The sequence below is a fragment of the Oryx dammah genome, unplaced genomic scaffold (assembly GCF_014754425.2).
Source record: "Oryx dammah isolate SB20612 unplaced genomic scaffold, SCBI_Odam_1.1 HiC_scaffold_1, whole genome shotgun sequence".
Classification (NCBI taxonomy): domain Eukaryota; kingdom Metazoa; phylum Chordata; class Mammalia; order Artiodactyla; family Bovidae; genus Oryx; species Oryx dammah.
This window is the reverse complement of record NW_024070185.1, coordinates 63,714,183-63,786,271: the sequence shown is the minus strand read 5'-3', so window position 1 is coordinate 63,786,271 and position 72,089 is coordinate 63,714,183. Positions and strand designations below refer to the sequence as shown.

At 42.8% G+C, this 72,089-nt stretch overlaps 1 protein-coding gene across 3 annotated transcripts; it reads right to left on the bottom strand.

Moving 5' to 3' along the window:
• Positions 1-19,057: 19,057 nt before the first annotated feature.
• Positions 19,058-61,475, bottom strand: NR4A3 (nuclear receptor subfamily 4 group A member 3). 3 transcript variants are annotated; one of them, XM_040238962.1, is made up of 9 exons: positions 60,924-61,475; positions 57,458-57,631; positions 56,313-56,384; positions 53,623-54,605; positions 49,873-50,002; positions 49,239-49,411; positions 38,673-38,872; positions 35,869-36,047; positions 19,058-22,345 (listed from the first exon to the last, which is right to left on the bottom strand). In XM_040238962.1, exons 3-9 carry the CDS (start codon positions 56,341-56,343, stop codon positions 22,098-22,100), a joined length of 1,944 nt encoding a protein of 647 aa, XP_040094896.1. In that variant the 5' UTR covers positions 56,344-56,384; positions 57,458-57,631; positions 60,924-61,475; the 3' UTR covers positions 19,058-22,097. The 3 variants fall into 3 exon arrangements, with proteins under 3 accessions (XP_040094896.1, XP_040094904.1, XP_040094914.1); XM_040238970.1 differs by lacking the exon at positions 56,313-56,384; XM_040238980.1 differs by lacking the exons at positions 19,058-22,345; positions 35,869-36,047; positions 38,673-38,872 and adding an exon at positions 41,901-42,415.
• Positions 61,476-72,089: the final 10,614 nt, after the last annotated feature.

Genomic DNA, 72,089 nt, shown 5'->3' with positions numbered 1-72,089 from the left:
GGATTTGCTTTCCCTTCCTCACTGATTCTTCCAAAAACACCCATCTCTGTATGGACTTGCAGAATGCCCTCTGTACCATCATAATATCCCACAGAACCTTATTTCTGACCAAGGAACTCATTTTCCCATCACCTGGAAACAGCTTACCTGATTGAATTTATGTAATAGCTTTTTTTTAAATACAGTAAATCTTAGTTGTTTATGTTCTTTTTTTAATTTCATTTTACTTTACAATACTAGTGCCCAATGAATGGCAAAATTTTGCTCTTCAGGCTAGATGAAGTGTACTTTCGGTATCTTTTGATTAGGAGATGGTTAGCATGTTTTTCAGTTGTGTGAAGAATAATAATGCTTTACAGAAGCATGGTCTTAATGATTTTATTTGAAAATTACATACAGTTTAAGAAATGTGCATAGACACCAAGTTGACAAGAGATGTACTATACTGGACTGTGATATGTCAATTTGGGTAAACTGAGAACTTCATTTCCTAGAATTCCTTTTTTTTCTGTATGAGTTAGAGTTAGCCAAGAGAGGAATTTGTGCTAGATTTGAAAGCCTGAAGTCAACACTTTCTGAGGGTTATTTTGATCAGATGTGATGATAAACAGATACAAAGGTGCCTTGCAGCCCCATCTTGTCCTTTCCATTAGCTTTTAAACATGTTTTTCTGATCTTTAAAAATCTCTCCCTTGACCTCAGGTCCCTTTCCACATTATCCTCTCCTCTTTAAAGCCATGTCCATTTTCACCTTTCTTCTCAATCCTCTGCCACAGGCCTGTCACATTCTTCCCCTTAAAACTTCTCTCTTTGTTCTTCTCCCTAAACTCTCTTCCCCCTCCTGGATTTCTATTACTATTGTATGCTGATAGTGCTCAAGAATATATTCAGATGTCTCCTGAGTTTCATACCTGCTCCTTGCATATCCAATGATCTATTCAACACAGCCACCTGGATGATAGACAGGCAGCTACAACTCAGTGTCCAGTTCAGTTCAGTCGCTCAGTTGTGTCCTGCTCTTTGCGACCCTATGAACTTCAGTATGCCAGGCTTCCCTGTCCATCACCAACTCCTGGAGCTTACTCAAACTCATGTTCATTGAGTCAGTGATGCCATCCAACCATCTCATCCTCTGTTGTCTCCTTCTCTTCCCGCCTTCAATCATTCCCAGCATCAGGGTCTTTTCCAGTGAGTTGGTTCTTTGCATCAGGCCAAAGTATTGAAGTTTTAGCTTCAGCATCAGTCCTTCCAATGAATATTCAGGACTGATTTCCTTTAGGATGGACTGGTTGGATCTCCTTGCAGTCCAAGGGACTCTCAAGAGTCTCCTCCAGCACCACAGTTCAAAAGCATCAATTCTTCAGCTCTCAGGTTTCTTTATAGTCCAACTCTCACATCCATACATGACTACTGGAAAAACCAAAGCTTTGACTAGACGGACCTTTGTTGGTAAAGTAATGTCTCTGCTTTTTAATATGCTGTCTAGGTCAGTCATAACTTTTCTTCCAAGGAGCAAGCGTCTTTTAATTTCATGGCTGCAGTCACCAGCTGCAGTGATTTTGGAGCCCCCCAAAATATAGTTTGTCACTGTCTCTCAGCATGTCCATAACTAAATATGTCTTGCGTTTGTGCATGCTAAGTTGGTTCAATTGTGTCTGACTCTTTGAAACCCTATGGACTGCAGCCCACCAGCCTCCTCTATCCATGGAATTGTCCAGGCAAGAATAGTGGAGTGGGTAGCCATTCCTTCTCCAGAGGATCTTGCTGACCCAGGGATCAAACCTGTGTCTTATTATGTTTCCTACATTGGCAGGTGGGTTCTTTACCACTAGCGCCACCTGGGAAACCCCAATATGCTTTATTTCTCCTCAAAACTATATCTCCTTCATATATCAGTGAATAGCACCATCATCAACTCAGAAACCAAGCTAGAAACCTGCTACTCAGGTTTCCTGTGTCTTTTGCCTGGATTATTACAGCATTCATTCTTCCCAAAGTTGCAAAAATCCAGCTCAATAATACAACTATAATGTACCACAAAAGTCTATGGTTAATCTTCAATGTAGATCCGTATTAACCCTGAGAATATGGGGCAATAGATCTCCATGTTATGGGAGAAGTTGCAGCTGATAATGGGCTAAAATGAACAGAGAAACACACTTGCACAATAGTGGACATTGTCAGTGTATTAGACCTGATGACAATTTTATTCTTTCCACAAATATTTATTAATTTCTTACCATGAATAGGAACTGTGCCTACAAGAGATGCTTCCAGGGAATTGAGTCACTGTGTACTTTTTCTGGGTCCTGCATATGTAGGGCATACAAAGAGATGAAAAAGTCATCATCTCTATGCTTAAAGGGCTTTCAGCTCTCTTCATCCATGACCCATGTCAAATGATACCTCAAATGGCCCTATCTAATGCTGAGCTCCTCCCACAGACAGTAAAATTCCCTCCAGGGCCTATTATTTTCAAAGAATAAATTAATTTCAGAGGAAAATAAAAGGTCGATCTAGAGACATAAGTAAGCTGTTGTCCAGATACAAGGATTCTGGAAAACCACTGCAATTTAAAAAGCTATATGTGCATGCTTAGTCGCTAAGTTGTGTCTGATTCTTTGTGATCCCATGGACTGTAGCCCACCAGGCTCCTCTGTCCATAGGGATTCTCCAGGCAAGAATACTGAAGTGGGTTGCCATGCCCTCCTCCAGGAGATCTTCCCAACCCAGGGATTGAGCCCAGGTCTCCCACATTGTGGGCAGACTCTTTACTGTCTGAGCCACCAGGGAAGCCTGAGAATACTGGAGTGGGTAGCCTATCCCTTCTCCAGGATCTTCCCGACCCAGAATTGAACCGAGGTCTCCTGCAGTGCAAGGGGATTCTTCACCAGCTGAGCTACCGGAGAAGCCCAAAAAGCTGTCTGCAAGGATTCTTTTTTGATAACATAGAGACCACCTCCTTGGGACCTAAGTTAAACTGCAAGCAATCTCAGTAATGAATTCAGCCTTGTACTCAGCCCATTCTCAGAACCTTTGGCATAATTATGAGAAGAAAACCTATTTATTCTGGGACATCACCACTTTGGGATAAATTCCTGGAAGACATCAGAAAAGCAAATGGAAGATCTTTCTCAGAGCCTCTTCTCTGGATTTCTGAGAAAGAAGTGTTTCATGTTTAGCATGTCAACTTGCTTTTCATTTCAGTCCATGAATTTGCCCCATATTGAATACTTAGTTCTCCCTGTCCATCCAGAGGCCTGGGTCTCCTATGAGAAGGTAATTCAACCTTTTCTTATGTCTTCCTCAGATATCATCTTTCTCTGAGCACATTCTTCATATTATTAGTCACAAAAAATAATGATATTTACATAGTACCTTACATTTCACAAAGCTCTTTCCATGTGTTTTAGTTCATTTAATCCTAACAGCATCACAGAGAGGCAGAGCCATGAGGAACCTGAGGCTCAGAGAAAAGAAACCTAAGATCACACAGCTGTTGGATGACAGACCTCACCAAGAACCCAGACATTCTAACTCATATCTTCTTTCAGCTATTTCTCCCTATTCATCCAGTGACCAAACTCATTTCTAGTCCAGATCCATTTCAAAAGTATTTTAAAATCTGAATACAGCTGTGTTCATACTGGGAGCCAATGAACACTGATGTCTTTCCTGGGGACTAGCCTTGTTGTAAGGACCAGGAAGCCCCTCATAAGCCAGGACTCCCAGGACCTACTGAGAGCAAGAAAATACAGAAGTTCTCCTGAGGCAGTGGTTCTCCATTTTGGCTACACATTGAACACACCTGGGGATATTTAAACATTATGAAGCCTAGGTTCTAGCCCCAGAGATTTATATTTAATTGGTCTTGTGGACAGTCAGGCCATTAGATGTTTAAAAGATTCCCTAAGTGATACTAATATGCAGCCAAGATTGGAAACATTGCCATAAGGCTTCCACAGGTTTACCTGTTCCTTGCAGGACCTGTGGCCTCATTCTCTCTCTCTTTTCTAAATGCATATTGCATCAATCATATATGTTGAATAAAATCTAGAACCTACAATAGATAGGATCAAGATGGAGGAGTAGGAAGACCCTTGACTAACCTTTCCATAATGAACTCATAAAAAACTACAACTATGTATAGAACAACCATTACTGAAAACGACAGGAAAACTGGCAGAATGACTCTCCTGTGACCAAGGCTATAAAGAAGCCACAGAGTCTGGTAGGAGGGAAGGAAAAGTGATCTAGTCGGGACTCACACCCCTACCTGGTGATGCAGAACAGTACTGGGTATCACAGGCTTGGGGATCCTCCCTATGGAGTGAGGGGTTAGAGCCCCATTTTAGGCACCTCAACCCTGGGGTTCAACACGGGGAAGACAAACCAGTTTGGAAACCAGTGGGGCTGCCTGAGGGCTGTAAGAAACTGAGACTCCACTCTTAAAGATCATGTGCACAGACTTGCTTGCTCCCAGTCCCAGTGTGGAGGCAGCAAACTGAAACCTGCCTGGCCCTCTGAGGGCCTGCCAACCGCCCCCCTCGCCCCCACCCTGCCCCTCACCCAACCCGAGGCTTCTGCTCCAGCATTTCCTGCTCCACCGCAGCTCTCTGTTAAGGCTGAGGCCACCACAGCTGGTGAGTGTTCCTGCACTTGGAGGGAGATGAATCAGCTTAATCCGGCCCTGCCCCCACACAGGCTGGAGACTGCCACTGCTGGCCTGCACTTACACCAGGGAGAAAAAAACCAGCTCAGTAGCATGGCTCCAAGCACTTTGGCTCCAAACCCCCTGACCTCAACCCCGCCTCTAACCAAGCCCAAACACTGGGGACAAAGTGGAACCAGCTCAGTGTTAGTCACTCAGTTGTGTTCGTCTCTTTGTGACTCCATGGACTGTAGCCTGCCAGGCTCCTCTTTCCATGGAATTCTCCAGGGAAGAATACTAGAGTGGGTAGCCATTCCCTTTTCCAGGGGAATCTTCCTAACCCAGGGATCGAACCCACAGTTCTCACACTGCAGGCAGATGCTTAACTGTCTGAGCCACTGGCTCAGAAGTGCTGCCCCAAGCCCTCAGGCCCCGACCAGGCTCCCAGCCAAGGTGGAGATTTCCTTCTGGCTCTTGCTCCAGCCCCTCAGGCCTTGGCCCTGTCCTTGATAGAGCCATAGGGCAGGGACTGCCACTGAGCCTGGAGAAACTCCTATTGACACTTGGCTCTGGCTCTAGAGCCCAGTGACTCCAGCCCTCCCTCCCACCAAGGTGGTGACTGCTGGTGCAACCTGGGGGAAGATATGGCCCACACTCTCACTTCAGATCCAGCTTTCCCACTAAAGCCACTGGAGACCCGCAGATCACCTGGGGATACCCCCCACAAAAGGTCATGTCTTCAAGACCAGGATATGTAACTGTTTCACCTAATTTCATAGAGACAAACAAAGAAAGGTAAGCAAAATGAGAAAACAGAGGCATATGTTTCAAACAAAAGACCAAGATAAAGTCCTTGAAAAAATCCCTAATGGAAGAAGAGAGACAAATACTGATAAAGACTTTGAAGCAATAGTGATAAGAATACTAACTGAACTTGGGGAAAGTATAGATGGACACAATGAGGAATTCAGCAAAGTACCAGAAAATATAAACAAGAACCAGTCAGAGGCTAAATATAATAACTGAAAAGAAAAACATACTAGAAGGGTTAAAGACAGATTAGGTGATACAAAAGAATGAGTAAGTATCTGGAGGATGCCTGTGTGCTAAGTTGCTTTAGTTGTGCCCGACTCTTTGCGACTCTTTGGACTGTTGCCCACCAGGCTCCTCTGTCCATGGGATTCTCCAGGCAAGAACGCTGGAATGGGTTGCCATTCCCTCCTCCATGGGATCTTCCCTGGAGGAGGGATCGAACCCACATCTCTTATGTCTCCTGTGTTGGCAGGCGAGTTCTTTACCACTAGGGCCTCCTGGGAATCCTGATCTGGAGGACAGATTAGTGGAAATTGCCTAATCATAACAGCGAAAAGGAAAACAAATTTTAAAAAATGAGTCCCTCTGGGACATCAAGCATACTGACATTAACATTCAAAACAGCATAGCGCTGGCACAAAAACAGACACAGGGATCTTTGAAACAGAAGAGAAAGCCTAGAAATAAACCCATGTACCTATGGTCAATTAATCCACAACAATGAGGCAAGACTGTGCAATGAGGAAAACAGTCTCTTCAATAAGTGGTATTGGGAAAACTAGACAACTACATGGGAAAGAATGAAGTTAGAATATTTTCTCATACCATCTACAAAAATAAATTCAAAATGAACTAAAGACGCAAATATAAGACTGGAAACCATAAAACCTTTAGAAGAAAACAGGTTGTAGTCTGACATCAGTCTTAGCAATATCTTTTTGGATTTGTCTCCTCAGGCAAGAGGAAAAAAAAGCAAAATTAAACAAATTGGACTTAATTCAACTTAAAAGCTGTTGCACAGCAAAGAAAACCATTGGCAAAATAAAAAACAACATACTGAATGGGAGAAGATGTTCTCAAATGATATGTCTGATAAGGGGTTAATATCTAAAATGTATAACAAGCTTGTACAGTTCAATATTTTTTTAAAAAACTGATTTAAAATTGGGCAGAGGACCTGAATAGGCATGTTTCCAAAGAAGATGTACAGATGACTAACAGATACATGAAAAGATGCTCAACATCACTAATCATCAGAGAATGCAAATCAAGATCACAGTAAGCTACCACCTCACATGTCAGAATGGCTAATATAAAAAAAAAGAAAACAAATAATTAGTGTTGGTGAGAATGTGGAGAAAAATGAACCAGAGTACACTGTTGGTGGGAATATAAACCATCATAGCCACTATGGAAAATAGTACAGAAGTTCCTCAATAAACTAAAAATAGAACTATTATATGACCCAGCAATTCCATTCCTGGGTATGTATCTGAAGAAAACAAAAGCATAAATTCAAAATGATATACACACCCTGCAGCTTTATTTCCAATAGTTAAATTTTCATCAACAGTGAATAGACAAAGAAGAGATATTATGGATATATATATAGATATATATATAATAGAATATGTGTACAGTATATATAGGCTTCCCAGGTGGCTCAGTGTAAAGAATCTGCCTGCCAATGCAGGAGACATGGGTTTTGATCCCTGGGTCAGGAAGATTCCTTGGTGAGGGGAATGGCAACCCTCTCCAGTATTCTAGCCTGGGAAATTCCATGAATAGACGAGCCTGGTGGGCTACAGTCCATGAGGTTCACAAGAGTCAGACACGACTTAGCAACTAAACCATCACCACCACCACAGTATATATAATGAAATATTAGCCGTGAAAAGGAAAGAAATTTTGCCATTTACAGAAACATGGATGATCCTGAGTATATTATGCTTAGTGAAATAAATTAGACAGAGAAAGCAAATACTGTATGTTTTCACTTGTATGTGGAGTCTAAAAATTAAAACAAATGAAGGAATAACAACACATAGAGAACAAACTGGTGGTTACCAGTAGTAAGAGGTGCGGAGTGAAGGGCAAGATACAGGAAAGGGACTGCTGCTGCTGCTAAGTCTCTTCGTTGTGTCCGACTCTGTGCGACCCCGGACTGCAGCCCACCAGGCTCCTCCGTCCATGGGATTTTCCAGGCAAGAGTACTGGAGTGGGGTGCCATTGCCTTCTCTGGGGAAGCGGACTAGGCAGTATAAACTACTAGGTAAAAAATAAATAAGACACTGAATGTAATGCACAGAACAAAGAATATAGCCAATATTTTATAATAACTTTGTGTGCAGTATAAGCTATAAAAATACTGAATCACTATGTTGTACATCTAAACTAATGTGATATTGTAACTCAACTATACTTCAGTTTTTAAAAAGCAAGAAAAAGCAAAAGAAGTAAAGAAAAATCTAGAAGATACAAGTTAATCTTTGGAGAGTAATCATAATCATTCCACAGAGAAATACTGTTAACAATTTGTTCGCAGAAGGCAATGGCACCCCACTCCAGTACTCTTGCCTGGAAAATCCCATGGACGGAGGAGCCTGGTGGGTTACAGTCCATGGGGTTGCACAGAGTCGGACACGACTGAGCGACTTCACTTTCACTTTTCACTTTCATCTACTGGAGAAGGAAATGGCAACCCACTCCAGTGTTCTTGCCTGGAGAATCCCAGGGACGGGGGAGCCTGGTGGGCTGCCGTCTCTGGGGTCGCACAGAGTCGGACATGACTGAAGTAACTTAGCAGCAGCAGCAGCAGCAACAATTTGTTATATATCTTTCCAGAACTTTCCTGTTTCTGCACATGTGTGCGTGTGTGTGTTTGGTCAGTCACTTCAGTTGTGTCTGACTCTTTGCCTCCTTATGGACTGTAGCCTTCCAGGCTCCACTGTCCATGATATTCTCCAGGCAAGAGTACTGGAGTGGGTTGCCATGCCCTCCTCCATTTATGTATATGCACATAATTAATAAACCAGTACTCTTTTATAATCAAAATTATGCATATATACATATATATAGCCATCTTTGCCATTTTCCATATCAATAGAGTCAAATCAGCACTATTTTCAAAGCCTTTATAGCATTAATCTGTACCTCATTTAGCCTTTCGGGGCTTTCCAGGTGGCGCTAATGGTAAAGAATCCTCCTGCAGGAGACATAAGAGAGGCTGGTTCTATCCTTAGGTTGGGAGGAGGAAATGGAACCCACTCCAGTATTCTTCCCTGGAAAATTCCATGGACAGAGGAGCCTGGGCTACAGTCCATGGGGCAGCATGGGACATGATAGAGCATGCAAACAGCGTTTAATGATAAATGAGTTATTAGCAATAAGTCTTTGATGGGAAGAAGGTGTTTTCTTTTTATCTCCACATCCACCTCCTTTCAGACAAGGTGACACTAGAAATTCTAGAATCTAGTAAGAATCATCAGATTTTTGTTTTTTCTCTTGGCTTCCACACCAACTCCAATTTACCTGGAAGAATTACAGTTAATCAAATAGTATGCTGATGTAAAAGATGTCTTTTTGGAGGGATGTTTCCCTGGTGGCTCAGACCGTAAATCGTCTGTCTACAGTGCGGGAGACTTGGGTTTGATCCCTGGGTCGGGAAAATTCCCTGGAGAAGGAAATGGCAACCCACTCCAGTACTCTTGCCTAGAAAATCCCATGGATGGAGGAGTCTGATATTCATGGGGTCGCAAAGAGTTGGACACGACTGAGCGACTTCACTTTCACTTTGGAAAATATTAACACCCAAATTTCAGTTGTCTTAAAGAATGGAAGAGATGCTGGGCTCAAAGTTCCACCATGTCTTCAGTTGTCTGGGGTCTTTTCTTATATTGTTAAAATCTAGCCAACTACCTAGGTAAACTCATTGCAGAGTCTACGAAATAATGCTAAAAATAATTACAACTAGTATTTGCATAGCACTTTAGAGTGGCTAATTTTCACATTACAATAAAAGAATTCACTTCAGTTCAGTTCAGTCGCTCAGTCATTTCTGACTCTTTGAGACCCTATGAATTGCAGCACACCAGGCTTCCCTGTCCATCACCAACTCCCAGAGTTCACTCAGACTCATGTCCATCGAGTTGGTGATGCCATCCAGCCATCTCATCCTCTGTTGTCCCCTTCTCCTCCTGCCCCCAATCCCTCCCAGCATCAGAGTCTTTTCCAATGAGTCAACTCTTTGCACGAGGTGGCCAAAGTATTGGACTTTCAGCTTTAGCATCATTCCTTCCAAAGAACACCCAGGACTGATCTCCTTTAGAATGGACTGGTTGGATCTCCTTGCAGTCCAAGGAACTCTCAAGAGTCTTCTCCAACACCACAGTTCAAAAGCATCAATTCTTCAGCTCTCACCTTTCTTCTCAGTCCAACTCTCACATCCATACATGACTACTGGAATCCGTAGCCTTGACTAGATGGACCTTTGTTGGCAAAGTAATGTCTCTGCTTTTTAATATGCTATCTAGGTTGGTCATAACTTTCCTTCCCAGGAGTAAGCGTCTTTTAATTTCATGGCTGCAGTCACCATCTGCAGTGATCTTGGAGCCCAAAAAATTAAAGTCTGACACTGTTTCCACTGTTTCCCCATCTATTTCCCATGAAGTGATGGGACCAGATGCCATGATCTTCGTTTTCTGAATGTTGAGCTTTAAGCCAACTTTTTCACTCTCCTCTTTCACTTTCATCAAGAGGCTTTTTAGTTCCTCTTCACTTTCTGCCATAAGGGTGGTGTCATCTGCATATCTGAGGTTATTGATATTTCTCCCGGCAATCTTGATTCCAGCTTGTGCTTCTTCCAGTCCAGTGTTTCTCATGATGTACTCTGCATGTAAGTTAAATAAGCAGGGTGACAATACACAGCCTTGACGTACCCCTTTTCCTATTTGGAACCAGTCTGTTGTTCCATGTCCAGTTCTAACTGTTGCTTCCTGACCTGCATACAGGTTTCTCAAGAGGCAGGTCAGGTGGTCTGGCATTCCCGTCTCTTTCAGAATTTTCCACAGTTTATTGTGACCCACACCATCAAAGGCTTTGGCATAGTCAATAAAGCAGAAATAGATGTTTTTCTGGAACTCTTTTGCTTTTTCGATGATCCAGGAGACATGACTGAGCAACTTCACTTTCACTTTCACTTTCACGCATTGGAGAAGGAAATGGCAACCCACTCCAGTGTTCTTGCCTGGAGAATCCCAGGGATGGGGGAGCCTGGTGGGCTATCGTCTCTGGGTTTGCACAGAGTCAGACACAACTGAAGCGACTTAGCAGCAGCAGCAGCAGTGGATGTTGGTAATTTGATCTCTGGTTCCTCTGCCTTTTCGAAAACCAGCTTAACATCTGGAAGTTTACCATTCACGTATTGCTAAAGCCTAGCTTGGAGATTTTTGAGCATTACTTTACTAGCACGTGAGATGAGTGCAATTGTGTGGTAGTTTGAGCCTTCTTTGGCATTTTCCTTCTTTGGGATTGGAATGAAAACTGACCTTTTCCAGTCCTGTGGCCACTGCTGAGCTTTCCAAATTTGCTGGCATATTGAATGCAGCACTTTCACAGCATCATCTTTCAGGATTTGAAATAGCTCAACTGGAATTCCATCACCTCCACTAGCTTTGTTCATAGTGTTGCTTCCTAAGGCCCACTTGACTTCACATTCCAGGATGTCTGGCTCTAGGTGAGTGATCACACCATCGTAATTATCTTGGTCGTGAAGATCTTTTTCGTACAATTCTTCTGTACAAAAGAAGAACTTTTGTTCTTCTTGCCAAAGAGGTATTCTTGGTGTATTCTTGCCACCTCTTCTTAATATCTTCTAGTTACCAATTATTCATTATCCTTATTGAGAATCAATGCTCCAGGCACTGAACTAGGCACTTACTATAAGTCCTCTATTTGATATCTCTCATAAAGCCTACACAATTACATTATGATTCCCATTTTGCAGTCTCAATAGAGTGCCTGAGTTCACTGGTTAAAACTTGGATTATGTCATGTTTTTATCCAGCGTTGTATAGCTTAGTGCCTTGTACTGTGCCGAGCAGAGAGTAGGCACTCAAAACATGGTTGATGAATGAAGGAATAATTAAATCCCATGCCATTTTGTTAATTCATCCTGTCTCTGGTTGATGCAGAGATTGTTTCTTCAGAGATTTACTTCCTGGGCCTTCATTCTTTGGCAATGATTGCTCACCAAGTAGGGATTTGACGGCTCACGGAAATGTGTCTATGTTTTTTTCATTATCTAGGGCAGTGGTTCTCAAACTGTGGACCCTGGCCCAACAGCCATGCTGTCACCTGTGAGCTTGTTAGAATTGCAAATTCATAGATCCCATTCCAGACCGTTGAATTAGAATTTCTGGGCATGAGTCTCAGGAAACTGTGCTTTAATTAGCTTTCCAGATGATTCCAATGAATGTTAAATTTGGAGAACGATGGGAAATAAATGATTTTTTTCTGTCCAGAGACTTGCAATAATAGTATGGCTTGGCTGATTGGGTGGATGGAGGAGCCATTTACGGAAACTGGGAAGACAGGAGGGAAACATTTGGATGCAGATTTGGGTTTCGTATGTTAAATTTGGAGTACCCATGGGTTATCCAGGTGAAGATACCTGGAGGCATCTGCAAGGACAGAGTAGAGATATAGATTTGGGAGTGGTGGTTGAAGCCACAAATAAGAGTGCTCAGGATAGTAGGAAGCACTGGAGAAGAGAAGAACCATCGACATACCTTAAGTAATAGCTAGCATTGCTTCCCAAGTGGCTCAGTGGTTAAGAATCTGCTTGCCAATGCAGGAGACTCAGGAGACATGGGTTTGATCCCCGGGTCAGGAGGATCCTCTGGAGGAGGAAATGGCAACCCACTCCAGTATTCTTGCTGGGACAATCCCATGGACCCGAGGAGCCTGGTAGGCTACAGTCCACGGGGTCGTGAAGAGTTGAATACAACTGAGCAACTGAGCTCACACACAAGCATTACTTAAGGAGAACAGGGAAGAGATGCTCAAAAAAAAAAAAAAAACAAGACTCTGAAGGCAGTCATTCTTCTTTGTGAATGACTTGCATCGGAATGTTTGTCTCATCTACCCCTCTGGATTATAAACTCTTTAAAGCCCGGGACTGTGTAAACTTTAATAGGTCCCTCAAACAAAAGTACATTGCTGCACAGCCTGTGACTAATCAATGAATTCCTGCCAGGATTCTGTTTTGCAGAAATCCAATGTGATCAGAGCCATGAGCAAGATGTTTCCCCAAAAAACCACTTATATAATTTCCCAATGGACAGTGTGGCAGATTAAAAATAAGTGAATAAACAGAGGGCATCATGTGTAATCCACTGATATCTATGCTAATCACATTAATCAGAGTGAATTAATTACACCTGAAAACAGATGCAAAGTTAAATTCCTTAGAAAATCAATTCATTAAACTCACATTGGAATGCACAGTCAACAACCTCCATGTTTAGAAACTATCAGCATGATTTGTGACAACTTCTGATTTACTAACGAAACTGCTTTAAACATTTTTAAAGGCAATTACAATTACTGTCTGGCATTTGATGGAAAGAAATCTTGTCAGCATTGTCCCTTGTGTGTCAACTGTCACAATTTTCTAAAAATTTGGAGGTGAAAAATAGGCAGGCTCTACTATTTGCTAGCCTCGATTAGGGTTAATTCAATGTGTGTCTGCAAATAATAGTGTTTAATGTAATCTCTCTAATTACAGATAAAACGCATTTTCAGTCATGCTCATCACTGACAGTATTTTGGGATAAGTTAAACTGACAGCTGCTTTCTACAGGGAAAGGGAAAAAAAAAAACCTTCCTTAGGGTTGTCTTGAATTTTTGCTTTTCTTTCTCTCTTGGGCATTGAAATTCAGAAAAATATGAAACTAGACACTTCCACTCTAGATACCAACTTTGAAAATCATGACAGAGTCTATCTCTTGGAAATTTGATATGGTTTCTATCTCCCACCTCCATCAGTGAATATCTAACTTGAATTCACTCAGTAAGCATTTACAAGTGTTTGTGCTGAACTGGGCATTGTGCTAGATACTCAGGATGACTCTACCAAAACTACCCTGCACAATGGCTTCATAAGCCAAGTCAAGCTTCCTACTGTACTGAACGTGATGGTTACAGTGCCACTATATTTACATCTCTTTCAGATTTAAACTATTCAAGTCACAATACTTTCTGAAGGGTCAATGCATGTTCTTCAATACCAACAGTATAGTAAGACAGCACTTTCCCCTTTGGTAACCATAAGCCTTTTTTCTATGTCTCTGAGTCTGTTTTTATTTTGTAAATATGTTCATTTTTATCATTTTTTAGAATCCACATATAAGTTATATGATATTTTTCTTTCTCTATTTGACTTCCTTTACTCAGTATGACAGTTTCTAGGCCTATATATATTGTTGCAAATGGCATTGTTTCTTTCTTTTTATGGGTGAATAATATTCCATTGTGTGTGTGTGTGTGTGTGTGTATATATATATATATATATATACACACACCTTATTTATCTATCTATTCATCTGTTGACAGATGGAAAAATACAATTTGAGCAAAGAGAAAACAAGTTACAAAAGAATATATACATTATGATACAACTAATATAGAATTTTGAAAGTGTAACTCTAAACAATAAGTTGTTTAGGAAAAAAATATATATATATGCAATGATAAACCAAAATTCAGGCTGTTGGGGAGAAGTGAGGAATATTATTAGAGAATCATAGAGATTCCAACAGTTCTTGAATTGGGTGATAAGTTAATAGATGATTGTTAAATTATTGTTTTGTATGTAAAAATAATTTTACAATTATTTTTTCTTTTAAATTAGTCTTATTTTTTGTATATATGAAATATTTTACTTTTTAAATCAGCTTTGTTTTTCCAGTTTTATATTACTTTAGTTTCATGTAGGCTCTTTTGGCAATGTAAGAAGCAAAATAGCAAATATATAAGGATGTACTCTTTATTTTTTTTAATAAAAAAACCCTACATATGTACATATGGACAGTGAAACATATGAAAGCAGCTATGAGAAGGCAATGGCACCCCACTCCAGTACTCTTGTCTGGAAAATCCCATGGACAGAGGAGCCTGGTAGGCTGTGGTCCATGGGGTCGCGAAGAGTCGGAAACGGCTGAGCGACTTCCCTTTCACTTTTCACTTTCATGCATTGGAGAAGGAAATGGCAACCCACTCCAGTGTTCTTGCCTGGAGAATCCCAGGGACGGGGGAGCTTGGTGGGCTGCCGTCTATGGGGTCACACAGAGTCTGAAGTGACTTAGCAGTAGCAGCAGTAGAAGTAGGATAGTATACTTACATGTCTTTTTAAATATATACTTAAAAACACCTTTGTATAATTCTGAACAATTGATTAGAAACTAGCAGGAATAAATGGTCAAGGGTGGAATAATCAGAGTGAAGAAATTAGGATTTGGGGAACAAAAGGTGGAAATTGTGTTAGGAACACATATATATTCAATGTGCAAAATGAAGGCCTGGCTACTGGGAAGAGAACAACTCTGAGACTGTCAAGGACTGCCTGGTTCTCTGCTTAGTATAGCACCCCTCTTCAGGGACACAGAAAGTAGGTTCTGGGGATGAGGAGGCCGCTCTTTGTGCGTTTAGTGATCATGGTCAGAAGGGGACAGAGAGGTGACTCTAGAATCTGAAGGAGGACAACTTTGAGGTCATTGATGATAGAGCCTGAGTGTGAGTTTTAAATCAACTGGAAATTGGGAAGTTGGCTGGGTGCGAAAGAGTTATGAAGCGTTGAATGATTAAAGTCCACTCTGAGGACAGAGAACATTTGTATTTAGAGGGGAAAGCACAAGAAAGGAACTCCAACAGTGGAGCAGAGCTTCCTTATTACAAGGCTCTGCAGTCTAAGGCTGCTGCTGCTGCTGCTAAGTCGTTTCAGTCATGTCCGACTCCGTGCGACCCAAGACGGCAGCCCACCAGGCTCCCCCGTCCCTGGGATTCTCCAGGCAAGAACACTGGAGTGGGTTGCCATTTCCTTCTCCAATGCATGAAAGTGGAAAGTGAAAAATGAAAGTGAAGTCGCTCAGCCGTGTCCGACTCTTAGCGACCCCATGGACTGCCACCTACCAGGCTCCTCCACCCATGGGATTTTCCAGGCAAGAGTACTGGAGTGGGGTGCCATTGCCTTCTAGGGTAATGAGGGACAAAGTTCCTGGAGACAAAATGGTGGATACCTTGAGTCAAGGAGGCTGAAGAATTAGTAGGACAGGTGATAAGTTTGACAGAAGGAGAAAATGAGGTTGTGACAGAGTATAGGCTAGTAGCTCTGTGCTTGGGTAGAGTTTCTTACCACTTGCTGATGAGCGAGGAACTCGGGGTAAATGATCTCTGTGCTCAGAGAGGAGGCAGGGGTCTAAGGACTAAGCTCCAGGAAGGCTGCCAGTGGTTTTGGAGCCATATAGACACGCATTCAAATTTCATGGGATGTCAGGCAAGGTACTCAACCTCTCCTAGCTCCCTTCCCCATTTTCAGACAGGGGATAATGACACCTTCTCAGAAGCAGTGAGCATTAAGTGATGTCATAGATGAGCATTTCTATCAGGATAGCTGGCACACATAACAGATGCCTAATAAGTGTTGAGTCCCCTCTTCTCCTCAAATCAAATACCCTTAGAACCCCAGCCTGGAGGATGACCAGCATCATGGCAGGTGATCAGGTTAAGGGACCAGTGATCCCTGGGCTCACTGTTAGAGCCATGAAATAGGCTGAGATTAAAAAAAAAATAAAACAAAAATGACAGTGTGCTTGCAAAACTAACTGAATAGAACACACAAAAGTATTGTTTATAGGAGTGCCACAATGCAGTTCAGGATGACACTGAAGAATAATTTTCTGAAGTATCTTTTGAAGAATTTTGTTCATGGTGAGGGGTATCAGATAATAGATGGTACAAGAACCACCCTCTTTGAAACCTGATGAGATTTTCAACCTATTGGGCAAAGTATAGGCTTTTTCAAATATTTGGACAAGATGATGGACTATTTAATACTCTCAGATTTTAGTATTCTCTGTTTTTTTTTATTTTGTTCTTTTCCATTTTTCTCCTGGTCTTAGAATAAAAGTTTATAAGTAGCTTGGTCATGAAGCTACCTGATAGAAAAAAATGGGGAAAGAGTCTGAAATCAGTGCCTAAGGCAAAAAAATCACATATAATCAAGATTATCTTTGAAAATAATTTGCATTGTGCTTTTTATAAGCTCAAAAGTCAACATTTAGTCAAAAGATTTGAAAGCAGTGTTGAAAAGATAATATTTGTACATGCATGTTCACATCAGTATTACTCACAATAGTCAAAAGGAGGAAGCAAATCAAGTGTCCGTTGACAGGTGACAAGGTGTGATATATTATTTGTTATGGAATATTACTTCCCTGGTGGCTCAGACGGTAAAGCGTCTGTCTACAATGCGGGAGACCCGGGTTCGATCCCTGGGTTGGGGAGATCCCTTGGAGAAGGAAATGGCAATCCACTCCAGGACTATTGCCTGGAAAATCCCATGGACAGAGGAGCCTGGTAGGCTACAGCCCATGGGGTCGCAAAGAGTCGGACACGACTGAGCAGACTTCACTTTCACTTTCATGGAATATTATTTAGCCTTAAGAAGGAAGGAAACTCTGACACATGCTATAGCATGCCAAATCTTGAGAACATTATGCTAGGTAGAATAAGCCAGACACAAGAGGACAAACACTGTATGAGTTCATTTATATGAGGTACCTAGGTAGTCAAATTCATGGAAACAGGAAGAAGAATATTGGTTACTAGGGCTGTGGGAGGGAGGAATAGAGAGTTATTGTTTAATGGGAACAGAGCTTCAGTTCTGTAAGAAGAGTTCCGGAGATTGTTTAAACAACAATATGTGGTCTTAACATCACTGTACTTTTAAAAATGGTTAAAATGGTACATTTTATGTGTGTTTTACCACATTTTTTAAAGTCAATTAAAATTGTGCACAAAAATAACAATTCTTGTGTTATCTTTGTGCATTTAACCTATGGAAATTCATCCATAGGCATATGTCCCTTATCTAAAACTAATCTTTCTTGCCTCCTTCCCTACTCAAACCAGACTTTTGCCCCTAGAGTCCCCAAAGAAAGAGCTTCTCCACTCCCCTTCTCTTTTATCCCTTTGGTGCAGGCATTGACATTTGAGTTTGTATGCAAGATGGTGCTTTACTGTATCTTTCATTCTCTTCTTACAATATTTTATAGTTGAGGAATGAAGGTACTGGCAAGAAGCAGGGAGAAGTGTTTGGCTCGTAGACCACGCACAGCACCTAGATGTCACAGAAAATACTTTATGTATGAACCAATAAAGAAAATCATGAGAACTCCCACATTTCTGTTTTTGAGCTATCCGTGCGTGAAAAAAACCCGTATTTGGAACTGTGAGATTAGGTTTGACATAAATACACTTCCATGTGTAAAATAGATAGCTAATGGGAATCTCCTGTAAAGGGAGCACAGGAGCTCAGCTTGGTGCTCTGTGATGACCTAGAGGGGTGGAATGGGGGTAGGGAGGGAAAGCCAAGAGGGAAGGGATATAGGTATACACATAGCTGATTCATTTCTTTGTATAGCAGAAACACAACATTGTAAAGCAGTTATATGCCAATTTAAAAAAAATTGTACTCATTTGGAATATATATTTGGGATATGCTAAGTCATTTTAGTCATGTCTGACTCTTTGCAACCCTGTAGACTGCCAGGCTCCTCTGTCCATCAGATTCTCCAGGCAAGGATATGGAGTAGGTTGCCATGCCCTCCTCCAGGGGATCTTCCCCACTCAGGGATCGAATCCGTGTCTCTTAAGTCTCCTGCAATGGCAGTTGGGTTCTTAACCACTAGCGCCACCTGGGAAGCCCGTATGTTTGGGCCAGTGTTGAATAAAAGTTGTATTTGTATTGCCCACAGGGGCGTTTCTAAGCAATGTAGTAGGTAGTAATGGCTTCAGCAAAAAGGCAGAGTACCAATCAATCTTTGAGAACTCTAACCCCGATTCTTATAAATTCTAGTTCACAAATGATTGATATCCCATTAATTTGAAACAGAAAGAAATCCTTTACATGCCTAAATGATATTTTTAGGCAACAAATTGTTAACTCCACTATATACAGTTGAAAGCAAAAGCTTCATACACTGCATGTTTGTATCTCCTCCAAGCACCCAATTGTGCTTTGCTTGCAGGAAGTAATCAATAGATAGTTATTGAATTTAGAATGTTCCTCTTCCCAATCAGTGAAGTTTAATATATTTCTGATTCAGAATGCCTATTAATTTTTCAGCACTAGTAAGCCTTTAAAAAATCCATTTGAGATATGTTTAAGAGTTCACATGGGGTTGCAAAGAGTTGGACATGACTAAGTTACTAACACTTTCACTTTCTTCACTTTAAGAGTTCACAGCAAATACCATTATATAAATGATTAAGAAAATACTGTTAAATGAAGCGTGCTTATTCAACAGACCAGTAGCCATTGATAAAATGTAATTTAATTTAATCATTTAAATTTACATTGTTAATGTACAAGAGCATTTCTTTCAAACACAAGGTTAACACCCACTAAAGAGCAATGCTGTTAGAGGAGCAGAGAAACTTTGGAAAACTCTGCCGTCTGAAATGGAAGCAAGGCACTCTCCATTAACAGCTGGTGGATTCCTGATTTCTGCCAACAGAAGGCATATTAGCACTGAGAGAGCTCTCCCACAAGGGAAGATCACCTGCTTTAATTCTTTGCTGTCCTCTTCTGAGCTAGTTCGGTCATCCACTCTGTATAAACTTGTGTGTCAACATTAAGACCAAAAAAAAGAGAGAGCTGAATTGATAGATGACTTGGTGGGGGTCTGGGGGCTCTCATAGTTGTGGTAACTATGGAAGACAGAAGAACACTGGCTATAATCTTTATTTTCAGCACTAGTGTCTGGACCTATAACTAAAAACCTTCTTCATTCCTTCCAACCAATCAATATCAACTAAAAAGTCTTTTCCTTAAATCCAGTGGGTGTAAAAAGAAACAGTGACAGCATTTCTCTAGGGCTCTGGTTTTTTGTTTTGTTTCTCCTTTAAAGACATGACGAAAAACAAGGATTAACATTCTAAGACTAACAGTGCACAAAAGGGTTATATGTATGCACAGCATTTCTAATTTATTCAAATTCAACTTGAATTTGGTCTGAAGCTACCTTGTATGAAATGTTAGCTTTCCTGATATTTAGTAATGTCTATTGTGTCTGCATATAAACTCAAACAATTACTGCAAAAGTACTACTTTACTCATGGTAAAATGTAAGTATTAGTGGTTATTTTTAAAAGCCTGTTTTCCTGTAGATGCAGTAAATTAAGTAAGAAGACCATGGAAAGAAGAATTAGGTCCTAGTCTTGATTTTGTTACCAGCTGTTTGATCTTGCATAACTCTGCCTTTTGCTGGGCCTCAGTTCTCTTCTCTATGAATTTCAGGGAGGGTTGAACTAGTTGACAAGTCAGGCCCCTTCTAACATTCCAAGATCCTAACATTCCAGATCCTATCATCTTGATATTAATATAAAAATAATCTCTCACAAAAGCTCACACAAACATAATACAAGATCAAATATCAGAATGACACTTGGAAAAAAACATATACGATTTGCTATCTGGTCTCTCCTTTGCAGCAATTAGGCAATCATTTGGCATTTGTTTGATTGTATAATTTAATGACAATATAAACAGCATAGTTTTGATATGTTTCCTTTAAAAAGACTAAAGCAAAAATGATTTAAAGCTAACAAAAACTACTATGACATCAGTTTGACATTCAAAGTTTGTTTCTTAGCAAAATGGCCAAAGATATTTTGACTTGATACAGAGTATATATATATAATATAAAGTTACTTTTAGACCTAAAAATCTTCAAACATTATTTGAATTTAGCAAAACATAAGCAAAATTTTAATATCAAAGTGCTAAACAGTACTGCCTTAAAAGTCACTGCAAATGAACCATAAAATAACCGCATGGAAAGTAACATTTATTTTACAAATGGTTAATAAAAAGACACATTATAAATATATATGTAACCTGCTATATTTATATATATATTTGCTTATTTAATTTCTAAGTGGTGTATCCAAGTTCACTGTGAACATCCCATTTAAGTACTCTGTAACTCAGCTTCCAGGAGCTGGTGGTCTTGCAATAAATACAGGCAAAGCTATTACAATATAACGTGCATACAAATGTTTATACAAATAAGGACACTATGCAACAAATTATCTCATAATAATATGGCATTAACAGTATAAACATACAAAAGGGAGTACGAACACGGAATGTTGAAACGCAGCCCACTAATTCTTTCTAGTACTTACATTCACACTATTTTTTTTTATAATAAGACTTGCCTGTTCTCCAAAATTGTCTCATTAACCAATAACAAAAATTAAATTATATATACTTTAAAAAACCTTATTATCCCTGGTGCTTACCCTGTATGATCCATTCCTACTTATTTGCATGTTCTCATCTAGGGTTCAATATACTTGAAACTTATTGAATGCTCCTGGGGCTTCTGAATGAATGCCAGTCAGTTTCTATAACTGAAGCAAGTTTAGGGAACTCTGGCAGGATTTACAAAACATGACAAAAAAGACGCTGTGTGGCAATCCGTCTTATAATCTGAGCCCTCTTTAGGACAGTTGGACAGTTAGGGCAGGGGTCTGGATCCATCAAGAATGGCCTAAAATCTTGGATGGACCAAACCTGAGAAGGGTTCTACAGGGCAGGTGGACAGAGCCTCTGCTAGGAAAATTAGCATGTGTCATTTGCTAACATGACTGCCTCCTTTTTATTTCCATACAAAATAAAGGAGAGTTAATAAACAAGACTTAGTAAGACAGCACTTTAAAAATTGCACTTGTATATGGAAGCGAACAGCCATTATCATTTTGCTATGTCTGATGTATAGGTAATCCTCCATCTTTCACCATTTGTTAAAATAAAATAAAGGAAGAAAGAAACTAAGAAGAGGAAATTTCTGCTTTGTTTGCACCACATACATACCCTTGATACAAGAAGTGTATTCTAAAGGGATCAGTCTCAAGACACATCCTACCCTGGCGAACAACCCTCGGCTGTTCTTGTTTTTAAATACAAACCAACTATAATTGTATCCCCCCAAAACAGTTTTAAAACAGTTATATTATCCTTTTTTTTTTCCTGCTGGGATAGCATTGTCCAAAAGTGCTTTGTTAGCAATTTCTTAGAAAACCCTCATGAACTATACCCACCTCCCACCCCAACCCCAAAACCTAAATATAAAACACAACCCCAACACAATACTCTGCAAGTTTTCTGGCTTTCAGATGTAAGGAAAAGTGCCAGAAAAAAAAAAAAAAAAAGTCTTTCATTTCAACAGGAGCTTGCTTTCTCTCTTAAGGAAGGACAGAAAATGGTAGGTGTCCAGACCCCCTCCCTCTGCTACTTAGCAAGCGGCTGCTAGCAGATGAGGCAGCTCCCTGCTCAGGCTGCTCCTGCTCAGAAAGGCAGGGTGTCCAGGAAGAGCTTGTCGATGATGGAAGGTGGGGACACCAAGTCTTCCAGCTTCAGGTAGAAGATGCGCTGGAGGCCCAGGGTGCAGATCTTACGCAGTTCTACCAGGGCACGCAGGACCTTGGGCTCAGTGGGCTCCAAAGCCTGGCCCTTACTCTGGTGCTCTTTTAAGCTGCTTGTGATTTTGTTGCATAGCTCCTCCACTCTCTTTGGTTCTTTTAACCCATGTCGTTCTGTAGAGGGATAGAAAAAGGAAAATTTAGGAGGCAGTTACATCTTAAAAAACCCTGAATCCCTAACGGAGGCCTGTGCCCTGTTCTGCCAGTTGGGGTGGCATTTTACAGCCATAGTGCCCTCCCTCTTAGAAGTAGTTCATGGCCTTTAGTATCAAATGCAGCTTTCCAGGTGGTGCAAGTGGTAGAGAACCCGCCTGCCAACGCAGGAGACATAAGACACGGGTTCGATTCCTGGGTTGGGAAGATGCCCTGGAGGAGGGCATGGCAACCCACTCCAGTGTTCTTGCTAAGAGAATTCCCATGGACAGAAGAACCTGGTGGGTTATAGCCCATGGGGTTGCAAAGAGTCGGATACCACTGAAGTGACTTAGCACGCACGCACACAGTATCAAACAGCCCTAGGGATTGAATCTCAGTCCTGTCACTTACTCAGTGTCCCCTAGAGTCCCTTAACTTCTAAGCCATGATTTCCTTACAAAATGAAGATAATAATCATACCCAATTCAGACTTTCTAGGAGGACCAGCTTGGGCGTATAACACAGATGAAGCACACAGTTCCCAGCACAGAGCCACAGTGAATGAATAACAGGGTGGTTACTATTTTGCACACATTATCTGACTGAGGTCTTACAAAAGCCCCATGAGGAAGCAACTCTTTTCAGAGTAACACAGACACACATCCAGGTAAATGAAAAAATGTTGCCATCCTGACAGACTCACTTGGTAGTGGGGGCTGTAATTTTGCATTTGTGAATGCAAAAGCTGCCCCAATACAAAGTGCATTCTTGTGTTTTCATGCTAACCAGCATTGAGAAGAATCTAGATTTTCTTTTCTTTATCCCCTCCCTCCCCACTCCCATACTCCTACTGACCTATACCTGGCACATGTTTCTCGTCTGTGGAGATGGAAAAGTCAAACACCAGTAATCTTATATTTTATAAAATAATATATAAAATTATCCTTATGTTAAATAGTATGATCTCTTATTTTGTATAGATGGTTAAATGGTTTTCCCAAAGTCACACAACTGCCTGGGATTTGAACCCAGTCATCTGAGGCAGCCTGTGTCCTCTGGCTCCAGATCAATGTTGCATCCTCTGTGAACAAAAAGGAGCCTGACATCCAGTGCTAATCAGCTTGCTCTCCCTCAGTGTGTAGATTTCAGAGCCTCTTTCCTGAAAGAAGACATTGGCCTCTGTTATCTCAGTCAAAGTTTTCATCTCTCAGTATGTGCATGCTAAGTCGCTCAGTCATGTCTGACTCTTTGAGACTCCATGGACTGTAGCTCGACAGGCTCCTTTGTTCATGGAATTCTCCAGGCAAGGATACTGGAGTGGGTTGCTATTTCCTACTCCAGAGGATCTCCCTGACCCAGGGATCAAACTCACATCTCTTATGTCTCCTGCACTGGCAGGCGGGTTCTTTAGCACTAGCGCCACCTGGGAAGCACTCTTTCTCCCAGTATGCTGTGCTGTGCTGTGTTTAGTCGTTCAGTCATGTCTGGCTCTTTGCGACCCCATGGACTGTAGCCCACCAGGCCCCTCTGTCCATGGAATTCTCCAGGCAAGAATACTGAAGTGGGTAGCCATGCCCTTTTCCAGAGGATCTTCCTGAATCTTCTTAACCCAGGGATCAAACCCAGGTAGGTCTCTTGCATTGCAGGCAGATTCTTTACCACTAGGGCTGCCTATTGTCTACCTCAAGAGCAAAAAATCTGGCTGCAAACTTGGCAGCAAATTGCAAAAGCTATAAAATGTTCATAGTCTCTGACCAAGTAATCCCACTCTTGGGAACTTGTCTGAAGAAAATGTTGAACAAAAAGAGTAAGACTGTATGCATGAAGACACTTGGGGTGGCATCACCTGGAATCTAGAAGATTTGCATAGATGAACTTATTTGCAGGGCAGGAGTAGAAATGCAGATGTAGAGAACTGGCGTGTGGATGTGGAGGATGGGGAAGGGGAGGGTGGGATGTGCTCAGAGATTAGGTTTGACATAAATACATTACCATATATAAAATGGATAGCTAGTGGGAAGCTACCGTATAGCGTGGAGAGTTCAGTTCAGTGTTCTGTGATAAATTAGAGGGGTGGAATGCGGGTGAAGAAGGGAGGCCCAAGGGGGAAGGGATATATGTACAAATGCTTGATTCACTTTACTGAACAGCAGAAACTAATACAACACTGTAAAGCAATTAAAAAAAAACCAGAAAAGGGTACACTGAAGAAAAATAGGGAAAGTGTTGAGTAAAAAACAGTATGTCCTCATAATGGAAGATTCCGTAGACATCAAAAAGGACATGAAGGCTGTGAAGCAACATGGCAAAATATATACTATTACATTAAATAAAGAATGGAATACAAAATGGTATCTAAGTTGTGCTACATCTATGCAAAAATTATTCTGATATCTAGAGAAAGGTAAATGGAGTGGGAAATGGCAACCCACTCCAGTATTTTTGCCTGGAAAATTCTATGGACAGAGGAGCCTGGTGGGCTACAGTCCATGGGGTTGCAAAGAGTCAGACACAATTGAGCAACTGAACACACACAGAGAAGAGTGAATGGAAACGGAAAAGTGAAAATATTCATGAGACTGTCAGATCACTCTTTTCTTTTAAAATATCCAGGTTAATGGTATTGTTATAACAAACAATGTTAAAAGAGAACAAACTGGGATTTGGTCCTTTGTGAAACCTTTTCGTTGCTGTAACATGATCAAACAGTCATCCTGCTGATAGTAAATTCTATTAAATCCTGAGATATATCAAATTAGGTTCATAATGCAGGGAGAGATGCTTTTCCCAGAATAAAATACCAATCCATTGATTTAAGCTTTCCCTTCCCTTCCATGCCTCATGTCTTGCACTATATTCAGGATCCTATATTCATTATCAGAAGAAAGAAACTGAGCAATGTGTGGGCTGGATTTCAGGAGGGGATTGATTATGGAACCCTGTAACCAGACTTTCTCATGGCCAAACTCACAGAAGGTGCCTCAGAGTTTTCCCTGCTCTCCAACCAGTTGTGACTGCTCGATAACTATGGCAACCATTATTTATTCAGTGAATTCAAGTGGAGATCGATACCTCCTGCCAGCTGGATCAACCCTAGGCCTGGAATTCCTTGAGGAATTCAGAGACACTCCTGTTAGAAGCCAAAGGCACCTTCTTTGTTGTGTTGAACAGCTACTGGATTTGTGGCTTCTTTACTCTTTCAAAAGGGTTGAAATAAAATTCAGTCTCCAGGCAAACTACTGCCAGCAGTCAATAAGATTTTCAAATCACTAGGGAGTCACTAAGTGTCTGAGACCTTCCCAATAATCTGAAATTCCTTAAAACACCAATCGCTGACATTTTAGCTTAAGGGAACCTCCCTTTCTTCTTGCAGCTTGGTAAACATGGCTGCAGAGCTGATATAGAGAGTTCATAAATTATAGGGGAAATTAGACATTCGGATTTTCCCCCTTCCTATATACAGATTTCAGTTTAAGATCTTCTTCCACCATTAAATAAAGCAAGCTTCTCAGTATTTCTTGCATTTTGATCTACATCATTTTTATCCAATATGTATTAACTCAGCTTCATGTATTCAAAACTTTAAAATACAGATTCTGTAAAGAATCTGCCTGCCAAAGCAGGAGATGCCAGAGATGTGGGTTTGATCCCTAGGTCGGTAAGATCCCCTGGAGGAGGAAATGGCAACCTACTTCAGTATTCTTGCCTGGAGAATTCCATGGACAGAGGAGCCTGGCAGGCTCCAGTCCTTAGGGTTGCAAAGAGTCAGAATGAGCATGCATGCCCACACATATGGATTTATGTGTCATAACCATAGAATATATGAATTGGAAAGCATTTTAGTCATTTAGTTCAAACTCTCTCCTAAGACAAGAGTCTCTACTACAAGATACCACAAAGACAGTGCCTGACACCAGCCAGACTGGGAGTTCACTTTTACACCCTGATAATAAAAATATATTTAATAGTACTTTACATTACATTCTAAAAGCTTAGATTATTTTATTGTTTTATTATTTTATTCACCATAACTCTATGAACTAAGCAGGGCAGAGATAATTTTTATTCAATGAATAAGAAAGTTAGGGCACAGAGAGTTAAGTGATTTGCCACGGTCCAAGTTAACAAGTGGCAAATTTTCTTCATGCCAAGTTCAGGGATATTTCTATTATACCTGGTTGCCTTGAACGTTGTTAGAATGTCCCTTCTCTTCCTGAGATGAACTCAGCCTCCCTGCACCTCCCTCCTACTTTCTGTGTATCTAATTAGCTAATTGACTAATTGCTTCTTTCAACAAATATTTGAGTATCTGTTCTGTGCCAAGCCGTGTTATAGCCACCGGGGTTAGAACAGTGTACAAAGCCGAGCAACAACTCCCCTGGTGGCTCAGACAGTAAAGAATCTGCCTACAATGCGGCAGACCTGGGTTTGACCCCTGAGTCAGGAAAATCCCCTTGAGAAGGGAATGGCAACCCACTCCAGTATTCTTGCCTGGAGAATCCCACAGACAGAGGATCCTGGCAGGCTATGGTCCATGCGGTCATAAAGAGTTGGACACCACTGAGCTACTTTCACTTTCTGTGCCAAGCAGTGTTATAGCCACTGGGGTTAGAACAGTGAACAAAGCGAGCAACAACAGATTGCACTCCTAACCTGCCTCGTGTTAGTATCTAAAGACACTGCTGGATTCCTGTGCATTCTAGCTAGCCATGCAGTAGACATCTCTGCTAGGAGAAAGAGGAAGGCAGGGAGGCAGGAAGGTAGGCAGTGGGGAGAAAGGATGGGAGGGAGGGAAGGAGAGGGTACGAAACAGAGAGAGATGGGGAGAGACTGATTGAAAAAAATGAAGCTATTTAGCTTTGTGCTCCTGTTCGTCCCTCTTCACCAGGTTAACATGTATTCATCCTGTAGATTACAGACCAAATATTTCTTCAAGGAAGCTTCCCTTTTTACTCCCAATCTAGATCTTGTTCTCCTATGGTATTTTCTCTATTTTTTTTCCCTTTGAAGGATATAACAGGTTGAAATCAGATATTTTTTTTGTGACCAGTGCCTGCTTCTTCCATTAAATGTAAACCCCATGGACTGCTGCTCACTTTCTCACTATTGTATGGTTATTATTTGCAGTTTAACAAGAGGTCCAATAATTTGCATGCACGTGAAAGTTGAAGAAGTTGTTGTTAACAGTCAATCCCAGTCCCCATAAGATGTTTGATACAGTATACAACTAGCGTTCATTCAATCTCTGTACATCTCACTACTCAAGGCAGGAACTCACTCCCCATGGCTGCTTATTCCAATTTCAAATAGTTCTGTCTTTCAGGAAGCTTTCCTTATGTTGAGCTAAATTTTGCCTTCCTACAGTTTACAGTTCTGCCTCTTAGGCCCACACAAGAAATGCCAAATCCTCTTCCTCATGGCAAGGATCAGGGGGTAAGGAAATGAGTGATGGTACCATTAGCAGCCTCAATAAGGAAAAGTAACTTCTTTTGACTTTGAGCAGGTCTTGGCACAGGCCAACTCAGTAACAACAATAATATAGGCCCAGCCAAAGGGGAAGGAGAAGAGAGCACCTAGGGAGAGATGTGTGTGTAACTCAGACACCCACTAACAAACAAGACTTCCTGCTCGGAGTTCTACTTCTTTCTCTGGGAAGTCATCTCACTGCTACTTCTCATGTCATAACATCTTTTCCTGACGGGCAGTCCCATAGACGCTGAGCCCACACTGATCAGGAAACCACAAGTCAGTCAGCAACCTGTGCTCAGGCTGTAATAGTGCATTTCAGGCTGTCTTTGATTTATTAGAGCAGGTGTCTGTCTCCCCAGTGAGACCGCGGACTCTTCAAGGATAAGGGATTTTATGCCTGGCACATAGCAGACGTTCAATAAATACAGAGTCACTCTGAATTAAAATAAGGTAGTTCTCAGGAATTCTGACTATCTTCTAATAACAAAGTGATAGACTAAAAATAAATAACACAGATTTTCCTAATTTGGGATACTTTCTGCTATTCACAATTAACCCATTCATTCAAGCAATATTTACCTTATGCCAGACACTTTTCAATGCTAAAGTAATTATAAAGATGAATAAACCTCCCCCTTCCCTTAAGAAATCCTGAATCTAGCTGGAAAAGAAAGACACAAAGAAATTGCTTAATGTGATGTGCACAAACAACTGTAGGGAAGCATCAACATTTTGGGGGGCTTCAAAGGTGGTGCCAGTGGTAAAGAATCCACCTGTCAATGCAGGAGACATGAGAGATGCGGGTTCGATTCCTGGGTCGGGAAGATCCCCTGGAGTAGGAAATGGCAACCCACTCCAGTATTCTTGCCTGGAAAAACCCACAGACAGAGGAGCCTGGCTGGCTACAGGCCATAGCATTGCAAAGAGTCAAACACCACTGAAGTGACTTATGGATTCTTAGAACTGCCAGCTCTTCTTGGAAGTGAAATGTGTGCCACTTAGGGTAATAATAATAAAGATTTGTCAAGTTTTTTTTCTGTAAAGTACACATTAAGTCATTCAATCTTTATAAGAAACCTACACGTAGACATCATTATCCCTGTGAAAAACGAGAAAACTGAGATTCAGAGAGGATAAGGAACTTGCCCCAAATTGCACAGTTAGGAAGTAAGCATGGTGAAGACTTGAACCCAGTCCTCCAATCTCCAACTCTCATGACATCCCTTCTCCACTACTGTTTTTCTTTTTTTTTTTTTTAATATAATCCTGCCAAGTTTTACATTTAGTTTTCTTGCAATGTAGCTGATGGCTATATGTGACAGAAAAACAGAGTAACCAGGTAACCATTTGGAGTGAACAGGGGAGCTCTGAGAAGACAGGTGCTACTGGGTTCTGCCATGTCACTGTTTCACTGCTTTCTGCCCCCTCCTCAATCTCAAGCTCACGTTCCCATAAGACAAAAGAGAAAGACTACAGAAAGAAAAGAATAGTTTCTACCTGATGGAAGACATGAGTAGGGAATGAAAGCCACGGGGAACATTGATTTAATGTGGTGTCTTGCAAAATGGCATTTGGGCACTCAAGATTCTCTCTACTATCTGGTCTAAAACTGCCTTTCCAATCTTCTTCCCTTTTTACTCTACGTGTTGTGCTTAGTCACTTAGTTGTGTCCAACTCTTTGCGACCCCATGGACTGTAGCCTGCCAGGCTCCTCTGTCCATTGGATTCTCCGGGCAAGAATACTGGAGTGGGTTGCCATGCCCTCCTCCAAGGGATTTCCCAACCCAGGGATTGAACCCAGGTCTCTTGCATTGCAGGTGGATTCTTTACCATCTGAGCCACCAGGGAAGACCACAAATCCTGGAGTGGGTAGCTGATTCCTTCTCCAAGGGATCTTCCTGATCCAGGAATTGAATCCAGGTCTCTTGCATTGCCAGAGAAGGCAATGGCACCCCACTCCAGTACTCTTGCCTGGAAAATCCCATGGGCGGAAGAGCCTGGTAGGCTGCAGTCCACAGGGTCGCTAAGAGTTGGATATGACTGAGCGACTTCACTTAAACTTTTCACTTTCATGCATTGGAGAAGGAAATGGCAACCCACTCAGTATTCTTGCCTGGAGAATCCCAGGGACGGGGGAGCCTGGTGGGCTGCTGTCTATGGGGTCACACAGAGTCGGACATGACTGAAGTGACTTAGCAGCTCTTGCATTGCAGGTCGATTCTTTACCAGCTGAGCTACCAGGGAAGCCCCTTTCACTCTATGGGAAATGCATTTTACTCTGCGGTTAGGTCATAATCATAAGCCATAAGATAAATAATACATAGAATCAAATATTTTTCCCTGAAAATTCTTTAAATTTTCCCAGAGTACAGGACATGCTCTCAGCTCTCACCATCAGAAGCAGGGAGTCCTTGGCCCACAGTGGATTCATGTCTTCTTTTTCATGCTCTTTCTAAGATATAGCATCATCAAGTGCAGTAGCTTGTACTCTTTTAGTTTTTCTGTTTTTTCTACTGAGATTACATACAGGATTTAAAAGACTTACTGTATAGCATAATGGCCTATATGGGAACAGAATCTGAAAAACAGTAGATATATGTATGTGTATAGCTGATTCACTTTGCTGTACACCTGAAACTAACACAACACTGTAAATCAACTATGCTCCAATAAAATCTTTAAGAAAAGGAAAAAAATTAAAAAATACCTAATGCAACTCCAGCTCCTTGCTTTCCCCAGAATGTGAAGAGTTCCGCTGCCATGCCCCTGCTATGCAGTTTCCTCCACTGCACAGCGGAATGTCCTTCCTCTAAATGGTCTCATTTCTCGATGCCATCTCCTTGGGAAGCCATGCATGACCAGTACCTCCATTTTCCTTTACCCCCAAAGTGCTAGCAGTAATCTGAACTTCCCTTGCCCTGAATCAATCCCTTTTAAGCACCTGAGCACTCATTAACATACACTGAGTTCACTATATCAACACATATGACTTCCTAGTAGACCATACACTTTTCTGCTGTGAATTCTGACAGCAGAATTCACACATGGCTCATCTTTGCATCCCTAGGGACTGTCACCATGCCCCACATATAGTAGGGCCTCAATATTTATTTAGTGAACAATACTTATAAAATGGTAATTCCATACTAACTTTTTATTTGGGCGGGGGCTTCTTATTTATTACACATAATTAACTGCAACTAGATATCACCTCATTGGTATTCTATCAGATGCAAAGTATTTCCATTACTCCTATGTCAGGAATATAGGAGTGGTTAGGGTAGATAAAGTGAGGACGTAAAAACATGTGACAACCACAACTGTGGGGAACTTCCTTTTACTGCGAGAAAGTAGAGTGATCTGAAAAAAACCATTTCCTGCCCCACCTCGCCACCTAGTTTTTTTATCAGGGCACAGAGACAGAAGTGGAGGAGGAAAAAAAAAATAAAAAGAATTAGGAAAAAATGTTATGTTTGTACAAACTACCAATGTCGTACAGATTCTTAATAACTTTCCTGGAAGCAAGACTGGTTAAATGTCTAAAACCCCATTTCCTTTTGATAAGTTCTGTGTGGTTTGGAGCAGACAATTTGGGGACAAATTTTCACCTGCCAATAGCCCAACTGATATTCCACAATCACCTTTTATGATCAATGGAGCTTTCTCAGAGGTCAAGATTTCAGGGAAGCCCACGTCCAAATGAAAATTAATATGCATGGCAATGTGCACTGCTGGTGCTCAGGCACTGCCTTTTCTGCCATTTCCTGAAGTTTTCACACATTTCAACCCCTCTCCCAACCAGCAAATCACAGACAGAGTTCTGTGAGATCCAGAAATGAGAGAAGAGGCCTTGTTTTTCTTGTGTATTATAACTACAGCACCTATAACAACCAGCTCTGCACAGGCCGTGGGACTGACAGCAGGACCTGGAAGCACCCCATCAAGGACTGGGCCCTCTGTCAGTGCCTGGTAAGTGCAGCCGAATTTCTTTAATATCACTGTCTTTCTTCAAGCCACTCTCCAGCATCCTAGGAGATATTCACCAAACACACTGCCTTCTAAGGCTACCATCTGTTTCCTCATGCTTCCGAGTTTGATTTTGGACTGCTGGGGTTTGTGGAAAGGGCAGGCATGTGCCTGATTTGAGGGAGTCCCTGTCACCATCCCTCCAGGATGGAAGAGAAGTGGAGAGAGCACCTGTTCTGAAACCAGTTTGGCTACATCACAAACCTAGTTATCTGTCATCCTTGCTGCCACCAGAAGGAATAGATATTATCTCCATTTTACAGATGGGGAAACTGAGTTCAGAGAAATGCATTTCTCAGTAGCATGCACTTATTAAATACGGGATCCCAGATTCAAACCTGGGGTGGTGGTCTCCAAAATCCTTGTAATTTCTGCCATGCCAACCTGCTTCCTCCCTGAGCAAGTCTCCACATTAATGGGCAGAGGCTGAGCAGCTATAGGTGGCTCAGTGGCAAAGGATCTGCCTGCAGTGCAGGAGATGTGAGTTTGATCCCTGGGTTGGGAAGATCCCCTGGAGAAGGAAATTGCAACCCACTCCAGTATTCTTGCCTGGGAAATCCCATGCAAAGAGAAGCCTGGCGGGTTACAGTCCGTGGGGTCACAAAGAGTTGGACACAACTTACTGACTAAACAGCTGCAGCAGCAAAGCATCTATATCTACTGTACACACAGCAAACTGCAGGCAGAGATGGGACTAGCACCACCTTCTCCTAATTCCTAGTCTGTGTTCTCCACACTGAACTGCCAATCTCTCCAGGCTGGGATTGCCTGGCACCCACATGCTGTGACCTCACTGTTGTCTATTAATTTCTACTTAAAGGGTGAAACAAAAAAAGATGTCAGCCTCAGGATCTCCTCTTAAACCAAACTTTCATACCTGGACTGGCTTTTTCCCTCTTAGTCTCTTTCCTGCTAAAATCTGTGCTCAAAACCAGCTGTCAGGGTCAGTTCAGTTCAGTTGCTCCGTCGTGTCCGACTCTTTGCGACCCCATGAATCACAGCACGCCAGGCCTCCCTGACCATCACCAACTCCCGGAGTTCACTCAAACTCATGTCCATCGAGTCGGTGATGCCATCCAGCCATCTCATCCTCTGTTGTCCCCTTCTCCTCCTGCCCCTAATCCCTCCCAGCATCAGAGTCTTTTCCAATGAGTCAACTCTTCGCATGAGGTGGCTAAAGTGTTGGACTTTCAGCTTTAGCATCAATCCTTCCAAAGAACTGATCTCCTTTAGAATGGACTGGCTGGATTTCCTTGCAGTCCAAGGGACTCTCAAGAGTCTTCTCCAACACCACAGTTCCAAAGCATCAATTCTTTGGCACTCAGCTTTCTTTACAGTCCAACTCTCACATCCATACATGACCACTGGAAAAACCATAGCCTTGACTAGACAGACCTTTGTTGGCAAAGTAATGTCTCTGCTTTTGAATTTGCTGTCTAGATTGGTCCTAACTTTCCTTCCCAGGAGTAAGTGTCTTTTAATTTCATGGCTGCAGTCACCATCTGCAGTAATTTTGGAGCTGTCAGGGTAGACTTTTCTAAAATGCAAGCCTGGCCATGATGCTTCTCTCTGTGGATCCCCACTGCTCTCAAGATAAACCCCAACCTTCTCATCCAAGTGTGAAAGGTTCTCCATGCCATGCCTTACCTTAACCTATCACACCTGTCTCACTTCCCACCACTCTGGTTTTTAGACCTGAAATGTATGACAGCCACATTTTCAATGGCTTTAGCAAATTTATATTTATGCCTAGAATTCTCACTCCTTCCATTTTTGCCTGGAGATATCCTATGTTTTTATCAAAGACCAGCTCATGCTGCCTCTTTTTTTTTTTCTCCTGGTTTGGATATATTTACATCTTAAAAAAAATTTTTTTTAATGGAGTATAGTTGATTTACAATGTTGTGTTAGTTTTAAGTGTACAGCAAGTTGACTCTGTTATACGTATACAGGTATTCACTCTTTTTTAGATTCTTTTACACTACCTCTTTTGAGATGACCGTCTCCCACCATGGGTCTCTCAGCACCTTGTACCTACTCTCACAACCCCCCCTTGGCACTCAAGACTTTGTATCACATAGATTCTTTTGTGTGCTCTATCTCTTCCAGGGATATGTGTTACCATCTCTGAAAACCCACTGAATTGCAGCAGAGTGCCTAGGTCAGGGAATACTTGTCGATGAACTATACTCAAAACTCATTTCCATAGAGATGTGCAATGTGTTGGCTTTATTTACTGAAAGCAAAGGTTAGCTGGCTCTGGTTTTTGTGTCTGTTTTTCTAAATTAACTAAATTTCATACTTTCTAGCTTTGAAGATTTAGCTGTCCTAGGAAGAGCTGAATGATTTTAAAACTGAACTGGAGAGCTTCAGTTGAAAGCTAGCCTTTGAACCAGGTTCATTCCAGTCCTGCTGGAGTGAAACGTTTGTGCCTTCAATGTGTTTATTTTCTTCAGGTGCTCCCTTATGTGTGCCATTTGAAAGACCTCTTAATCAAATCCATCATCTTGGAGACTGTTTTTTGTTTTTTTTGGTCAATGGTTTCCTTGGAAGCCTCTGGCAGGGAGACTTCTCATTCAGGACCAAAGACCAGGAGGAGTCACTTTCCACTTGGAATCCTGAGGGAACTGGTGTCTCGTTCCTCCCATTGCACACACCTTTACTCTTCTTGGCCTTTATGTAAACCATTAGATGATGAACCAGCTTAGTCTGTTAATGTACTCAGACACATCTCACTATAGCTAACAGGAGATGTCCCAAGGAGGTGTGTGTAAGTATATTTCTGATGCATCAGAAAAAAGGGCCCATGTGTGCCCCAGGATGCATTTGGCCCCCTGTGAAACGCATCACCAGCCAAAAAAAAATGTTTTCCACAGCCAAGAGCGTGTCAAGAATCTGAAACTTAATCCTCAGTCCAATGACCTAGCCTGTACTTGAGTCTGATGAAAAGGATGGGAGGTGAAACCCGCTCTGGCTAGCCTCTTCTGGAGCCTCCATCTACTGTCACTACCTCACCAGGCGCCAGTTTGAACAAGAAGGATGAGATCGAACAGGAAACTTTGGAAGTATGAAGAGGCAGAGGGGAGCTGGGGCCTCAGGCAGCTATAGGGAGATGGTGTGCCCTTTCTTATCCACTGTGCCTTTGTTTTTCTTTGTCATTCTGCCTTGGAATCATTTATCTTCCAAAAGAAAGACAGGAAGACACATCTAAGGGGAGAAAGGCATCGCAGAGAAGCTGAATATGTTCTAGGCTTCTGGTTTAAACCCTTAAAGTAGTTGAGTTGAACCATTTTTGCTATATATGAATACCCATTTTCCTCAGTCCTCTGCCAATTAAAGCTGCTAAATAGAGCTGTAAATAAATAAATGTGTGTTTTATGTGTATGTAATTCTTTGGTTTTACTTTGGGTTACTACCTAAGGTCTGGGGAGAAGCGAAGACCTACCCCTCTGCCCCACAGGACCAGGCTGGTTAAGGTAATCTTCCTTCAAAAGCTCCTGTAAAAATAACCCTGAATCAGTGAGTCCAACTGCCCACAGTGACCCTGTGGAAATTTAGATTTTCATATAACTGGGTTTCCTGACAATAACCAAACCCACTGGGAATTCTCCTTCCTGGAAGTTCATGACAATAAGTTGCAGCTGTGTGTCTCCTGTTTTAGACTATGATAAACCTACTGGGGGACTTCCCTGGTGGTTCAGTGGTAAAGAATCCACCTGCCAATACAGGAGGCATGGGTTCGATCCCTATGTTGGGAAGATGCCCTGGAGAGGGAGATGGCAACCCACTCCGGTATTCTAGCCTGGGAAAGCCTATGAACAGAGAAGCTTGGTGGGCTACAGTCCATGGGGTTGCAAAGAGTCAGACATGACTTAGCATCTAAGCAACAAATTCAGTGGATTTCAGCAAAGTGGGGCAATCATTTCCAAAGCCAGAATCAAACATAAGCCAGGAAAAGAGAGAGGGGGAGACACAGTCCCTTCACGTCATGTCAGGGTGGCACTTACCTGTGACCATGCTCAGTGCTGACAGGCAGGCTAAGGCTTGGATATCAAGGTTCAGGCTCTGCAAACTTAAGGAAAAGTCTTTAATGGAGTCGAGCCACTCCCCAAATCCACGAAGGCACTGAAGTCGATGCAGGACAAGTCCATTGCAGAACACAAACTTATCTTCAGCAGTGTTTGACCTACGAAAGAAAGTCGTCGGGGGGTGAGGATAGAGACACAAAAATAGGTCTGTTCAATCTGTCCAGTGGGATAACATCATAATGCACCGGTACCCACACAGCTTTGGGCAGCCTTCACCAACCCAGCATGGTGCTGTGAAACCCGCCCAGATACTCTCAATGAACAACCCGTGGATAAACAACCACGGCTAGTGGTCTGCTGACTTCCCTGGTAAGCCTCAGCCCTGGAGATGCTCAGAGTAGGGTGTCTGCTCTCTTAGGGTTAGAAGCAGTTTCTGGCTTGCCCTGGGGATGCTGGAAGTGAAGCCCAGTGCCCTGTCTCTCTGTGCCTTGAACACGAGACTGTTCCCTTCAGTGCTCCTTTGCCAGGACTTCTCTTTCATTTTCTTAAATGTCGAAAACTGATAAGGCCCGAGGTTAGACACTACAATTCCATCATGCAGACTCTAAAAACACCAAGTCCTCTCAAGCGCCAGAAATCAATCATAAACTGAACAATGGTCTAAAGTAAAAAGAGTCCTTGTTTTCTACTACATTCTCCGCTTTTAGCAGTGGGGCTGTAGAGGGCTATTTCTCAATCCATCCTGATAGTTTATATTATGTCCACAGTGATCCCATTCTTTTCTCATGAACGGCACCCTGGGACTTCTAGTTAGCACCACTTCTCTGTGGAGCCTTGGGCACTCCTTTAATCTTTCTGCATTTCCTTATCCTTATCTATAAAACAGGAATTTTAATTGCTACCTCCAAAGAATGTTGTGGGAATTAAATAAAATAAAGAATTTGAAAGTCTATGCACAGTGCCTGAATATAAGAGGATCCCAACCAGTGTTAGGTATAACTAATTCTGAATTTTAGATGGACCTTAACTCAATCTTAACTCTCCTTTAATTTTAAATCTCTTGCCACATATTTCTCTCTCTTGGCCCATTGCAGTAACATGTTAATGTCTTTTTAGCAGTGTTTTTTAGAGAAATAACTTCATTCATTCATTCACTCAGCAAGTATTTCTTAGCACAAAACCAAGGCCATTCCTTGGCTGGACACTGGAGAAAACCTGATGAATGCGGCCTACATGGTATCTGCCCTCATGGAGTTGATTACTGACTTAATCCTTTGCTGCCTGCCTGATAGATAATAGTCATATTGCTGATTCAGCTTGGCTCCTGCACATGCAGGATTGGCTATAATTATGCTAATTACTGGCAGTCTAGTTGTAACTCCACTTTGGTCTCTCCCACAGATCCCTCCCCAGAGGCATGCATGCACAGGACAGAATGATTCAATCTCAGGGTTTAAACCCTCGACCTCAGACCAGTGGCATCAGAATTGCTAGAATATGACTTAAAAATGCAGATTTCTAAGTTAATATGTCACACTATGATTATATATATTTTTTCTTTTCCCTCATATTTCTTCTGATTTTTGCTTTAGGTATCTTTGTTTCTTTGTTGTTAGGTGTCTAATGGTTTATGATGTCTATCTTCTTTGTGAATTGTACATTTCATCATTAAAAATATTCATCTTTTGTTTTTAAAAATTAATAAATACATTAAAAAATGCTGATTTCTAGACTTGCTTCAATGTAGATCCAAACCAAAACAGCTGGGAATGAGGCATGGGAATTTGCATCTTAAATGAGAGTTTTTGGTAACACGATGTGAAACTGGGGAGTGGGCAGCAGGGAAGAGAAAGAGGGGAAAAGTGATGGTTTTTCCTATAATATTGGTAAAATGTTGGTACCATCTCCTATAGATATATAACTGAAAGGAAGCAAGGAAGATAGAATTTAAAATGCTACATGTGAACTTTATGGCAGAACCTTAGATTCCAGGTTCCAGCTTTTTGAAAAATCAGTTTCTGTTTGTTTTTGATGTCACTGAGTGCAGTAAGGTGAACCAAATTTATTGATCCAGAAGCTACTCTTTTGGAATAAATACTGGAGGCTGCAAAGTTGTGGGAACTCTTTAGTGCCCCCTCTGGTGTATCAGAAAGTAACACTAAATAGAAACCTGGGAGGTAAAGGCAATGCTGAAAGCACTTGCTCCCAGGAAATACCTTATGTACCATGAGACTCTTCCTGGAATCACAGAATGATGGCGCTGCAAGGGGCTTTGCTGTGTGTCGTGCTTAGTCGCTCAGTCGTGTCTGACTCTTTGCGACCCCATAGACTAGCCAGCCAAGCTCTTCTGTCCATGGAGATTCTCAAGGCAAGAATACTGGAGTGGATTCCTATCCCTCCTAGAGGAAACCTTTCTAACCCAGGAATCAAACCCAGGTCTCCTGCAGTGCAGGCGGATTCTTTAACAGCTGAGCTACCAGGGAAGCCCATCAATTGCCAAATCCAACCTTCTCATTTTATGAAGAAGGAAACTAAATTTCTGGTGAAGCAAGTAACCTGCTTAGGGTCTTACAACAAGTCTGTTAAAACTAAGACTAGAACCCAGGAGACCTGGCTACCAGCCCAGTGTTCGATCCACTGCTCAGTTTTTTTAATGCCTGGTCATATTACATATGTCTTTCTTGAGCAAACTTTTCACCACTGACTTGGTTAAAAATCCAGCAGGTTTCAAACTTCTTCAAAGGAAGGAGTGGACTAAAGGAAGATAAAAGAATAGTAATTACCTGATGGAAAGTCTGAGAACAAACAGCTCCAAAAAGGCTGATTCTATAAGTAATGTCTGATCTTCTTTGGGGAGATCAGTAAATCCGGGAATCTTTTCTGCCCAGCTTCTGGATACATCAATGGAGGCTGTTAGAAGGTTGTAGAACTGTTGTACATGCTCAGCATCTGTGCCTGCAGCAGCCTGGTCAGTGGGACAGTACTAGAATGCAAACCACAGAGAGCAGCGTTATCTCAGTCCAATAGGGCTGACAGCATCATTTGCTAATTGGCTCTTGCAAGATTGTCAATGCCTTTCCTTTTCAGGAGGGCTTTCTTTGACCACCAGAGCCCACTCTTACTGTGACTGACAGCAGAAAGTGCTAGAAATTAGCATCCTCCCTGGAGAACCTCAGTCAGTGGGTTGGTGGATAAATAACCAAGCTGTGTATCCCTTGGGTGGGGTAACTACAGTTCAATGCAGGTTCCACACTGTCTCCTAGAGTCTTCCTTTGGGACCAAGTGTCAGCTGCCCACATGGTGTTTTTTGTGATGCTGCACATTTTATTGCTTGCTTCTCTTACAAGTCTTAGTCCTCATCCCCCTAATTTCCAGCACCTTCTAATAAAACAATTTGCACTCAAAAAAAAACAAAAAAAGATTGTCATTGTCTAAATCTTTACTTTTGGGTCCTAAAGTTTATAAAATCTTTTTGCACTCATAGTCTCATCAGATTCTCATGATAGTGCTGTGACATAAATAGAGTGGACTCTGTTACCACTTAATAGGCAATGAAATTTGCTTAAGTCCCATGAGTGCACTGGTTTTCAGTCCTGACTGCAATCATCTGGGGAGCTTTAAAAAACACTCAAGTCAGGTCATATCCACAGAGATTCTAATTTAACTGGTCTGGGATGGGGACTGGTCATCAGGAATTTTTAAAAGCTCCCCAGGTGATTCCAAAGGGCTGCCAGTGTTGAGAGTCATTACCCTAGGGGGTTGTCTTTGTGAGCCTCCAGAATCCACAGAGTCCCTAAGGCATAGCTGTCTCCAAACAAGATGTTTAATTAATCCCTGGTTCTCAAACTGTGGTCCTTGGACCAGCAGCATCAGCAACACCGGGGAATGTGTTAGAGGCAAAACTCTCCAGCTCTGCCCCAGACCTACAGAATCAGAATCTCTGTGGGGAGTAGCCCAAGAAACTGTTTTATCAATATCTCCAGGTGAATTCTCATGCACAGTGAAGTTTGAGAATCTTAGAATTAACCAGTTCAAGAAGATGAGTGCTTACTGTTGATGAATTTCTGAGAGATAAAACAAAAAAGGAGGGGATGGGGGAGGAATGTGTCCTTGGCACGGCCCAGGCAGTAGGGTGCCATTAGACTCAGGACTTGCGGCTACTTAAATGAGTGAAAATCCTCTATCACGCTAGCCATATTTCGAGTGCTCAATAGCCACCATGTGGTATAGAATGTGTTCTGTTGGACAACACTGACCTGAGGGCTCCAGGAGAAGGAAGGTACAAGCAGGATTAAAGTCTCTACCTAGCTTTTAGCTATGCTGGTGGCGGCAGCGTTTTGCTTCAATCATTGGAGGAAAATCTTTCCTCCTCCCGGCAGAAAGATTGATACAGCAAGGTAATAATCCAGGGACAACCAACAATAGAGACTTAAGAGATATGCAAAAACCTTCATGTAAATGTGCATCATTGCCATCACAGAAACACAGCTGATGGTGCTTTTGTGTCTCCTTTCTCAGTTGATCTTCCAGGGGCATGGATTTTAATCCTTATTTTACAGATGAGGAAACTGAGACTCAAAGAAGCTCAGAAAGGCGAACAGACTCCCAAGTTACATAACCTACAGTGGTACAGCCAAGACTTAAACATGCCTCTGTCATTTCCAGTCCCACACCTTCTGGCTATTAACAGTTCTGATATTATTAGCTGGTGGCCTAGGATAGTTTTTAAAAGTATTTTGCTTTGATCAATGGAAGACTAGAGTATATGTGTATACGTGTATATGAGAATATACTCTGTAGTAAAGGTGGCATTTCAAAAAAAAAAAAAAGGATTTTGCTCTCCATGTATATATTCATTTGGTCTCATATTTTGTCACCACAGTGACTGGCACATAATTGACTCTCAGTGACTAAACGATAACCATAACAAACCGTTGTTGAATATTGTTCAATGAAAGAACAGTCGGGATGGAGGACAAAAAGCCAAAGAGCAGACAGGTGCTCACTGTAGAATTACATAGGTCTGAAGAAATAAGGCCCTTGTATGAATTGGCTCTCCCCTCATCCCACTGTGTTTTCCCAAAAGGCGTCATGAAATAACAAAAGAAACATCAGACAAGGAGCCCAGTTACTTCAATCCTAGATTTCTCTAGGCCCCTAATTTGTGAAATAATGTAGCTCTGCTACTATAGTTATCTAGGGTAAATTACTTAGCTTTTCTGAGCCTCAGTTTTCTCCTCTGTACAATGGTGGTACTATCTTCCTCAACATTTTGTTGCAGTGATTAAATGTGATAACATATGTGGAAAACCTGGTACAGAGAACATATTTAACACATGAAGACAGTAACGATACTGATAATGATTTTGATATTTAGAATTATCACTGTCCCTCAGCTCCCATATTATAAGATGAGGGATGAGGTTGAACTGGAAGGTTCCTAATTTTCAGCCTAACTTTCTAGGATCCCATAATATCAGGTCCAGTCCAAAGTCCTGGCTCCTCTATTCCCAATAATCTGCCCAGGACCAGGATTCTATTAATATGAAGCCCTGGATGTTCAGAGTTGGAATGGGAGGAACGTAGGGTAGAAGGAAGCAGTCATCTCTCCTTTCCATGGATATTCAAGGATGACAGCATGATCTGGTGTCACACGGACACTCCCCACCACCTCCTTTTAGCACATGTAGTATTAACTGGAGGAGAGTGGGGAGAAAAAGATTTTATTTTTAAACTTTCTCTTCTTGCTAAGTCACTTCAGTCGTGTCCGACTCTGTGCGACCCCAGAGACAGCAGTCCACCAGGCTCCCCCGTCTCTGGGACTCTCCAGGCAAGAACACTGGAGTGGGTTGCCATTTCCTTCTCCAATGCATGAAAGTGAAAGTGAAAGGGAAGTCGCTCAGTCGTATCCAACTCTTAGTGACCCCATGGACTGCAGCCTACCAGGCTCCTTCATTCATAGGATTTTCCAGGCAAGAGTGCTGGAGTGGGGTGCCATTGCCTTCTCTGTTTCTCTTCTTACATGAATCTAATTCCAAATGTTCCCCACAGGCAGCATGAAATTCAAGGCAGCACCATGTTTAGGAAACTGACAGCACTACATGTGAAACTCTCAGATAACGGAGAGTTGAGGAAAGAATGTTGGATCAGACAGCAAATCTCGGGTGCCTCCTCCAGGCCTTGACACTGATTTGCTGTGAAGCCCTAGATTAGGCACTTAACTTCTCTGGTCTCTTTCTGTCTCTGAAGTAGGAAGTGACTAGACTAGCCAACCTCTAAGATTCCTTTGGCTCTTGTATTCAGTTGTCTTTCTGTTATTGATTTCTAGTTTAATTCCAGGGTGGGTTTGATGGTAGACACTGTATGATTTCAATTCTTTTACAGCCCAGACCATCATCTATCCTGGTGAATGTTCCACATGATGGCTCTTGCATTCAATGATTCTAAATGTTGCTAATCACATCAGGTATGATGGTATTGCCTAGAATTTGATACTAATTCAGCCTTATTGTTTCAAAGTAGGGTGTTAAATGGAGAGAAAAAAACTAAAGAACATCAAGGAATGGAACCTAACAGCTCCCCCCTGCACTGTTGTCCCTGAAAGCAGGGCTCACAACTCAATAATCTCCCTGCTTCCAATATTTGCTCAGAAGCCTCCAGAGCACTTAGCTTTCACCCAGGGTCCTCTGCAGGCCTCTGCCCCTGCTGGGCTCACATTTCATGAATCCTGAACACAGGGAGATGCAGTGGCTGCCTGTGTATGCAGTTTTCTCTGATGGAGTCCAGCAAGGAGGAAAGCCAGCAGGCCCTGTGTGCCAGACTCCAGCCAGATTCTCTGGGCTTCACCTGCAGTGATTCCGGTTCACATTCCAGAATTCTGGAGCCAAACTGGATTCAGTCTGAGCCACCAGTAACCAGTAACTAGGAGATGACTGAAGGGTCAGCATCAACTTCTGGGGGTGAAAAATAAAATCAACTGTCCCCTCTATTGAATATAAGGTTTTAAAGACACAGAACAAAACATATTAGAGTCTCTCTCTGTCTGGGCTAGCAGTTTATAAACACCTTGCTATGAAATGCTGAGCATGGAGTTGGAAGAACCAGACTCCAAACTCTGCTTCTGTACTCCCCTATATCACTCTATCTCTGGGCTAAGCAGTTTGGGGTTCACCAAAGAAAATCTGGATAATTTGTTTATTGATCATTCTAATCAGATATAGGCCAAATAGAGAAAGACCTTAAAAGTGAATCTTTTTTCCTCTTTATGCTAACGTTGTATTCCAGCCTTTATGGATAATTGATCCATCAATAATCAGATTTTACCACTACTCAAAGACACAGGATTGCATTTACTGATAGCTAATGACAAATGCAGATTTCTCTGAAGGACTTAGATTGAGAATCTAGAACTGCAAGCAACAAATATTATTTAAACTAAATGAGTTGACACATTTCAAATGGTAATACCATGTATGTACAAGTCAGATTTCAGCCACAGCTAGGCCTAAAATAAATTATGCAAGACCTTTGGTGAACACCAGCCCTAAAATTTAGCAATGTGATGTTTTCATAGCAGAGTGGAATCTGATACTCACTCTATCTCACCGTCAGTCGAGGCTAAATATGTAAAATGTCTTAAGAACATTTTATTTTCCCTTACAGTGTTACTTTTCCCTGGGTCCTTATATTTCAGATGTTACTATTCTATGAGCCAAACTATGTATAAATAGTCTTAGGATCTTACACTGTAAAAAGTGACACTTTAAAAACAGGCAATTAATACAGTTTTCCCCAAATTTCTTCTTTTCTGATCTAATTGCCTCCCTTCTCTAAAAAACAAAAACAAAACCCCCAAACCCTCCTCTCTTCCCAAAATGGCATCACTGCAGTTACATATGGGTTTATTTTCTGTCTCCCTCACTGGCCTGTAAGCTCCATGAAGACAGGAGTTGCATCTTGTTCAGTAATGTGTCCATTGCTCTGGAAGAACTGTTCAGTGAGTCAGTTACTTTCTGTTAAATTCATGTCTTTTGCTCATTCCTTCTCAATGCCAGGCAGGTTGGGAAATAGGAGATTTGGGGTAAAATTGAATTGTTCTTATTAAATTATAATGATGGTTCTTAAACCTTAGTGTGCCAAGGAACCATCTGAGGCCTTTTTAAAACTATAGATTCCTGCCTGCTTTCCCCGTCCCCCAGTTCTGAGTCAGTAGGCCTGCATGTAGCCCCGGGGCTATCTGCATTTTAAGCAAACACCTTGGCTCCTTCTGATACAGGCAACCTGGGTACCACACTTTGGGAAATGGAGACCTGTACTGATAGGGGAATTGTAGCAGGTATAATGGTCACAGGGTCAGGGAATGAGAAGGCTGGAAGGGATTGTGGCACTGCATTTAGTCCAGTCTCCTCGTCATTCAGACGAGAAAACTGAGGCCCACAGAGGGGCAGAACTGGCCTGAAATCATCCAGTGGGTTAGTGGCAATTTGAGAGGGTCTTTGAAGTAGCTTTAAGAAGGATTCTGCAGAATCTTCATGTAGTTTATACTTTGTAGGTCTAAAACGTGCCAGCTATGTTGTCTCTTAGGCTATTTTGTTAACATATTTAAATACCACTTGCTGGTGCCTGGTTGTATCTGAATTGTATCTTGTTTTTGGAGTCTGTTACAGTGCTAAGTGATACTCTTACCAGAAAACATCTTAGTTTGCTGGCAAATACTTAAAATGACCAACAAATGAGGATGTGAAGTACACTTTCTCATTAGTAATTACACAAGCTCTGAAGTCAAGTCCGGTATCTATATATACTTGTAATGCTAAATTAAAAGCAACTGTGGGGTAGAGAACAGCAACATTTTGAGGCGAAACAAATCAAATCTGACATGTTTTGACTGCACTGATATATAATGATCTGAGCTCACTTTTGAAGGAGAGAAGTTTGGCCCAAAGGAGAAGAGAAGGTCTCAGCGCCAGGAACGTTTCACAGAGCGAGGAGCAATCTTTCTGGCCTTGAAAACACCCTTCCCTCTGTGACTTGGAACAAGTCCTCCACCTCCCTGTCCCACAAACCAGGAAAACACTCACTTACTACCTTAAAGGCACATAGGCTGGGACAAGAAGATTAGAATGAACCTGTCTGGCAAATGTTTTCTCATTTCTCTGATTCACTGGGGGAAGGTAGCATCTTTAATAAATTGTTTTGGTCATGTTCAACTGTCTGACTCAAAACCGATAGTGCATATTCTTATTTAAAATGTAATAAATTATGTCTACCACTATCTTATGGTTTAAGCAGAAATAAATGAAGAAGATACTTTCATTTTTCACTTGATTCACTTTTAAATGGTTTGCCTTTTTCAAACCATGAGTATATGTTATTCTTATTGTAATTTAAAAAATCTAATAAAGACTTCTATTTGAAAAAAAAAAGCCAAACTAGTACATTTCCATTACATAGAAAGGCAATATGGTGAGAAACATACTCTCTTGAGGGGTGAGATTTGGGTCTGTTTGCCACTGACTTTAGGTAAGCCACTTAATCTTTTTAAACTTTTATTTATTCTTCTGAAAATATGAATGTTGGATTAGATTACCTCAAGATCACCTCCAGTTCTCTGAATTCTTAAATAAAAACTTTAAAGAGAAGGTAATATGAAAACTGAATTACAATGAATGATATTTAAAAAATGACTGAAACCATAAATTATACCACATAAACTAAATATATGTGATGGTACCTGGCTCAGAGTAGACTTTCAATAAATTCATTTTGCTTCATTCACTTTATGTAAATTTTTTTAAGAAAATGAATAAGCAAATTCAATCTTGTGAAGTAACAAGTTACTTAACAACACACATTCTTATATGTATATGTATATCTATCTATTCACTTGCATTTAGGGACAGTAAGGTAGACCCTAGAATCATGAAATCTCAGAGCTGGAAGGAACTTAATATCAGCCAAAACAACCTGTCTCCTTGTGAGGAACCCTTAAAGAGTTCTCCTTAAGTTTCTTCATACTGCCATAGCAGTTCTTGGAGCCAATAGAACTCTTTCTTGTCCTCAGAATGGACTGGAAAGGCCACTTCCTTCACTCTCTAGATCTGCCCTGGGGAGAACAGTCCTCTTGGTAACATGGCAAAAGTGTGACCTAGTCCCATCACACCTACTCTCTTTCTGTCTACATACTACCATTTCCTCCAACTATCCCTTTCAAGTTTTTTAAAAACAGTGTATCCATTGCCCTCTTAAATCCCAGCTTGGAACTGAACTCGATCCTTGAAGTGTGGACTGACAGCACAGAGCCCATGGGGCACCACCAAGTTAGTCCTGGTCCTATCCTTCTTCTTCAGAGGCTGAAGCTAATTTAGCATCCCTCTTTCCACCACCTGAACACATTGGTGGTTCTTACTGAGCACAGGGAATACATTCCTGAGATCTCTCAACATGAACCACTGAGAAGCTAAGTCTCTCCCATTTAAAAAAATTCTAAATGCTGAGCTTCACGTTTATTTTTGTTAACTTTCTCCATGATGGTTTCATCCATCCTGTTCCAACCTGTCGAAATCACTCTGAATGTTGATACTGACATCCATCATATTAGCGATCCCTCCCAGCTTTCTGTCATCTGCAAATGTGATCAGCATGCCTTCTATGCCTTCATCCAAGTTTTTGATGAAAACTCACTGTATTTTTTAAAAAAGACTTTTAATTTAATTGATTTGGGTCCAATTTTTGATAATTTTGTAAAGCTATCTAAAAGCAGGGGAATCCAAGCTATGAGGTTCGATCTGATTCCAAAACAATGCAATTAAAATGAATATGCTTTGCAAAATTGAACCAGGCCCCAAAGGTAGTATCATCATGACCCAGAGTCTGGCATGGTCAATCTGCTATTTTGGACAAAGCTAACAATTAAATTGGATAAATGTTTGTTGATGAGGATGATGACTCTAGTCTAACACACTGAATGGTGCAGAAGCAAGCAAACACAGTGGATTGATTTTTCAGTGTGGAGACAGTTCCCAGCTGGGACAACTCAAAGTATGGGACAGGGTTCACCACTGAATAACTAATTAGGCCACGTAGACCAATAATTGGATGATTTGTGCCCCCGCCATCATCACTTTGTGGACAAAATTCTTTGGACTGGCCATAGTCATTGCCAATGCCCTAGAACAAGGTCAGATTGTGTGTTGTAGTCTCAGTGGAGGCAGTGCCGAGAAGTTTCATTAATTCAGATAGATTGCATAAGGGAAGGCCAGAGTTGGTTCATGGAAAAGTCTTTATTCCCAAACACTTTTCCATCACCCATTCTCACTGAAACCAGAGAGGCAGGAAATTTTGGTCTTAGGAACACAGACTTTGCAGGGCAAATTGGACCAATTGGCTTCTAATTCTATCTCAGATACATATTAGCTAGGTGACCTTGGAGAAGGAAATGGCAACCCACTCCAGTACTCTTGCCTGGAAAGTTCAATGGACTGAGGAGCCTGGTAGGCTACAGTCCATGGGGTTGCAAAGAGTCGGACAAGACTGAGCAACTTCACTCACTCACTCACTCATGTGACCTTGGGCAAGTCAGTTCTTTAGGCTTTCTGACTTTTAATCTCTTCATCTATGAAATGGCAACCATCACACTTACCTTAGTGGTTTTGCTACATAGCACCTGACATGCAGTGTTTATACTCATTAAAGCATTCAACAAACGACAGAATAAGAAGGTATGGTCAAGGAGCTAATATACAGGGCACTGAGCTAAAGCTCTGACAAGTATCTTATTTAAATTTTATAAAAACGATCTTGGGAAGTAGATAGTATTATTCTTCCATAACACAGACGAGGAAGGTGAGATATTAAAAGATTTAATCAGTTGCTCAGGGTCACCCAGCTTGGAATGTATTGGTCATTCCAATACATGACAGTATTGAAATTTTACTTGAGGCCTGCACAGTTCCAAAGCCTTAGCCCTTTAACCACTGCATTATTCAGTTAAACTATTATTTGAGACTTGACTTCAGTCAAGAGATGCTACTTGTAATCAGAACAAGAGTCCTCAACCTTTGATGCTAAGGACCTACCATGCTTCTCATAGGAAGTCTTGTGCTCCAGAGTACAAAGGAGGCCTCACAGCCTAAAAGGAGGGAGGGGATGAAGGGAGGAAGATCACAGCAGGTATACCAATCACCCTTTCATTTCTGTCAAACTACAACCTAAAAAGAGGGCAACAGCAGACACACTCACACTCTTAGCCAACCCTTCAACCAGAAGTTCAAGATACTGATTGGACCTGGAGAAGGCAATCTGGTAATTGCTACCAAGCCAAATCAACCAACTGGGGATCCCTTGACTGGTTTCTCTCTCCTCTGTGTGGAAATTGTGTTTCTAAGTTTTCTTGTCTTAGAGTGGGAGTAACTATTCTTACAGTTTATGGTTCTTTAAATGGTTGTTAGATGAGACAAAGTACCACAATGTCTAGCATGTAGAAATGGCTGAATAATTATGATCTTTTTCCTTTCTTTTTTTCTCTGGTGAGACCCTGACTTACTAGAAGTTTGCTTTTCTAAGTCTCTTTTAAAATTGTCTTCCAATAATTTTTAAACATTTGCTCAGAAAATCGTTCTTCTTCATGTTATCCAAATTTCTGGGAATTTTCAGGTTTCAAACTGATGATATTTCACTATATCCCATATCAAATAAAAGTGTTGATATATTTTGGTTGACTTAACAACACTGGTGGTCATTTACAGTTTCAAATGTTTTCTCAACCATTGTTCCTATGTGACTGATGTTTAAAACATCCCTCTGAGGTTAAATATTGTAATCTCCACTGTAAGGATGAGAAAGCCAAGAGCAGGAGCCAGGTGACCCAGGCAGGAAGCAGCAGAGGCAACATTCCATCCCAGTCCTCCTGACACCTCCTGATGTCAAGGCCAGAGTTTGCTCCTCTCCATCAATGGTCTAATCCCTCTCCATAAGCAGTAGGTCAATCAATGCCAGTGCAACTGGGTAAACTGTTTAAGGATAACTTGAGGCTTACCCAGCTGGTTTGGTCACAATATGAAAAACATAGTAGTCATGTTGTCTAAAGCACGAAAGAAATGTACAAATTGTAATACACCTGTGCAGATTTTCATTGGCACAACCATCAGGAATCCTGAGATTCAATAAAGCAAAAATCATTTGGTGCAATGGATGCACTGGAATTGCTAAGTGAAGTGAAAAAATAGAGAAAAGATATGAAAATGGTTGAGCACAGTGCCAGACACAAGTCATTCAATCCAGGCTTATTACTAGCATCATGAATAGAGACCCTGATCATTCACTCAAAAGCAGGATATCATAAAACTTACTCTGGAATAATCAAGATCTCTGGGCGTTGAGTCTGTTAAAGCTCGGACAAGGGCATTCATCATACAGATCGGAGGAGAAGGTGGAGAGGACTGAGAGGCTTCCTGCTGTAATGGGCTCTTTGGTTTGGAAGGCAGCCGACCTCTCCTCCCTTTCAGACTGTCTGTACGGACAACTGATACCAAGAGAAAAAAAGAAAAAATGTCTCCAAAGATATCCACAAACAGCCATAAATCACAGAAAGGAAACAAAAAACTTTACAGTTGAGCAAATCGTTAGTGAGACTGACTGTTTAAAAGTGGAAAAAGTTTGGAGTAATATCCTCACAATGATTTAATGAGAGTTGAAACAGCCAGCATAACAGCCACCCCATACGTACATTTGGTAATGAATTAGCCCTAAAAGTCTCCCTCTCAAATAGAAGAAAGACGTATGTACACAAGCTCTCTATTGATTTTGAGAAATTAGAATAAGCAGACCTCTGCTATTTTTAAATGTAAATACACCATAAAAATAGAATGCTGAAAGGAAAGGGAAACTAGGAAAATTCACCATCCCAAATGTAAATATTAACTTTTTTCAGGGATATCTGAGAATATTTACAAGCAAGTTGGATAAAAAGCATTATACCCATACCTTCTTTAACCATTCCGACACTGAGACACTTCTGAAATCGACAGTACTGACATCGGTTTCGACGTCTCTTGTCTACGGGGCAGTTTTTATTTGCCAGGCAAACATATTTTGCATTTTTCTGCACTGTTCTCTGAGGAAATACAATACACAGATAGTCAACTAATAGTTTCTGGAAAGAGGTAGGACCTGACAAGATGTATTTTAATTACAATGTGAAAAGCGACAGTGCAATTCGTATAATTAGATAAATTTAATTTCCTAACACACTAGCCTGCAGGAAAAACAATTTTATTAGTGTTAGCTGCTGACAATGAAAATCATCTCGGATTGTTCTGAAGCAAGTCTCAGGAGACATCCAAGTCTGAATGATAAAATCATATCTGAAATTACCAGGTCAACATATCATACCTTGGAGGATTAGATTATCTTCACTTTTAATATCCCCTTGGGAGCAATTTTCTACTTGGTCCACTCCCCTGATTATTGCTGACCTTATTAAAATAAAGTCAAAATTATCTGGGATATACTTTGTTGCCTATCACTATTGTAAGTCAAATATCACAGAAAGTGGCTTTGTCCGCCAATAGAGATGAAATCATAAAGAGCAAAAATGAGGACTTCTCTAGTTTTAACATATAGGAAATAAAGTTTTAATGCAAAAACAAATCACTTAATCAGCCTTTGCAGTGTATTTTATTTTTAAAAGAATGGTAAACTGTCCATTTCTGACTTTTGAAAGAAAAGGTTTAAAACTGGATACTAAGAACCACTATCACATCCAAGAAAAAACAAACAAACAAAAAAGAATGAGATAAAGGAAGGAATATGAGGGCCATATATTTTCAGTGAAAATTCTCATTAATAGGTTATGTCATAAATGACTATTGACATGAACAAAATAGCCACATTGTAAAAGATGCAACATTAAACTTGGGTCTGGATATAAAATAATGTTGTATTCTTCAGAATCACATACAATTTTAAAATGAAACATGAAATAATAAAAGATATTTTATGCTCCAGATACAAGAGAATGCTTGATTTAAAAAAATAAAAATAATTTGTGCAAAGGGATGTATATTCACCACTCATTCAGAAGTTACCTGAATCTATTCAACTCCAAATAGAGCAGAAAGGTGAATTTATTTGGTAAGCCTGGGCTACATGAAAAAAAAAAAAATCTAGGTAATCTAGGATTGGTGATCTATTTTGTGTCTAAAATTCTAGATTTACTTTCTATATTTTTAAATTTTCAGCAATTCTCAATCCTCTTCTATCAGTTTTTACTCTATCACCTTTTAATTTCATTTTAAGGGATCATTTCTAAACTGCTTATATAAAATTTAAAGCCAGATACATTTTCCCTGCTTTAGCAGGTGATTTTAGTTCAAAATGAGAAATTTCAAAAATACAACATACTTCTGATGTTTCCAGCATTTAAATTTGCAGCAGTCTCTAAGGGTAGGAAACCTGTGTTTCCTGAATGAAGCTCTCTTTCATTGTAATTAAAAGCTCTCTTTCAAAGTAATTTTAGAAAACTGTATTTCTTATCATCATCCTCAAGGATATACCAGTTTGAGTGCTGGTGGCATTTTGCTTCAGGTATATGTTTTCCCAATAACCTGAAACCTTCCTAACATTTGTGTGTGCTTGCACAACTGTTTAAGGACAGGGAGAGATCGTTATGGTTCAATCACTGAATTCCCATCATTAACTGCACTTCATGTCACATTTTTAAAGAATTCAATTTAATGGTAGAAAGCCACTGGGTAAAACCTGCTCCTGCTCCCTTAATTAACAGATCCGTGTGTGGGGTGGTTCTCCCCTATCCTACCCCCACCCATTCAAGTATAGATTTGTTTTCGAGGTATTGCTGTAGAAAAAGGACGCTTGTTGGGGAACACAATTGACATTTCTAGACCAGAAATGTATTATCACTCCTGCATTTAGGTCAACTCTCAATTATTCAGGGGTGGTTATATTTATGGATTACTTATACTTCTCATAATTGTTTTTCTTTCTTTTCCCCCTTCTGGCTGCCTGTTTCACTGCCTTTCAGCATTTCCACTGAAACACTGTAAAAATCAAATCTGCTGAAGAAATGCAGTTACTTGACAGAAAAAAAATGGCTAAACCGATGGTTCTACATTTAAGACATCATAATCTAGCATACCTCTTGTATGGTGCTTAATATATTGTAAAATCTTTCCACAAATATTTTCTCATTTGTCTGCAGAATTTAATTAATCATATGATTCCTATCTCCAGATCAAAAATAACTGTTGCTTATTGGTATGTATACCAATGTACACATGTGCATTTTTCATAAATACTTTGTAGTTTTCATTTACAATGTACTATTCTTTTATGACCCTTTAAAAATTATATTTTCATAAATGTTTTATCTCATTTAAAACTAACATTTCTTCTCTGCATTGTATTCACTTGATAGGAAACTGAGGTCTGATAGGAAGTGTCCTACCCAACATCATAAAATTGATAGGTGACAGATCAAGGATTCCTTTCTGGTTGTTCTGACTCATAATTCCAGCATGCTCAAAGGTCCAGCCTATTGGCCTCCCAAATCCTCATTATCCAGTCAGCATCCAGCTTCTCCTCTCTCTCCACCTTGGCCAGCGCTGGAGCTTAGGAAGTGAGAATTGTGGGAGAACATTCTTGGATTTGCAAATACCTGATGCAATGACCAAGGCAGTGAGAACAGGGAGGGTGGTGCAGAATTAAGTGTCTGGGGTTCAAGAGCAAAAGTAGAGCAGTAAGAGAACAAGGCCTCTTCTCTTTGAGTGGTGCAAAGAGCACTGAACTCCAGAGTAGCAGAAACTAGCTGGAACTGTCCCCATGTGCCACTACATCACCCATTTAACCTTCAATATCCTCATGGGTAAAATAAGGGGGAGGCTGAAGACCCCTCCCACTGTAAAATTCTTCTTTGGGTCTATGAGCTAATGAAGAGTGTCCACACTTGGCCTTGTGTGTGGCACAGAAGCGGAGCAGATTGATGAGACTCCAGCTTCTCTCTTCTGCAAGGGGAGCTGCCCCAAGCTTCATCCCCCAGATGTCCCTGTCTCTTCTTCAGCTGCTGAACTGTGAAGAAAGCATGCACTTTGGGGTCAGGCAAACACCAGTTGGCATCCTGCCTCCATCTCACTTTCTGAGTGTGTGTCTAGGGGCAGTTGAATAACTTCCCTGAGCCTCCATCTCCTCATCTATAAAACAAGGATAACTAATTTAAACCCTCAAGATGCTTTTCATAAAACTAGCTAGTAGGTGGCCAAAATTCAATCTCAGTTCTGTCTGATCTAGAGTCCTAGCTCTCACTAGGAGGATTAAATGAGATACAAATACCCAAGGCCTGGCACACAAGACTCTATTCCTTCAGATATTTGCGATGGATAGAAGAGGAATACGGAGAGGTGTGTGCATTTTTGAGATCACAGATCCCTTTTCGAATCTTCTGAAAGCGCTCTCCAGAAAAAATTGCAGCCGGTAATGCCCAGTCGGGAAGTTCACAGTCTCTGCAAGCCCACCTGGGGCAGCCTCCTGTGATGGACATCAAGTTAAAAGGCCCCAAGAAAGTGGGTGTGAAGGTGTTAGTAAAGGCTACAGGAATGCACAGTAACATCACACCTCTAATGGTCAGGACCGGGAAGGACCCGCTTAGATGCTCTCAGCGGGTGGCTGGGGAGGCTGGCAGTGGAGGGGAGGGGACCCGGGAGAAGGCGAGCGGCTCACCTTGAAGAAGCCCTTGCAGCCCTCGCAGGTGCGCACCCCGTAGTGCTGGCAGGCAGCGTTGTCCCCGCACACGGCGCACGTGCCCTCGCCCGAGGCCGAGCTCCTGCTGGGCGGCGACGGCAAACTGGGGCTCTCGCCCAGGAGGCTGGACGCTGTAGGGGAGGCCGTGAGGCCCAGCGGCGGGAAGGCCAGGGCGGGCGCCCTCTTGGCCAGCGGCAGCCCGTACGGGTGGCCCTCGAGCCCGGCGGCCTGGCTGCCCGCGGCTGCGGCTGCGGCGGCGGCTGCGGCGGCGGCTCCCAGCGGAAGGCTAAGCGCGGCGGCGGCCGTCGGGTCGTAGCCCAGGTGGTGGCCGCCTGCGGGGCCCGGCGCGGGCGGGTGCGGCGGCGAGGGCTTGAAGTGGAAGAGTGGGAAGCGCGCGCCGGCCACCGTGGGCACCGCCTTCATCGGCGGGTCGAGCAGCGTGCCGGGCGCGATGCAGCCAGGCGCCGAGGACATTGCGTCGTCCCACATCGCCCCCGCCTGCGAGGGGAAGCCCGGCGTGGTGGGGGTGGACGGCGGGGACTGCTTAAAGTACATGGAGGTGCTGGGTAGCACCTCGTCCTCCGGCCCGGAGGGGGGCGGAATGGATGGCTGCTGCTGCGGCTGCTGCTGCTGGTGGTGGTGGTGGTGCTCATGGTGATGATGGTGGTAACCGTGCGCGCGACCCTCCTCCATCTTAATCAGCGGTCGTGGCCCCGACGGCTGCATTTGGTACAGGCAGGAGGGCTTGAGTTCGTAGTTGCTGGAGTAGCCCTCCATGAAAGTGCTGAAGCTGGGCAGGGACGTGGTGGCTGTGGCGGTGATCTCGGTGCTGCCAAGGTCCATGGTCAGCTTGGCATAGTCAGGATTCATGATCTCCGTGGTGTAATCCGAGCCATATGTTTGTGCTGCATAACTGGAACCTGGCGGTGAAGGGCTATACTGGGCTTGCACGCAGGGCATATCTGCAGGGAGAGGAAAAAGGAACTCTCAGAAGCGTCTTCCTAGCCAATGGGTGGCAATGGATTCGTTGCTCTCTAATATGGGAGCTAGGAAATGACAGACTTTCCACCCTTCTAGCAGCATAGATTCCTTCCTTCCCTCCTTCCCTCCCTCCAGTGCTCGCTCTTTCTTTCATTCCTTTTTTATTTCTTTCCTCCTTCCTTCCTCCCTCTCTCCCTCCATCTCCCCCACTTTCCTCCCTTCCTCCATGGGCAGAAAACTGAATCCTTCAGGAACTGCCAATAGGGTCACAGGCTGTCAAAACCTAGCCTCCTGGGGACCTCTGTGTCCACCTTCCGTCCCTTTCCCTGTCCTCCATTAGATCTGGGAAGTTTTATGTCTTCCCTCAAAAGCCCAATTGTGTTTTAAAAAGTGATTTTGAGCCCTGGAAATTTAATGGAGTGACCTCAGCTATCAATTTAGGAAGACAAGACGAAATCCAGTGAATGCCCTGTTGGTTTATTTTGGGAGAAAGAGACCACTACTCCCCCACCCCCCAAGTCAACTCTCTGATTTGTAAACAGAATGTTAGTAGAAGAAAGAAAAATAGTTGTCCTACTTGGGACTTACTGGCCCAGTGACATTCTAATATTTTAGGAGTGCCAACTGAGGCTACCCACACACTTTGTGGTTGCTTTCTCCCACCCCCTCCCTACTCCTCCAAACAGGACTGGCAGCCTGCTCAAACTGGACCCCTGTTGATGATTTCAGCCAGCTAGGTGGTGAGGTGGGAATGTAGGCCCAAGAAGTGGGCTCGAGGGAGTTTGCACCATCTGCAAAGAAAAAGATCGGCAGCTGCAACAAAACACCCACCAAACCTGCTCTGTGCCATATACACCTATGTGTGTGTGTGTGTGTGTGTGTGTGTGTGTGTGTAGGTTCCCAGGGGGCACTAGTGATAAAGAACTCAATTGTCAATGCAGGAGACATAAGAGATTGGGTCAGCAAGATCTTCTGAAGGAGGGCATGGCAACCCACTCCAGTACTCTTGCCTAGAGAATCCCATGGACAGAGGAACCTGGCAGGCTATAGTCCACAGGGTTGCATAGAGTCAGACACAACTGAAGTGATTTAGCACATATATGTAAGCAAGTGTCAGTCACTCAGTCGTGTCTGACTCTTTGCGACCCCACGGACTATAGACCTCCAGGCTCCTCTGTTCATAGAGTTTTCCAGGCAAGAATACTGGAGTGGGTTGCCATTCCCTTCTCCAGCACTATATATAAATGTATATGTAAATAGATATATTTCTCCATCTAAGTAATAAATATATCAATAGCTACTTAATAACTACAATTTGGTTATAATAAGTGAGTTATCTACATATTTTCTTATGATAGAAAAGTTAGCACCTCTAGAAAAGAAAACATTTTAATAGATTTAATTTCCCTCAGCCCCAAAGCACTGATATCTGGAGTACTTATTATTGTTCAGAGAGGTTGAACTAATGAGAAAGCCCTAAGACATATTGGATCCAGTGGATAATGTATCTAATTATTTCCTCTCTTTTATGGCTAAATATAAATAGTAAACTGGGCAGTTTCTGGTGGTTGGTTTTTCTGAACCAAAGGAAAACCATGTGCTTAACATCTCTTTGGAGTCTACGGTGTAAAAGGTGTGACTAATAGAAAAGCGAATACTTCACATTTCCTTTGACATCTTTCTCTTACCCACATTTCCAAATCTGATTGAGTCATACATGTATGGGATGAAATCTTGACTTGAAAAAAGGTGTTGAGGGCCTGTTGGAAGAAGCAGTGATGAGGAGAGGCCAGTTCAAGCCTCTATTTTCCAAGCAAGGCCCTACAAATGATCATTAGTTTTAAGTTAAAAGAGCACTTACCCTGTGAAATGAAAGGCTAGTCATTTTAAAAAAAAAAAAAAAAAAGACCATTGCCTGATGTTTCATTTGTTCTCTTCCCTTGGATTTCTCTATGACTCTTTTCTATTCTATTCATTCTTCACCAGTCCCTACCTATTGTTGTTCTTTGTGACTTTCTGAGGTTTCCAGATAGAAGATGAGCTTGCTGGGACTGAGTCCTATCTCTTTGGCTAGGCACCTGGTATCCCTTTGTTGTTTAATCGTTAAGTCCTGTCCAACTCTTTTGTGACCCTATGGACTGTGGACCCACTAGGCTCCTCTGTCCATGGCATTTCCCAGGCAAGAATAGTGGAATGGGTTGCCATTTCCTCTTCCAGGGGGTCCTCCCAATCCAGGGATCGAACCATGCCTACTACATTGGCAGGTGGATTCTTAACCACTGAGCCACCTGGGGAGTCCTTTACCAAATGCAAACAGAGGTGCTACAAGCTAAACCTGCAATCCTTTCTTTTGCCCAACTCAAATTTACTCCTTGGTTTTCAGCTCAAATGCTTTCCCTCTTTCCCTCTGAGCTTCAATAATCCAAATGTCTGCACTCAAATGATTTTGGTTTTATACAAACAAAAATGCTTTGTATTGTTCGAAATGATCCCATAACTCTTAAATGCCTTAGCATTTAAAGGAAAGCAAAAATGAAGACATTAAAATGTATAAAGAGATCCCAATCTATTGGTGTATTTGCATTTTTCTTAGGAAAAATATCTTTGAGAAATGCAACGCTTAATTTAATCTGGCTGCTCCACTAGGTAGCAACAGCGTGTGGTATCCAGAGGAGCTTCGTGCAAAGAAGCCACCTGTGCCGTGGAATTCGCGGCCAGCAGTCACTCACTGTCCTGGCGCTGGGCAAGTCCACCAGCCTGCTTGTGGATGTGTGGCTCCCCCACCCACATCTCCCAGCCCGGGAAGAATAAGGGGTCGTGCCTTCAGACCTACCTGGAGGATATCTTGCGCGCTGAATGGTGGGGCTGGGGGTCTCTCCAGCGGAGGCTGAGAGTGGAGGAGGCGGGGACGACCGGGTGGGTGAAGTGGCTGCGGTGCTGCCCGGCTCCGCTGAGGGTCCAGTCTCAGCGATGGGGCTTGCCGGGCTGCGCTCTTCCGCAGTAGGCTCTGAGGGGACGGGGGGCGGGCACCAGGAGAAAGGATAAAGGTCACAGTGAGACTATGCTGGGTCACCGAGGCCTGGACTGGGCGTGCGGGGGTTGGGGTGGTAGGGATCTCTAGAAATGACAAAGAATTAAAAGGCTAAGAAAGCAATGTTTAAGGTGACCGGAGTCCCTGGGCAAAAGGCATCACAGCGCCGTGGGGGAGCCGAGGAAAGGTTGTCCGCGCTCACGGCGGTTTTGTGGTTCCCGAACCCAGGCTAGAAAACGCGCAACCAGTTGTGGCCCAGAAATTAATCTGCCTGACCCCCCAAGTGGTTCCGAGCTAGCGATGTCAGGAAAACCGAAGAATGGGAACACTTGAGGAGAGTTCCGCCGGAATCGGAGTCTGTGAGTGTGTAGGAGCGGAAAATATTTTCCAACTTCACCCGCCCCCACCCCTCAAATACAAATTTTACACGTTGCGTAGGAAATGCACAGGGTCCGAAACGAATGCATGAATGCCCCGAGGAATTAAGAAAGTCTGCGCTTTTCATTCTAAATGCTAATGGAGCTTCGCTTCTATTAGCGGCGAGTTTCGGGGTCCAGGGGTCAAGCAAACAAAAGGGCGCAGTGGAAATAGGCCGGCGCTGGAAGCACGGCACAAGGCTGTTGGCGTTTGCCGCTGCTGGTACCAGCGGAGGGAGGCCCCCCTGCACCCACGGGCGGTATCCCAGAGAGTGGCGACTTCGAGGCTCGGGGTCATACGGCGACCCGGAGGGGGCACGACCCGGAGGGGCCACTCTCCAGAGGCCGCCGAGAGCGGCTCTGGGGCAAGTGTCTCTGCGCAAAGCCTCAGCGAAACTTTGTACCTGGAAGCGCATTTCAGTGGGCCTCGGGAAAGGATCCCATGGCCCCAGTTCAGTTCAGTTCAGTCGGTCAGTCGTGTCCGACTCTCCGGCCTATAGCGCCCCCTTTGCCCGGACCCACTCATAGCTATAAGAATGGGAACCCGCACCCGAAAAAAACCCGCCCAAATCCCAAAAACCTCCGGCGTGCGCGGACCGCGGGTATCGAGTAAGTTTTGTCTCCCGCCGCCCCTGCGCCCGCGGCTTGCCTGAAAGGAAAGGGGATCGGAGCCCCCAGATCCGGGAAGCCCTTGACAGCCAGGAAGTGCGGGATTCCCTTGCCACCCCCACCCCCACCGCCAGCTGATACTACAGAAAGCTTGCGCTCGCCCTAGCGCAGGATCTTCCCACGGCTGTAACGTGCGCTTCCCGTCCTTCCGCATCTTCAATGGGAATCTCCAGCAACCTCCCACCACCTCCTCTAGGTGCCCACGTTCCCGCCCTTCTTTGGGGTCTTTCAAGCGGAGTCGTTCTCCAAGGATCGACCTCTGGCTAGGGTGGGTGAGGGAAGCGTCTCCCCAAGGAAGGGGAGGCTTCCCTCGCGCGCCCAGCGTTCGCGGGGGTGGGGTGGGGTGGGCAAGCCACACCACATCTCCTACAGCTGAGCCTAGTGCCCCTCGACTCTCTCCGCACCCCCCTCTCCCCCCGCCCCGAAACGGCTGGTTACCTAGGCAAAGCCTCCGCGCCTGGAAACACGTTGCTCCGCTCCCGCTCGCGGCCGCCGCGGCCGGGAACACGGAGCCTCGGGGTTGTAAATTAGGAAGAAATAACTACCTCTGTCAAAGCCCCTTTCTTTCTCGTGGGCAGACGAAAGGAACACCCCCGTGTTCCCCTCCCCGTGGTGGAGTGTGTGAAGGAAACCGTGAAACGCACCATTGTGACCGGGGCTCCTCCACGGAGTTTCCAACCCTGGGGAGCGGGGGCGGAGGCGGGGCGGGGGCAGCAGGAGTGGAGGAGAGATCGACAGAAAGGGAAAGATAGAGATTCTCAGAAAGACCGAGGGAGACGAGGCAAACCGCGGGGGAGAGTTTCTGCGAGCGCAGGGTCCGAGGGAAGGGGGTAGGATTGGGTGGGTGCGGGGGTGGGAGCGGGTGTGAAGGCTGCTGTGGCCCAAGAGGTATTTGATAGTCACGTTATGAGCATCTTGTTAAGATAAGAGAACTCGAATAAACTCAAACTTCATTGACTGTGCTCAGAAACCACGTTGGGCAGCTTTTCCTTTACCCAACTCAGTTCTGTAAAATATCTCTCCGTCGTGGGAAAAGAAGATTCAGGATTGGGTTCGCGATGAAATGACTGAACGGCGCTCTGTAGCTCTCTCCCGGCACTCTAGGGCTCTGGCATAATAGCCTGAGATTTCTGATTACCAAACTTCTTGCAGCTCTTCCCTTTAGACAGTCCGTGGGCACAACAGGTAAATGACAATCTCCAAGAACGTTCTTTAGAATCAAGGGACAAATGCCTTCTACCTCACGATTGCCCCAAGCTTCCAACAGGTTTGAGTGGTGCCCTTGGAAATCAGTCTCCGCAAGCTCCACTCGCTTGACCGTTCTCCTCTTACCACCGAGAACTTTCATTTCTATAAAGAGTAAAACACTCCGAGCAACTTCTCTAAAAGCGCGAATTCTGTCAGTTAAAACATGCCTTACCCATACCAAGTCAAGGCCCAGAGGAGGGGGGGACACCGTCTCCACGCATGTTGGGGCACGGGGGTCGGCAATTACACCCGATTACCTACGAAGGGAAAAGTGTACAAGGGCAAGTCGGCGACGCCAGGCAGACGTGCCTGGTGGAGCCCCAGGCTCATTTCAATACAATAAGCCACATTCCTACAATTACGCCCTCTTTCTGAGATCCTCCGAACCCGGCTGCAAACTCCGGCCAGGTCCCCTTTCCTCCCAAGCTTCCTCCCAGTCAACCATCTCGGAGTCACCATTAGGTAGATTAACTTGGACCCACTGGAGCCCTTATTTCCAATCCTAGTTAAAAGGCAGGAAAATTACTGCCGTTCATCACAGGAGCTGCAACTCCCTGCCGCTGCCGCTGCCGCTGCCGCCGCCGCCGCCGCCTAGAGCATCATTACCATGACAACTAGAGCCGAAATACCCTGAATTACATCGCTGGAGCTGCTACTGCACAAATCCCGGTTCTCCTCTTTGTTAGAGGCTTTTCGCCTCTTCGGGTAAGGAGAGGAATCCCACAAGCTCCGGAGATCCCCTCAGGCCCGCTACCGGGAGGGAAAAGTTTCAGATCAGAACCCACCGGCGACTCCGCGAGCAAAGCCAGAGCGAGAAGGCTGGGGCCGGGGGGAAGCCCCAACTCAAAAAGTTGTCAATTTCAGAATCTGAGCTTCCCAGCGCGCCAACTTTTTTTAACAAGTCCCCCTATTAACTGAGCGAATCTCATACGTACTTGAATGCTGTGGCGGTTCCGTCTTTAGTGCGAGTTTCTAGAAAGCTGCCCCGAAATCTGCACTGGGGGGGAGTCAATGTTGCTGTCCCGGAAGGGCTGCGGTGTACAAGTCCAGCGGCTCCCAGAGGCAGTGAGCTGCTGGCAGGGGATGCTGCTATCCCGACTCATGGGAGAGCGCCGCCGAGGGGTTCCGCGGGCGTCCCGTCTCCGGCCGCGACCAGGGGATAGGATGCCGCTTCTGTTCCCACCTCCACGGCCACCGCCGGCGCTGTCAGCGTTGCAAAGTGAGCCCGGGAGGGGAGTCCGACTGCGGCGATGCGCTGCACCCGCGAGGGCGCAGGGCGAGAGGGGTGTGAGCGCGCGGGAGAGAGTAGAGTGTGTGTGAGGAGCGTGTGTGCGCGCGTGTGTCTGTGTGTGCGAGTGAGGGAGCGGGTGTGAGCTTGTCTATGTGTGGGGAGCGGAGGAGGAGCAGGAGCTGGAGGGGTGGGGGGCGGGAGGCAGGAGACTCCGCTCTCCCGGCTGCGCGTTCGCTCGCTCTCTCGGCACGTCATTTATGCCACAGGAGCCCTAGCGCCCTCTCCATAGAGTGCCTGGAATGCGAGACGTCAATGTGACGCCATGGGACGCTACGTCACCCTCCTCCTCCCTCCTCTGGCCCAGTCGGTTCCGCGTGTGCGAGGGAGGGTGTGTGTGTGTGTGTGTGTGCATGTGCGAGCACGCGCGCGCGCGTTCCCCGGCCATTCGCAGGGCAGCACAATGGAAACTGTGCGGCGCAGCCAGTCCTGGCGCGGGGACCTTTCGGACTAGTGCTGCCAACCCCTTTGCAACCGCGCGGCTCGCCCGGTCGCGAGTCGGTAAGAGGGTGCAGCGGCCCGCCCGCAGGTCAGGCGGGACCGCCCAGCTGTCAGGCTCGGGTGGAGTAAGTTGGAGGAGTGCTACTGGCACGCCTCCGAGGCTGCCCCGGGGCAGGGAGCCAGGGCGAGGGGGTAAGAAAGAGGACAGCTCTTCCGAAAGCGAAGGCTCCGCCAAACAGCTTCTCTGAGTGACCTGGCAGCCAGTGCAGGAGTCAGGCACCAGTCCGAAGACTCCCTGAGGTGCAGTTGCGCTTTCCCCAAGCAACAGCCTAAAGCTGTTTACGTCTCTCGTCTCTCTGGCTCTCGGTGCCTAGGTTTAATCCCTCTCCTCCTCCGGTCATTTGCTGGGTGCGTGTTTTGCACAGCGATAGCGCTGACTCTGGGGAGATAAGGTTTTCTTTCTTTACACTTAAGGTGTGAATTTCCTAACTGGACCTTACAACCCAATTTAGTGCACATCCACCATCCGCGCGTGCTGTAGCAGCAACTACTTAATGTGTGTAAAACAAACACACACGTGTTGAACAGCTGAGCGGGTCTGACTGCTGCAAATCACCCTCTCCCGTCAGAAATGGAACTCTCACTTTTTGCACTTTCACTTTTTGATGGTTGTAGATGGGCCTCCCCTCCACCTCCCAAATTAAACATTTCGAAATCAATCAACAGGATTTATTAGTCAGTCCTTCGTTAGGGGATTTGTTCTGGTCTCCCGAGACGCGTTTGTTATGAAATGGTGAGCTGAAAGCCTGGGAGATTCTGTTACGGAGAGCAGTTTCTTCCTGGAAGTGATTAATATAAGTGTGAATTTCTTGCTGAAAACAATAACAACATTTTATCAGAGTTAAAGTCCCCTAGCTCCATAAGTTGCAGCTGGATGAAAGCAACCACTTTTAGAAATGAATTTTTGAGGAGGAGAAAATATTTGAGTGAAACTATGCAGACAGACATGGTCCCCATGTGGTCCGCTTGAATCAGACGTGACATTTATGTTTCTGACCTGTCACAATTTTTGCGTTTGTGTTGTGGGTGGGGTGGGGCGGAGCACTCAATTCAGAATCGAAGGTTCGAGCTAGCACAAGAAACTTGAAAACAAAACTAAAGTTTTATATATGATCTGGGTATATTTCTTCGCCTCCACTTCCACTTCAGACAGGGTGGTGTGGAGAAGACCTGGAAGGGTGCTACGAAAGTTGACCTAGAGGACAGGAACAGAGTCTCTGCACTGCCACAGGTTCCAATCCAGTCTCGGAAGGAAGGAGGGCGCTGCTACACTGCATCCATTCAAAGACAGGCGGGTGGTGGGGGGAGCAGGACCTGGAGCCGCGCAGCACTGACGCACGCGAGGCGCGTGATTGACGCAGGCGATGTTACTAAATTCGGCGGTTGGCCCGGCCCCGCCGCCGGCGCGCGCCGCAGATAGCGGAGTAGGTTCCCCTCGGTCACCCCCGCCCCTTCTCCATTCAGCGCAGCGCCTGGGCGGGGAGGGGCGGGGCGGGGCGGGGCGGGGCCGGGTGCGCGCGGGGGCGGGGCGGGGCGGGGTGCGCGCGGCCGCGCCTGGATCCGGCCGCACCAAATATAGTCGGGCCTGGCTATTTTTAGCGGGGCCTCGGGCGCGAGCGCGCCGCGTGAGGGGGCGCCCTGACCCCGCGGGGAGTGCGGAGGGGGCGGGGGTGGAGTCGCCATCTTGGACTCGGCTCGACCCCGTCTGGTGACCGGCGACGCTGGGCCAGGCTCGGCGCAGGGGGTCGGGGTGAGTGGGTGTGAGCTGTGGGAGAGAGTGGGGCGCGCGGGCTGTGACGGGAGCGGAGGGCGAGTCAGGGCGCAGAGACCGCCACGAGGGGTGACTCGAGGGAGGGCCCGGGGCGCGCGGCCCGCGGGGCGTGCTCCGCTGTCTGCGGGTGATCCCCGTCAGTCACGGGCCCGGCCTTCCCGCCACCCGGCGTCCTCGCCAGCCCAGAGTCGCGTGGGGGCGGAGCCGCCCGCGGCCACCACTTCCTGAGAGCCGGGGATACCCCTCCCGGACGTCACGGAGGAGCCGAGGCGGCGGTGGCGGCCCGGGGCTCATCCTTCGCTTGCATCACGGGTGCAGCAGCAGCTGCTCGGCTCCTTTGTGGCTTTTTCCCCTGTTGAGTAACTGCTTTGTTAACTGAAAATACCATGACGGCCAGTGTGATCACCAGCTCCAGACCTCAAAGAAAGTGAAGTTATCAGGCAAAAAGAGGGAGACTCCCCTAGCCGGCTGCGATGGTATCTGGTGGGTGGGTGTGTAGAAAAGCACTTGACAGTTTCCACGTATTACCTCTTGCCTAACTTTTAACCTCAGGAAGGTTTAAAAATACTTTTATTTCCATGCTGTAAAAATTTCATGTATTCTGCACCCTACCCATTCCCCCTTCAATTTGGAATCGCGTGCAGGACTGGAATCACTCAAAAGGACAACTGTTGGGTACAGTTTTTAGGAAATAGGACATCTTTCAGTGAATTTGTTGAGTAAACTACGTTTTGTAAATGTTAATGTGTAAAACTTGTTAGTTAAGTTTGTTCATATGACTTGGATTTCCTCCGTGACGGTTTCGATATTTTTATCTTTAAAAAAAAAAAAAATTCCACCCCTAGCGGAATGTCTCCAGGTAAAGCATTTTTCTCTTTGACATGTTGAGTGGATGTGACTTTCTGGACGCTTATGTTGGTTAATTATGTTCTCTCTTCGTCCCCTTCCCCCCCTCTCCTGCCTTTTACATCCTTTTGCCCCTGAGTATCTGGTCACCAATCTTTGTTCCTTGACTGCTTTGAGGCTGAGGCCTGTTGTCTGATTGCTCTGAACCAATCAGCTGTCTTAGTGCTCCTCTGGGTAGGAAGCTGAACTGACTATTGGAGAGGTTCCAGTGGTCACTGATAAGTGGCAACATTTTTGCACTCAAATAGAAAGTCATGGAAGCAGAAACTAGGCTTTCTTACAAACTGGGACACCACCCCCTGCTTAAACCTGGGGCCCTAATCATATGCACTTCTTCAGATGACCTCAAACCAAGTGAATCTTTTCAGTCTTCTTTTTCAAATATCTGTTCCATACTGTTTCAAAAGTCTGATTTACTAAAAAAAAAGGCATAATTTTCTGTAAGGCTTATGTAACTTGACCATTTTGGCGTACCTTTTTGATGACTTTTTAAAAAATTAAATAAAACTGTACTTTATAATTAAATCTCTTCTTTTGGGAAATCCAGTAGAATAAGACTATCTTAATCTGTGAAATGTTGAAAACTTAACCTGGTTTGGTCCTTTTTCTAGAAGAGGGACATTCTTGTGTGGCCCAGTTTACACCCAAAGCAAAGAAAGCAGTTAGTTTCTGCTTTCATGATACTTGGTGGCAGCCAATCTGTTAAAAAAACTCTATGGAGTAACTATTACACATTCACTGGTTAATTATGTTTTGTTTGTTTTGATTATGTGGTTGTAGTCTGCAAGAAAGAAAGTGCTCTTTCTCTTGGAAAATAAAATATGAAATTTGAGGGAAATTTATTGTGTATGACATAAAGCAAATTCTTTAACAAAATAGGATTTAAAAATTGCTTTAAGTGCTCTTCTGATTTAGCACTGATATGTATGTACATCTTGTTGATTTTGCTAATATGTAAAGATGATAAGGAGTCTTATTGATAAAAAACTTGAGTGAGGTAAAGTGGAATAAAAATTTCAAGCCAGAATTTGTTATTAAGGTGAAGATAGGAGGGAAAATTAGGAGACTTGTATGTAAGTCCATGTTTTCCTGAATTACTATAGATGTTCTGTACTACATTCAAGATATGTATATAAAATGTGGTAGCTTAGCATAACATTGACTTATCCACTTAAATTACTCAGCTTATGAACGTGGGACAATTGTAGTATTCTCTTTGACCTGCCTGCATACTATCCCTTTCTGTCAATTCTATTATTGCCAAATTATTCTTCCTCAAGTATGGCTTCTGTTATATCACTTTTTTTAAAGCTTATGCTAAATAACACCATAGGTTTAATAGTCTCTTCCAAACATATGAAATATAGGCCTTTGTTATATCACCCCTGGGTTCAAAAGTCTTCAGCAGCTGGTATTGTCTCCAAAATAAAACCCCAAAGGCTGCACACCTTGGTTTTTTTATTTCCATGTAATTTTCCTGTCCTAGTCAAACTGATATCCTCTCTGTGCTTCAGACATCCTTTTACCCTGCCACATTTGTTCATAGTTTTCTTTTTTATGGAGTTCTCTTTGTCTTTGCTTATTGAAATCTTACCCTTCCTCTAAAACTAGCTCAAGAAATGAATTCTGATTGTGCTTTAGTCTTTCATAAAGTTCTTGTTTCACTGCTTTCTTTTTGTACTCTTGTGTATATTGCTTATTCCCCTGTCAAACTGTAAGCTTCAAAAGCATGCCTCATATATCTTCGAAATTCCTGTGGCTCCTAAGTCTAACAGAGATAGTAAATACCCATAAAACATTCCCCATCTAAATTTGAATATGAATAGAGAACAGCTATAATATAAGTAACCAATTATATGGATTAGGATATTCTTGGAATGAATGGACAAAATGATATCATACATTGGTTATTTTCTTTACCTTAACTTTTAACACTTTTAATTGAATGTACCTTGTCAGGATGCACACCACAAGGCCAGACAGCTGCATGGTGATACAAGGAAATTGCAGCTTGACTTGTGTTATATCTGTGTAGGAAGATTTGCTATGATTTTTTTTTCCTGACAGACTTTTGGTTTGACTCTTCTATCATTTTCCCCTCTATTTGTACTTTCTCTTGTGCTGCTTCCTCTCAGTGAAGAATGGACTGCTGTAGGTGAAGAAGTATTAATATCAACTTCTTTTGGGAAAATTTCTTAAGGTTCAGGAAACAGAACCATGGCACCTATGTATAGCCAGTTAGTTAAACATAAAAATTCTTGAATTTCTTATCTTTTCTAAAATATATATAAGTAGATTTGTGTGACACTATATATATGTTGAAGTAAGCTAGGCAAAGAGATTTTGGAATTTTGGTTTCTTAGAAGTTTTAGAGGCTCATGGGAATTCGAATATTAATATTTAACAAGGAAAAAGTAAATAATAAATCAGCATAGATTTTCTGTTATGGAAAATTTCAGAAAAGAGTAACAGCCAGAGATGGAATGATTACTTAATAGTATAAGTGCTAATATTATTTTTTAATCTCATTAAATAATATTTTTCACAGTGAGTGAGTAAAAGTTGCTCAGTCATATCTGACTCTTTATGATCCCAGGGACTGTAGCCTGCCACATTTCTCTGTCCATGGAATTCTGCAGGTGAGAATTCTGGAGTGGGTAGCCAGGCCATTCCTTTCTCCAGGGGATCTTCCCAACCTAGGGATTGAACCCAGGTCTCCCCCTTTGTTGGCAGATTCTTTACTGTCTGAGCCACCAAGGAAACCCCATTAGTACTAATAGGATAGGCTTGCAGTCTGTTTGAAAAGATAGTTTATTTCTTAGTCATGTTTTTCGCCAGTTGCTGGTAAACTCTGGAAGCCCACAGTAATTTGGGGGAGAAAAGTTATTACTCATGTCTGATAAATAAATTCAGGATATTATTTAGGGCTATGAAATAAGATCTGCATTTTATCTTAGATTGATGGATGAGGTATCCCCCACATGTAACTACATAGCTCTTTACTATCACCCAACTCCAGAAAAAAAAAAAAAAGATTGCCTCACATGTACAAGGTCAGTCCTTCAGCATATTCTTCAAGAGTGGGATGCTGTATTTTACAGAGAGTACTAGATTGCTTCTCAGAGGCCTGGGACCGGTTTTGCTGCTGTGAAACTGCCCATCCTTGGGTAAGTTAAGTAATCTTTTGGGGGACCTAAGTATCATCATCTGTAAATTAATAATGTTGGGCTTACCATGTGATCTTTAAGGATCTTTCAGTTTCTGAGGTTGAATGCTTGTGTCACCTCTGACCTAGCCTCTTGTCACTACCTGATTGCTGTAGTCAGGTGGCTCAGAACTCTTTTGTATACTATACAAATCGTAGTAGTAGTAGTAGTAGTAGTAATATCATACTTAACGTTTTTGGCCTATGGTAAATAATTGTAGCCATTGAGTGAGATCTTGGTGACCTGAGAGAGTTAATGGACTGCCAGCTTCACAGCCTTATTTTGTCCATAAAGTGAAAACAAGCAGAAACCTGGATAGTCCAAAAGTCATTTTATATTTAGCTTTGGAATTTGTTTTTTTTTTTCATTCATTTGAATATGGATGAGTCACAAATTGACTTAATACAAATTGATAAACTTTCATTGGAATAGACGCTGTTGTTTGCTCCTCCTGTTCCTTTCTGATTCTTACTGCATGCTAAGCATAAATCATTTCTTCTTAAATGTGACAGCTAAGGCGAAACTGCCCTTTTTGCTTTTTCCTAGAGAAGGACTGGTGATGGTGGGCTTGTAAGTCTTTACATTTCCTTTTAGAGTGTAAATAGATAAAGTGAAATATTGAGAAAGCAGGTCAAAAGTAAAGTACCACATAGGTATTAAGTTGGAAAAATGTTAGCAAATCAGGCAGGAAGAATTCAATAAATTCTGTTTGCACACTTGTTAGATTTTCAGTTGGATACATTTTTATGGATAAATACACGCACACACGCTAAGTCGCTTCAGTTGTGTCCGACTCTGTGCGACCCCATGGACAGCAGCCCACCAGGGTCCTCTGTCCGTGGGATTCGCTAGGCAAGAATACTGGAGTGGGTTGCCATTTCCTTCTCCCTTATGGATAAATAAGAGCTGACTTTATAGGCATTGGGAAATAGCCAAATTTTAACACATTACAGGTTTATGTATTATCTGAGTTAGCTTTGAATAGTAAAAACATGGTTTATCCAGTAATTTTAAATGCCTCTTCTATGTATTTAGGTATCTGATTTACTACTTGAATCGTGTAATTAGTAACTAATTCTAATTTTTACCATAATACATTTTTCATTATTTCCTCCTCATGTTTATAGTTCACTACTGGAAAAATTCTTCCCTGACATCTGTTCTGAATTAGTTCCCTTTTTATGTTTTCCTGTTTTATCAATTGTAGTGATGAGAATATGAAGCCAAATTTTAACTTTAGTACAATTCCTCATTATTTATAATTTCTAAAAATGATTGTCTTATTTAAATTCACAAGCTGTCATTGATTTCACTTTTTAAAAAAATAATAGGATAACCTGTATACATTTTGAAATCTATTTACCATAGTTTCGTAGCACTTTATAGTTGTCAGTTAACTTTTAGCGACTTTTTCTTTTTTAAACTTTTAAGCTTCTGTTTATCTCAAAAATCTTTTAAAATGCCATTTTGTTTAAATTATTTTGGACATATTTGTTTGGGGGGATGAATTTATTGAGCCTGTGGAGAAGTTCTTGGCACAGATTAGGTGTTCTGTAAACATTTGATGAATGAATGAAAGCAGTTTTCAAGAAACTTTATTCAAAATACTGTTTCCTTTATTGTAACCAGCCTTGTGGCCTTACTTGCTTTTCTCAGAGGGTTTCACTCGGGGTCAGCCTGTGAACAGCAGAGAAGGCCTGCTGTTCATCACTGTGTTGCTGCCTCTGCACTGTCCTTCCGTCCATTGCAGCTGCCCACCTGAGGGCAGCACCCCTGAATCACAGCACTCTGTTGACACCTGTGTCTGAACTGACAAATTCAAGTACCCTATGGAATTATATCACCTTTGATCCTGAACCATCTCAAGAGTTAACCTCTGGCTTATCCCTTTATCTTGATGTGACACTTTTGCCCCGATCTTTCACACGATAGTATCCTTCCCTCTTTTCTTTAGTGTCTCTGCCTTGGTTTATATAACCTGTTCGTTGGTAAGTTCTTCTCTTCTCCATATCATATTTCCTTCTGTAACATTCATTGTGCTTTGAATTTGAAGTTCAAGGCCTCAGTCACTTGTCTACCATCTATAACCCGTAAATGGAGGGGTGCGAATGTAGAATATTATCTAGTAACTCAAGCTTTATTTTCTAAACATTTACTATATTAAACTTTAAGATTTAACTTTTGCAAAGGAAATGCATCCACATGAGTCTACAATATGTTTTAAAATAAAAAGTTTCTCTTCCACTTCTGTCCACCATCTACTCAATTCCTATCCTTTCAGAGTTTTAAAATTATATCCAAGTCAATACAACTATAAATTCTGTTCTGCTTTCGTTTTTTTATACCAGTGAAAGCATATGCATATTATTCTGCTCTTTTCACAAAACAGGGTGTTTTGGTGTTCTTTACATAACAATGGAGAAATATATGAAGTATATTTCACTTTAACTCTTGGCATGTTGTTGTGTGGATATAGGATCAGTACCATAATGATTGACATTTGGGAAATTTCAGTCTTTGTTATTAGAAACAGTGCTGCAGTGTTACATAGATTATTTCACACTTGTACAAGTATTTTTGTAGGATAAATTACTGAAAGTGGAATTGCTGGTCAAAGAGTGTATCTCATAATAGTTTTATAGGTACTGCCAATTTGTCCTTCACAGAGGCAGTTTATATTCCCACCTGAGTCTAAGAGCACCATGCTACCCATCTTCTTGCCAACAAAATGTGTTCTTGAACTTTTGGATTTTTTTCCAATCTCATAGGTGAATATTATTATCTTAGTGTACTTTTAATTTTATTTCTTTTAATGAGTGAGTTTGAATATTTTTTCATATGTTTAAAATATTTTTGTATTTCCTTTTCTGTGAAGTATCTCATATTCTTTGCCTTTTTTGGCGGGAGTCATTTGAACATCAGTTTGTGGTTGATGTTTAATATGGAGGTTTGCAAAGTGAATTGCAATATCCCCCTTACCCCCAGTTTGTTATTGGTCTTTTTTCTTTGCTTGTGGTGTTTTTCCCAGGTAGATTTTTTCCTAAGCCGTAGTTGAATTTGTCAGTCTTACCTTTGATGACTTTCGGATTTTCTGTCCTAGTTAGGAAAGCCTGTCCCTTTACAAGGTTATAACTGCCTTCTACTACTGCTTTGATGGCTTCTATTTTACACATAAGTTTTGTGGTGTGTTTTTCTTAGTGTATGGTATGAGAGATAGGTCCAAATTAATTTTTTTCCCCAAGAGGCTACTCACTTGCCCCAATACCATTTGTGACTAGTCCCTCTCTATGTTGTTTTACTTCTTACTAGAAACAGATTGATTCATATGCCTTGTTTTTTCACACCTGCTTTGCTGTGACTGAATGTAAATGCAATTCTCTGTTTTCCTTCCTAGAGAACACCATCTTTAATGGCAAAGATGCCTTTGCCTTCCACCCCACTACCTCTCTACTTACCTCAGCTACACCAGCAGCTTGGCAGCCAGTTAACACTTGAATGAATACAGGTTTCTAAGAAAGCTCTCCAGGATTTTCCATTGAGCAATAATGGACTAAAAAGAAATCTTAACTATAATCGGGTTCCTTTGAAGATTGTTCAAACCAGAGAGGGCTCTAGCCATGCTAATCAGCTGTCCAGAAGTTGAAACCCACTACCTGGGTATTTTACTCCTGAGGCAGTCCAGTTCAGGTTGCTTCTTTCTGTGCAAATTCACATCATTTGCCACCTCTGCTTTTTCTGACAGTTTGGGATATTACTGTATATAGTTTGGGAGAGGGAACCATAATATGCCCAGGAAGTGGTTTAGATTCCCTGTCATGCAGTAGTCAGCTCCAGAACCTCATTTACTGGGAAAGTGACTGTGAATGAATAATTTGGGGAACACGCCTCCTCAGTTTGAACCCCAAACAGATTATAAAGTTTTTTTTTTTTTTTATCTAGGGAACCTAGGGAAAATCCAGTATTGTTTCTAAGGGAGCGTGTCCAAGCAGGCAGCTGAAACTGAATTTACCTCATATGCGTACTAGCACTTTCTAAGTTATTTGGGCTAGTTTTATAGCTCCTTGATAGACGTTTCCTTCTACTTTGAACCATTGCCCTTGGCGATGTTTCTGTTTCAAACTTGCCTGTTCTTATTAATGAACCTTTTGGGGAGCCTATTTCTTATCTCTGCCTTCAGACTTCCCCCCTAATGCTGGTAGTATACTCTGTCCAACACCAATTTATCTTAAAATCATTTTGGCCAAAATCAGTTTTATCCAAATACAACTTAGTTGAAAGCAAACTAGTCAACTGGAAAATTTGGTTAAAACAATTATTTAGTAGAAAGTGAATATGCTAAGTTACAAATTTTTAAATAGTAATACTTTTAGTATATTATGAGTTGTTTAAATACTTTTGGTCATTTTTCTAGAGATTTTTCTAATTTTTC

Bases quoted from the DNA above. Each gene is read 5' to 3' on its own strand.
- NR4A3 (XM_040238962.1), bottom strand. From the start codon at position 56,343: ATGTATGACTCAATCAGATTTGGAAATGTGG. The intron at 50,003-53,622 runs GTGAGCCGCTCG...GTATTTCCTCAG, and splicing joins GCTGCAAGGGCTTCTTCAAG to AGAACAGTGCAGAAAAATGC. The intron at 36,048-38,672 runs GTAATTACTATT...TTTCTTTCGTAG, and splicing joins GTTCTCAGACTTTCCATCAG to GTCAAACACTGCTGAAGATA.